The sequence below is a fragment of the Cupressus sempervirens genome, chromosome 6 (genome assembly GCF_028749045.1).
Source record: "Cupressus sempervirens isolate cs-2001-9-10 chromosome 6, ASM2874904v1, whole genome shotgun sequence".
In the NCBI taxonomy this organism is placed as follows: Eukaryota; Viridiplantae; Streptophyta; class Pinopsida; order Cupressales; family Cupressaceae; genus Cupressus; species Cupressus sempervirens.
The window spans coordinates 372,671,646-372,743,734 of NC_143123.1; the positions used below are offsets into that span (position 1 = coordinate 372,671,646).

The 72,089-nt window shown below is 29.4% G+C and overlaps 5 pseudogenes; all 5 read right to left on the minus strand.

Annotated features, from left to right (window-relative positions):
- Nucleotides 1–10,732: 10,732 nt before the first annotated feature.
- On the minus strand, nt 10,733–10,851 carry LOC149552621 (5S ribosomal RNA; annotated as a pseudogene).
- Nucleotides 10,852–11,449: 598 nt separating this feature from the next.
- LOC149552622 (5S ribosomal RNA) lies at nt 11,450–11,568 on the minus strand (annotated as a pseudogene).
- Nucleotides 11,569–12,166: 598 nt separating this feature from the next.
- On the minus strand, nt 12,167–12,285 carry LOC149552623 (5S ribosomal RNA; annotated as a pseudogene).
- Nucleotides 12,286–12,870: 585 nt separating this feature from the next.
- On the minus strand, nt 12,871–12,989 carry LOC149552624 (5S ribosomal RNA; annotated as a pseudogene).
- Nucleotides 12,990–13,561: 572 nt separating this feature from the next.
- LOC149552625 (5S ribosomal RNA) lies at nt 13,562–13,681 on the minus strand (annotated as a pseudogene).
- Nucleotides 13,682–72,089: the final 58,408 nt, after the last annotated feature.

Below are 72,089 nucleotides of genomic sequence, written 5' to 3' on the forward strand. Positions count from 1 at the left end.
AGATCACCCTATGACCCCCTTTGACCCATATTACCCATTCGGATATGTCCTTAGGGATCTTAGGATCCGTAGGGACATATGTCATCGTTTAACGGGTCAAATGGGGTCATAGGTCACCCTATGACCCCCTTTGACCCATATGAATGATTTGACTATGTATCTGGGGGTCTTAGGACCCCTGCGGACATATGTCGTCATTTAATGGGTCAAAGGGGGTCATAGGTCACCCTATGACCCCTTTTGACCCATATGAACGATTCGACTATGTCTCTAGGGGTCCTAAGACCCCTAGGGACATATGTCATTGTTTAATGGGTCAAAGAGGGTCATAGGTCACCCTATGACCCCCTTTGACTCTTATATATTAATAATATACATATATATTAATAATATACATATATATTAATAATATACATATTAATATAATAATATATATATATACATATACATATTACATTATTATATTTAATAAAAATATTACATTATTATATAGATATATTAATAAAACACATATTAATATAATAATATTTATAATATATATTATATTTAATAAAAATATTATGTTGTTATATATATATTATATTATTATACATATTAATATAATAATATATAATACATATTTTATATATATATATAAATTACATTATTATGTTTAGTAAAAATAATAATAATATATATTATATTTATAGATTGTAATAAGATTAACATAAGATATTATTATATATTACTAGATTATATCTTGTATGTTTACATTAGGTTATTATATATATATAATATATTAAAATATGCCTTTACATATTAATATAAATGAAATAATTTAAAAACAAAAAATTGGAACGTTTAAATCGAATTTTCTTCCAAAATTTGAAGATTTTTGAAATTTGACTACCGAGCCATATCGGATATTCGATCAGGCTTGATATTTACCAAGCCTGCCCGGTCAACTCCAAAGATGTGTTTATAGAGAGTTTTAGTGATACTCAGACTTCGAATAGCCGCCTGACAATGTTATTTTGATCAAAATTGAATGAAACAAAATGAGGTTATTTATTAGTTAATTATCAATCAAGATTATTGTAAAGTGCTGATTGACATACTAAATGAAAAATAGCTATAACTTTCAAACGGTATAACATTTTTTAAATCTAAAAGTTGTGTCACATTCTATACTTTTCCTAGTAGAAGAAAAAAATAATAATAATTAATTTGATCAAATTTTTTATTAGTTAGGGTGGTCAGACATGAAACTTTTTTGAATTTGAAAAAAATTTGGTAGAAAATTCATAATTAATTATTTATTTGGAATAAAAATATTAAAAAATATGCATCACATCCGGGCATGAGTCTAGTTTTCATATCTATAATTATATTAAAAAAATATTATGATTTCATTTTGATTAAGGTGGTCAGACATACACCTACTTTTTATTTTCGCCCTGAAATTTTCTTAGTACTGCATTAAAATTCAAACTTTTGACCAATCAATTATTTTTTTCTCCTAATAAGGCCTAGTAGTTTAGAAACTAAATTCATTTTTTTACAAATTATTTTCTTACAACTTTTTGATATAAAGTCCATAACCACTTCAAAATTATATGTCAAGTTGACATAAACCTGATTTGCTGATTTTTCACTGCCACTTAAGGCCATAGTTTGGTACACCATGATCTTGCACATACCCTACTCCATTTAATTAAATAATTTCGTTTAATTATTTCAAAATTCTTTTCGAAACTAGTCAACTCAAGTCAACCGTTGTTAAATCTAGTCAACTTTTGGTCAAACTTGATCTTTGCATATGTGAATATGAGAAAATGTGAGTATGAATTCCAGCAACAATTCGATGCAAATTCTCATTCAACCTTTCAAAATGAAGAGATGAGGGTCTCTTAAATAGACTTTCCTAGAATTCATCAACAGTTAAGATCGATTTCAATCAACGGTCAGGATTAAAGGTGAAGTTCAGTCATAAAGGGAGATTTCCAAATTAAAGGGAGTTAACAGATTTAATTTGAGTAAAATAAGGAGTTAACTGATTCAATTTGAGTAGAAAAAGGAGTCAACTGATTTAACTTATTTTTGATCAATAGTGAACTGAAAATTTTTCTTTTTGAACTGAAGAGAGATTTTGTTGAGATATTTAATTTAATGAAATGAGATATGGTCTCATAATTACTTTTTCTACTTAATTAAATAATCTTTAATTAATTAGAGACACTTTTCTTATTTAATTAAATAACTTCATTTAATTAATTAGGAATGGCTTCTCATTTAATTAAATAACTTTGTTTAATTAATTAGAAGTAAGTACTCTATTTAATTAAATAATTTCATTTAATTATTATAAATTTTTTTTCAAAACTAGTCAACTCAAGTCAATCGTGGTTAAATCTGGTCAACTTTTGGTCAAACTTGATCTTTGCGTATGTGAATATGAGCAAATGTGAGTATGAATTCCAGCAACAATTAATAAAATGTGAGTATGAAATTATTTAAATAAATGGAGTACTTACTTCTAATTAATTAAACAAAGTTACCTTTCAAAATGAAGAGATGAGGGTCTCTTAAATAGACTTTTTTAGAATTCATCAACGGTTGAGATCGATTTCAATCAACGGTCAGCATTAATGGTGAAGTTCGATCATAAAGGGAGATTTCTAAATTAAAGGGAGTTAATAGATTTAATTTGAGTAAAATAAAGAGTTAACTAATTCAATTTGAGTAGAAAAAGGAGTTAACTGATTTAACTCATTTTTGATCAATTGTAGTGCCTACCCCTGGTTCACATTTTGTTATCGTTGCTGAACTCTTTTAGAACTAGTTTTATGTGATTGGTTTGTAGCATTCTTTTGACAGTATCAGATATTGTGCTATTGATTCAGTTTATTATGTGATGAGATTACTTAGACTCTACTTTTCATGTATGTATGATGATTATTTTTAGTGTTCACAATCATTGATGATGATTATTACATTGCTTTCAATTATTAATAATGATTAGTAAGATGATTTATTATCATATGTGCTTTCTTATGGATATTTATCCCATACTTGCATGTGTATGGTGTGCGTGTTTGCCTTGTGTGTTTTCTTTTGTATGGCGTGTCTGATGTGATTAAGGAAGGGAGTCGTAGTCACCTACTAGTCGGGATCTACACGATGCATTACTTCCTACCATGTTATCTGTTTAGTTTAGTACATATTGTGTTTGTACATGCATCGTTTTTATGCAGGTTGCAGGTACTGGGTATCGACTTCTCTGAATTGCCAAGATAAGCGTACCCTATCACATTATCTCAATGATAAGAGAGGGGAGATAAATTCTCAAATTCAAATCCCAACCCTTTGAGCCATTTGTCCTAATTGGAAAATTAGGACAAGTATCTGAGTTGAATACCCACCAAATGTGTCGGATGACATATTTTGTGATTTTTAACCCTTTAGATTTATTTTGTATGATTTGTTTTATGATGGGTTTTCATATTTTATCTTGGAGGTCTATGGTGCATTTTCATTAATTAAATCTTAATAAATAGATTTAATTAATTAATTATTTATTTGAAAAAATCAATAAAATATCATGATCTTTGATATTTTGATTGTAATTAATTAAATGTGAATTATTGGAGAAAAGGAATTAAATAAAAGAAAACTAGAAATTAAAATAAATAATAATTATAAAATAATAATAAAGTAATCAATAAAATAATAATAATAAAAGTTATAAAAATTAAAATGAAAGTTATAAAATTTAAATAGAGATTATTTAAAAAGTAAATTGGAGTTATAAGCTTGCATGGGAATTAACATGTGTCAACAACACGGGGGTTAGTGCATCAATTAAGCACAAGGTGTCTACAATTCTATGACTCACCAAAAAAGAATTGGAAAAGACCCATGCTTAGTTGGTGACACCTTCCAGCTGTTTTAAGAAGCATTCCAAAAGTTTCTTGAGAGCTCTTGATATTCAGGCATTCATAGAAGCTTAAATGAAAAGCTGAATGGAAGCTACAAGCTTAATGGAAGCCTCGAGCTACAAGCTAAAAAAATAATAGAAACTTCAAAGCTTACATGCATGGGAGAAGATTCATATGCTCATATATTTTCTACTTGCTTCTATGCTCCTTCTAGCTCTTCTAATCACTTGGAGGATTCGATCGGCTTGGATTCTTGGAAGAATTGTGAAAGATGGAGAAGGAAAGAATTTTCTATGGACTTCTGAGGCATGACAAATTAGCATCAGTGTCCAGGTGCACTCGTGATATTCTCATATTCCCTTTGCACTATTTCTCTTCCTATCTTCATCATATCTATTTTATGTGTCTAAATACTCTCTGTATTTGAAATTAGAATCTAGATATTTTATATGGATGAGAAGAAAACAATAGAAAAATCCTAGATCCAATTAATGAGAAATAATTATATCTTAATCGAATTTTGGTTCGAATTTATATTGTGAAATTAGATAGACAAGATTTGAAATTAAAATAGAAATTTTATGGTAAAAATTTGAACGATTAGATGTAATCTTTCTATCAATTATATTTTTAGATGCGTATGAATAAACCCTTTTATGGTTAAATTTAGAGAACAATTATTTTAAGAAGAAATTTTTAATTGTCCTGTCGCTGCCCGTTGGATAGACCCGAACTCAGTCATTCATAACTTTTTATCGGAATCAAATTTATTTGATCGCTCCGGTCAGAATTGGCACAACTTGGCCCTCTCCAACATATTTAAATTTCAGCCCGATCCAATGGTTCATTAGGGAGATATAGCCTTCGTACTGAGACTTTTATTCAAGGATAAATATTTCTCCATTTCCCATAACCAAGAGTTCTTTATCTTTAAACTACACAAAAATAATATATCAAAGCATGGAATGAATTAAAGATAGTATTGAAATCTTCTCTTATTAGAATCTTATTAATATGCATTAGTTTTATATGATTTATTATCTAATCTAATTAAATCAAATTTAATTAAGATTAGTTAATAGTAGAAGAAGTGTAATTAATTACTAGTCAATCTAAGTAAATGGATGAGAGAAAATTAAAAGAAAAGAGATTTTAATATAGTAGAATTTTTATAATGTATATTGAATACTATTTAATATATATTAAACAATTTTAGACTTGTTTAATAAAGATGATAATGTTAAGAATTTGGAGATTATTCATGTTAAAATCTATAATGAGTCTTATTGGTTTGGTGATAGGGATCTTTTTCAAACAACGTTTATATAGAAAAAATATTATTAGAATGATAAATGGTCATGGATTGTGAACCTATATTAATTGATTGATTTAATTGATCAAGTTATAATCTTCTTATTCGAAGACTAGTAATTGGTTCTTATAATGAATAATGATCATTGAAAAGTTGAAAAGTTATTTAATTAGTAATATCGATCTCAGTTAAATGAAGAGAACAATTTAATTAAAAATCAATAATGATCAGTTTAATGAATAATTATCCTTAAGTTATTATTAGAATAATGCTATCGGAGAACTAATGGGTTGACTTGTAGGTCAAATGATAACTTTATACATTTGAAAGTATACTTGCAAACAGAAAATTGGAAACCCCTACACATTATTCAACTATGTGAATTTAGTAAACCAAAATATGTTTTTGCATTGTGTATTCTATATGCTTCTTGTTTTGAGTTTTGGGTGGACTAGTGTTGACCAATCCTAGGTTGTTACCAGAGGCTCGGGGGTTATGAGATGTGATGGAATGTTGATCTTATTTGGTCTTGATCTTTATAAGCCCAACCATGATTATGTGATCGTATGCTATATGAAATGCTTGTATTTGTTCTTCAACCTTCATATGTGAAGTTGAGATGTATATATATCTAAGATGCTTGAGCTAATCATTTTTGAGTCATCAATCAGTTATCCTTGGATTACTTTTTAGTCGCCATGATGGGACTGAAATGTGGATTTATTTCTTGATGATGTCATGTTGTGACATGTTTGACTCAACCATTTTGGAGTCTTCGATCAGTATGATTTTGAGATATTCTTGGTTGCTTGTTGAGAACCATTTATCTTGAGATATATTTTGGTTATTAAGAACCAATTGATTATTATGATTATCAGTGATGTCTTCAGTTGCCAATAGAGAACTGTTGTGGTCATGATTTTCTATGGATGCTTTTTCAAATGCTCATGGAGATTTCATGATTCTTATCTTGGAGATTTGATGATTCTTATTATGGATATTTGATGCTTTTATGTATATTTGATGATTTTATTATGGATTATCTTTTATGATTTTGAGATTTATGATTCCATGAGCTTAGGGTAGGTAATCTACTTATAGTGTCGGGAAGTGACTTGCAATGGGGGTCGGGGCCCTAAGTGGCTGCCAGGGTAACTCATTGTAAGTTTGGTTAATAAGTGATAACATTTAAACACTAAATGTGGATTAAATGAACCTAAAAAGATAAATGTTTTGATGTTCTCGCCCATGCCTTGAGTGCTTGTACAGGCTAGGATGGGAGTAGTGAGAACGCATGGTTGCGACTGTGCATTCTGTAGTATGCCTCGTCAGTATGAGAGGATACTAGTGGCCGCATGAGATCAGTATGGACCCCTGGAGTTTAGCTAACTGCTAGGGTATTTTGTACGTGATAATTGCGATGACACTTTTCCGCTTGCAGAGTAGGTTTCCTACATGTCTTTGTGTGCCTCTGAGAATTAGATGTCAGTTTTGTATGATGGAACCTTTGAGTTAGTATACTTTTAGGATTCCTGGACTTATAGAGATTTGTGCTTCATGAATTGATATCCTGTTTGGGACTTGAGATTATCTCCTTAGCACGGTGGGAGTGGACCACTTAGGTTCCATGCGGTCGGGTGGTAGTGTATTTTCACTCTTATCATTTGAGATCTGTCCGAGACACCGTGGCTGGAGGATTTTTGGTTGGTATTTATCTTCATTATGTTCTTGGAGCATTATGATAGATAATATACCTTATGATGGATGTATTTACTAGTATGTTTCTTATATTGATAATTTTGCTTTACTTTGCATATGTTAGTTGATGATTTATTATGCTTTATTTTGCATGTTAGTAGGATGTTTTAAGAGTGACATTTCTACTATGTTAATACTGATGATCTTTTCGATGCTTTGGAATGTTATGCACGAAAGGATGGCTAGGATCCACGATGATCTAATGATGCTATCTACGGTTGGGAGGAACCGTGCACTTAGTTATTTATGTTTGTGATATATGGTTATCTTTTGTGATGAATGTTTATATCTTTTGTGATGATGTATCATGTATGATATGTGGTTTCATTTATGTTATTGCATCATGGATTAATATTAGATGATGATGATGTACTTTATTTACTTGGATGTTTATTCTTTTAAGCTTTTCATACCCTGTGATATGTACAGTGGATGATTGAGCTAAACTAAAAAATAATTACAAAAAAGACACTTGTATATTGTTTAAGTACATTGGATGTATCATTGTTATTTCATAAGGATGGGATGTTAGATGAATAGTTAATTTAGATGTGATACAATGTTAAGGGGTCTTTAAAGAATGTATCATGTTATGTATATATGTTATATTTATTTTCATTTGAATTGTTGCTATTGCTTCCGCAAATGTTATGAATGGTTTTATCTTTCATGTTTAAAAAAAAAAATTGTTTGGCAAATTTAGTAAAATTTTTTGGATCCCTTGGCAGGGCATTACATCAATAGTGAACTGAAAATTTTTCTTTTTGAACTGAAGAGAGATTTTGTTGAGATATTTAATTTAATAAAATGAGATATGCTCTCATAATTACTTTTTTTTTTTAATTAAATAATATTTAATTAATTAGAGACACTTTTCTTATTTAATTCAATAACTTCATTTAATTAATCAGGAATGACTTCCCATTTAATTAAATAACTTTGTTTAATTAATTAGAAGTAAGTAATCCATTTAATTAAATAATTTTGTTTAATTATTTCAAAAAAAAATTTGAAACTAGTCAACTTAGGTCAACCGTGGTTAAATCTGGTCAACTTTTGGTCAAACTTGATATTTGCGTATGTGAATATGAGAAAATGTGAGTATGAATTCCAGCAACAATTCGATGCAAATTCTCATTCAACCTTTCAAAATGAAGAGATGAGGGTCTCTTAAATAGACTTTCCTAGAATTCATCAATGGTTGAGATCGATTTCAATCAAAGGTCAGGATTAAAGGTGAAGTTCAGTCATAAAAGGAGATTTCCAAATTAAAGGGAGTTAATAGATTTAATTTGAGTAAAGTAAGGGGTTAACTGATTCAATTTGATTAGAGAAAAGAGTTAACTCATTTAACTCATTTTTTATCAATAGTGAACTGAACATTTCCCTTTTTGAACTGAAGAAATATTTTGTTGAGATATTTAATTTAATAAAATAAGATATGCTCTCATAATTACTTTTTCTATTTAATTAAATAATCTTTAATTAATTAGAGAGACTTTTCTTATTTAATTAAATAACTCTGTTTAATTAATTAAAAGTAAGTAATCCATTTAATTAAATAATTTAATTTAATTATTTCAAAATTCTTTTCAAAACTAGTCAACTCAAGTCAACTATTAATAAAATAATAAAACGAGCATATCTCAACTTAAATAATTATTAATAGAGAGTAAATTAACAATCATAATTATTAAATTATTTAAATTAATTATTAATTAAATAAAATTAAACATAATTAATATTTAGCCATTAATGAGCATATCTCAACGGTTAATGAGTTAAGTCAATCAACTTATCTCTTTAACCACGGTTAATTATTTAACCGTTAATAATTAAATAAAATGTGAATTTACTCAAATTAATTAAAAGGGAAATTTCTAATTAATTAAAAAAATTTATTTAATTAATCTCTTAAATTATTAATTTAATTTAATAATTAAGTTAATTGGCTCCGAGAACTAAAAGAGTAGTGAAAATAAGTAATTTAGTTATTTAATAAAGGGAGATTTCCAAATTAAAGGGAGTTAACAGATTTAATTTGAGTAAAATAAGAAGTTAATTGATTCAATTTGAGTAGGAAAAGGAGTTAACTGATTTAACTCATTTTTGATCAATAGTGAACTGGAAATTTCTCTTTTTGAACTGAAGAGAGATTTTTTTGAGATATTTAATTTAATAAAATTAGATATGCTCTCATAATTACTTTTTCTAATTGATTAAATAATTTTTAATTAATTAGAGACACTTTTCTTATTTAATTAAATAACTTCATTTAATTAATTAGGAATGGCTTCTCATTTAATTAAATAACTTTGTTTAATTAATTAGAAGTAAGCACTCCATTTAATTAAATAATTTCGTTTAATTATTTCAAAATTCTTTTCGAAACTAGTCAACTCAAGTCAATCGTGGTTAAATCTGGTTAACTTTTGGTCGAACTTGATCTTTGCGTATGTGAATATGAGCAAATGTGAGTATGAATTCTAGCAACAATTCGATTCAAGTTCTCATTCAACCTTTCAAACTGAAGAGATGAGGGTCTCTTAAATAGATTTTCTTTGACTTCATCAACGGTTGAGATCGATTTCAATCAATGATCAGGATTGAAGGTGAAGTTCAGTCATAAAGGGAGATTTCCAAATTAAAGGGAGTTAATAGATATAATTTGAGTAAAACAAAGAGTTAACTGATTCAATTTGAGTAGAAAAAGGAGTTAACTGATTTAACTCATTTTTTATCAATAGTGAACTGGAAATTTCCTTTTTTGAACTGAAGAGAGATTTTGTTGAGATATTTAATTTAATAAAATGACATATGCTCTCGTAATTACTTTTTCTATTTAATTAAATAATCTTTAATTAATTAGAGACACTTTTCTTATTTAATTAAATAACTTCATTTAATTAATTAGGAATGGCTTCTCATTTAATTAAATAACTTTGTTTAATTAACTAGAAGTCAGTACTCCATTTAATTAAATGATTTCGTTTAATTATTTAAAAATTCTTTTCGAAACTAGTCAACTCAAGTCAACCGTGGTTAAATTTGGTCAACTTTTGGTCAAATTTGATCTTTGCGTATGTGAATATAAGCAAATGTGAGTATGAATTCCAGCAACAATTAATAAAATGTGAATATGAAATTATTTAAATAAATGGAGTACTTACTTCTAATTAATTAAACAAAGTTATTTAATTAAATGGATGCACCTTATACAACACTCCGAATATGCCTTATGGGGCACCCAGAATGCATGAGCAAGTAAAGAGCACTCCGACATCAAGAATGCGCCTTATGGGGCACTCAGAAGGCACCAATAGGAAGAAAGGCGTGAGTTTCCACGTGGATAACATCTCATAATGAATCCACATTGTCGAGAATTTCAAGATGAACAGAGGTGGGGGTGAAAAGTTACGACCCTCAGAAGTTTTCGAATACGATGAGTTGTAACGTATAAGCTTCTGTCAATCATAAGAACGCATTGTTATTGTATTGACTGTTTCAACCACACGGGGATCACTTTGTTGAGGAACATCATTTTAACATCGTGTCCATCATCTAGGATGCAACTCGTCCGGGACAGGAAGAGAGACGTAGCAAGTTCCTATCCCGGAGTTGGAAGTAGGCTTGGGGACCCAAAATGAAGTGGAAATTGGGAACGGGGACGCGCGATCGAAAATGGGCTCTGAGAACTAAAAGAGTAGTCCAAATATAATGATGACACGGTTTAAGAAGTAAAAGAAGGGCGCAACACCGGGACTTCCCGGGAGGTTACCCATCCCAGTACTACTCCAGCCCAAGCGCACTTAACTGCGGAGTTTTGATGGGATTCGGTGCACTAATGCTGGTATGATCGCACCCGACATGAAACTGTTGCGTTCTCACCTTAGGGCATGCATCGGGTTGCACCTCATCTGGGATGCACCTTATCCAGCACTCCAAACGTGCCTTATGGGGCACCCAAAATGCACGAGAAAGTAAAGAGCACTCCAACATTAAGAATGTGCCTTATGGGGCACTCAGAAGGCACCAATAGGAAGAAAGGCGCGGGTTTCCACGGGGATAACATCTCCTAATGAATCCATGTTGTTGAGAATTTCAAAAAGAACGGAGGTGGGGGGTGAAAAGTTACGACCCTCAAAAGTTTTCGAATACCATGAGTTGTAACGTATAAGCTTTTGTCCATCATATGAACACATTGTTATTGTATCGACTGTTTCAGCCACATGGGGATCACTTTGTTGAGGAACATCGTTTTAACATCATGTCCGTCATGTAGAATGCAACTCGTCCGAGATAGGAAGAAAGATGCAACAAGTTCCTATCCCAGAGTCGGAAGTAGGCTTGGGGACCCAAAATGAAGTTGAATTGGGGAACGGGGACGCGTGATCGAAAATGGGCTCCGAGAACTAAAAGAGTAGTGCAAATATAATGACGACACGGTCTAAGAAGTAAAAGAAGGGTGCAACACCGGGACTTCCTGAGAGGTCACCCATCCCAGTACTACTCCGGCCCAAGCGCGCTTAACTGCGGAGTTCTGATGGGATCCGATGCACTAACGCTAGTATTATCGCACCTAACATGAAATTGTTGCATCCTCAGCTTAGGGCATGCATCGGGTTGCACATCATCTGGGATGCACCTTATCCAGCATTCCAAACATGCCTTATGGGGCACCTAGAATGCACGAGCAAGTAAAGAGTACTCCGACATTAAGAATGCGCCTTATGGGGCACTCAAAAGGCACCAATAGGAAGAAAGGCTCGAGTTTCCACAGGGATAACATCTCCTAATGAATCCAAGTTGTCGAGAATTTCAAGAAGAACGGAGGTGGGGGATGAAAAGTTATGACCCTCGAAAGTTTTCGAATACCATGAGTTGTAATGTATAAGCTTCTGTCAATCATAAGAACGCATTGTTATTGTATCGACTGTTTCAGCCACACGGGGATCACTTTGTTGAGGAACATCATTTTAACATCGTGTCCGTCATCTAGAATGCAACTCATCCGGGACAGGAAGAAAGACGCAGCAAGTTCCTATCCCGGAGTCGGAAGTAGGCCTGGGGACCCAAAATGAAGTTGAATTGGGGAACGGGGACACGCGATCGAAAATGGGCTCTGAGAACTAAAAGAGTAGTGCAAATATAACGACGACACGGTCTAAGAAGTAAAAGAAGGGTGCAACACTGAGACTTCCCAGGAGGTCACCCATCCCAGTACTACTCCGGCCCAAGCACGCTTAACTGCGAAGTTCTAATGGGATCCGGTGCACTAACGCTGGTATGATCGCACCCGACATGAAACTATTGCATCCTCACCTTAGGGCATGCATCAGGTTGCACCTCATCTGGGATGCACCTTATCCAGCACTCTGAACATGGCTTATGCAGCACCTAGAATACACGAGCAAGTAAAGAGCACTCTGACATTAAGAATACGCCTTATGGGGCACTCAGAAGGCGCTAATAGGAAGAAAGGGGCGAGTTTCCACGGGGATAACATCTCCTAATGAATCCACGTTGTCGAGAATTTCAAGAAGAACAGAGGTGGGGGGGTGAAAAGTTATGACCCTCGAAAGTTTTTGAATACCATGAGTTGTAACGTATAAGCTTCTGTCCATCATAAGAACGCATTGTTATTGTATCGACTGTTTCAGCCACACAGGGATCACTTTGTTGAGGAACATCGTGTCTGTCGTCTAGAATACAACTCGTCCAGGACAGGAAGAAAGACGCAACAAGTTCCTATCTCAGAGTCGAAAGTAGGCTTGGAGACCCAAAATGAAGTTGAATTGGGGAACGGGGACGGGCGATTGAAAATGGGCTCCGAGAACTAAAAGAGTAGTGCAAATATAATGATGACATGGTCTAAGTAAAGGAAGGGCGCAACATCGGGACTTCCCGGGAGGTCACCCATCCCAGTACTACTCTGACCCAAGCATGCTTAGCTACGTAGTTCTGATGGGATCCAGTGCACTAACGCTAGTATGATCACACCCGACATGAAACTATTGTGTCCTCACCTTAGGACATGCATCGGGTTGCACCTCATCTGGGATGCACCTTATCCAACACTCTGAACGTGCCTTATGGGGCACCTAGAATGCACGAGAAAGTAAAGATCACCCTGACATTAAGAATGCGCCTTATGGGGCACTCAGAAGGCACCAATAAGAAGAAAGGCGTGAGTTTCCACGGGGATAACATCTCCTACTGAATCCACGTTTTTGAGAATTTCAAGAAGAACAAAGGTGGGGGGTGAAAAGTTACGACCCTCAAAAGTTTTGGAATGCCATGAGTTGTAACCTATAAGCTTCTGTCAATCATAAGAATGCATTGTTATTGTATCGACTGTTTCAGCCACATGGGGATCACTTTGTTGAGGAACATCGTTTTAACATGTCCGAGACAAGAAGAAAGATGCAGCAAGTTCCTATCCCGGAGTCGGAAGTAGGCTTGGGGACCCAAAATGAAGTTGAATTGGGGAACGGGGACGCGCGATCGAAAATGGGCTCCGAGAACTAAAAGAGTAGTGCAAATATAATGATGACACGGTCCAAGAAGTAAAGGAAGGGTGGAACACTGGGACTTCCCAGGGAGGTCACCCATCCCAGTACTACTCCGGCCCAACCGCACTTAACTACGGAGTTCTGATGGGATTCGGTGCACTAACGCTGGTATGATCGCACCCGACATGAAATTGTTGTGTCCTCACCTTAGGGCATGCATCAGGTTGCACCTCATCTGGGATGCACCTTATCTAGCACTCTAAATGTGGCTTATGAGGCACCCAGAATGCACGAGCAAGTAAAGAGCACTCTGACATTAAGAATACGCCTTATGGGGCACTCAGAAGGCGCCAATAGGAAGAAACAAGGATAACATCTCCTAATGAATCTACGTTGTCAAGAATTTCAAGAAGAACGGAGGTGGGGGTTGAAAAGTTACGACCCTCAGAAGTTTTCGAATACCGTGAGTTGTAACGTATAAGCTTCTGTCCATTATAAGAATGCATTGTTATTGTATCGACTGTTTCAGCCACATGGGGATCACTTTGTTGAGGAATATCGTTTTAACATTGTGTCCGTAATCTAGAATGCAACTCGTCCAAGACAGGAAGAAAGACGTAGCAAGTTCCTATCCCGGAGTCAGAAGTAGGCTTGGGGACCCAAAATGAAGTTGAATTGGGGAACGAGGACGCGCGATCGAAAATGGGCTCCGAGAACTAAAAGAGTAGTACAAATATAACGATGAAAAATTAATTAATTAATATAAATTAATTAATAAACATAGTCATTAATTTTATTATTTAATTAATTAAAGTTAACAGATTTAATTTGAGTAAAATAAGGAGTTAACTGATTCAATTTGAATAGAAAAAGGAGGTAACTGATTTAACTCATTTTTGATCAATAGTGAACTGAAAATTTTCCTTTTTGAACTGAAGAGAGATTTTGTTGAGATATTTAATTTAATAAAATGAGATATGCTCTCATAATTACTTTTTCTATTTAATTAAGTAATCTATAATTAATTAGAGACACTTTTCTTATTTAATTAAATAACTTAATTTAATTAATTAGGAATGGCTCCTCATTTAATTAAATAACTTTGTTTAATTAATTAGAAGTAAGTACTCCATTTAATTAAATAATTTCGTTTAATTATTTCAAAATTCTTTTCGAAACTAGTAAACTCAAGTCAATTGTGGTTAAATTTGGTCAATTTTTGGTCAAACTTGATCTTTGTGTATGTGAATATGACCAAATGTGAGTATGAATTCGAGCAACAATTCGATGCAAATTCTCGTTCAACCTTTCAAAATGAAGAGATGAGGGTCTCTTAAATAGACTTTCTTGGAATTCATCAACGGTTGAGATCGATTTCAATCAGCGGTCAGCATTAAAGGTGAAGTTCAGTCATAAAGGAAGATTTCCAAATTAAATGGAGTTAACAGATTTAATTCGAGTAAAATAAGGAGTTAACTGATTCAATTTGAGTAGAAAAAAGAGTTAACTGATTTAACTCATTTTTGATCAATAGTGAACTGGAAATTTCCCTTTTTGAACTGAAGAGAGATTTTGTTGAGATATTTAATTTAATGAAATGAGATATGCTCTCATAATTACTTTTTCTATTTAATTAAATAATCTTTAATTAATTAGAGACACTTTTTTTATTTAATTAAATAACTTCATTTAATTAATTAGGAATGGCTTATCATTTAATTAAATAACTTTGTTTAATTAATTAGAAGTAAGTACTCCCTTTAATTAAATAATTTCGTTTAATTATTTCAAAATTCTTTTCGAAACTAGTCAACTCAAGTCAACCGTGGTTAAATCTAGTCAACTTTTGGTCAAACTTGATCTTTGCGTATGTGAATATGAGCAAATGTGAGTATGAATTCCAGCAACAATTCGATGCAAATTCTCGTTCAACCTTTCAAAATGAAGAGATGAGGGTATCTTAAATAGACTTTCTTGAAATTCATCAACGGTTGAGATCGATTTCAATCAATGGTCAGGATTAAAGGTGAAGTTTAGTCATAAAGGGAGATTTCTAAATTAAAGCGAGTTAATAGATTTAATTTGAGTAAAATAAAGAGTTAACTGATTCAATTTGAGTAGAAAAAGGAGTTAACTGATTTAACTCATTTTTGATCAATAGTGAACTGGAAATTTCCCTTTTTGAACTGAAGAGAGATTTTGTTGAGATATTTAATTTAATAAAATTAGATATGCTTTCATAATTACTTTTTCTATTTAATTAAGTAATCTTTAATTATTTAGAGACACTTTTCTTATTTAATTAAATAACTTCATTTAATTAATTAGGAATGGCTTCTCATTTAATTAAACAACTTTGTTTAATTAATTAGAAGTAAGTACTCCATTTAATTAAATAATTTCATTTAATTATTTTAAAATTATTTTCGAAACTAGTCAACTCAAGTCAACCGTGGTTAAATCTAGTCAACTTTTGGTCAAACTTGATTAAAATAAGGAGTTAACTGATTCAATTTGAGTAGAAAAAGGAGTTAACTCATTTAACTCATTTTTGATCAATAGTGAACTATAAATTTCCCTTTTTGAACTTAAGAGAGATTTTGTTGAGATATTTAATTTAATAAAATTAGATATGCTCTCATAATTACTTTTTCTATTTAATTAAATAATCGTTAATGAATTAAAAGCACTTTTCTTATTTAATTAAATAACTTCATTTAATTAATTAGGAATGGCTTCTCATTTAATTAAATAACTTTGTTTAATTAATTAGAAGTAAGTACTGAATTTAATTAAATAATTTCGTTTAATTATTTTTAAAAAAAATTTGAAACTAGTCAACTCAAGTTAATCGTGGTTAAATCTGGTCAATTTTTGGTCAATCTTGATCTTTGTGTATGTGAATATGTAATGTCCCGCCAAGGGATCCAAAGAATTAACTTAGAATTTCGCTAAGTTTAGTAGCATTTTTTTTTTTGAAAGCAAATACCACATATAACTAATGCACAATAACAGAAGCAATAGTAATGTCCATCTGAAAATAAACATAACATAAATAACAGATTACATTCTTTAAGATCCTTTAACGTTGAATTACATACATGAATCCATTTAGTACAACATCCACATGAAATAATAATGATAAGTCCAATGTTTATACATTACATTTCAAATACTCAATCATCCACTGTACATGTCACAAGGTATGAAAAGCTCAAAAGAATATACATACATAGAATAAGGTACATCATGCTATTCTAATCCATGATACATCAAAGTAGAGATAATCACATGATACACATGATACATCATCATAGAAGTCATATACATCCATCATAAAAATCAAACATAATAAACTAAGTGCACGGTTCCTCCCAACCGTTAATAGCATCATTAGACCATCGTGGATCCTAGCCATCCCTCCCTGTGTAACATTTCAAATCACCGAAGAGATCATTGGTATTACATAGTAGGAATGTCACTCCTAATAAATACAACATCATATGTAGAAGTAATCTAACATGCAAATAAAAGCATAAGATAACATCATCTAACATATGGTAATCATCAATGAAAAAGGATACATATCCACCATCATGAAGGACTCATCAGCGAGGATACCACAATGAATCTCAAAATGATAAGAGTGGAAAATACACTACCACCCGACCGCATGGTACCTAAGTGGTCCACTCCCACCGTGCTAAGGAGATAACCTCAAGTCCCAAATAGGCTATCAAATTCACATAGAACATATTTTTATAAATCCAAGAATCTTAAATGTATACTAACTCAAAGGTTCCAACACAAAATCTGACATCTATAATAGATTCATAATAAATGTATGTATATATATATATATTCAGATTTTATAATAGATTCATAATAAATGTATACATATGCATATATATAAATATATATATATATATGTATGTGTATGCTGATCTGAATATATAATCATGTATTTTTTTTTTTCCACAAAGATTATATCTACAATTTAAGAATAAAATATTTGCATTATAGAATGCATATAAAATTCTCCAATAAATTAATCTACCCATATTGAGAATGCATATAAATATGAAACTTCTCAGAAGACATATGAAAGACACGAAGAAGACAGGGAATGTGTGATGGGAAAATAGCATAATTAAAATCACAAGAATCTACCTAGATTCTGATGCTAAATCGTTCTTCCTTAGAAAATCTACAGAGCAAGCTCCTCCCTTTTTCAGAATTCTCGAGTCCTCCAATGCTTCAATTTCTCTCCCAACACTATGTCTAATCTTCTATGAATGCCTTAATATAAAGAGCTTTCAGGAAACATCTAGAATGCTTCTAGAAACAGCTAGAAGGTGTCACCAATTAAACATGGGTCTTTTCCAACCTTCAAGATAAGCCATAGGGTTGTAGGCACGATGTGCTTAATTGATGCACTAACCCCCGTGTTGTTGACACATGAGAAATAGAGAAGTGCGTTAATTCCCATGCAAGCTTATAACTCCAATTCACTTTAATATAATTTCTATTTAAATATTTATAACTTTTATTTTAATTTTTATAACTTTTATTATTATTATTTATTTATTACTTTATTATTATTTTATTATTATTATTAATTTTAATTTCTAATTTTCTTTTATTTAATTCTTTTTCCTCAATTAATTTCCATTCAATTAATTATAATCAAAATATCAAATAACATGATATTTTATATTAATTTTCTCAAATAATTAATTTATTAATTAAATCTATTTATTAAGACTTAATTAATAGAAAATTCACCATAGACTTCCAAGATAAAATATGAAAACCCATCATAGAGCAAATCACTCAAAATCAGTCTAAAGGGTTAAAAATCACGAATTATGTCATCTGACACATTTGGTAGGTAAAATATCTAGATTTTTGTCCTACCTCACTAGGACAATTGGTTTAAGGGTTTGAGATTTGGACTTGAGAATTTATCTCCCTTCTCTTATCATTGAGATAGTATAATAGGGTACACTCATCCTGGATATTCAGGAAAGTCGATACCCAGTACCTGCAACCTGTAGAAAAACCATGCATGTACATACTATATATATATATATATATATATATATATACATATATATATATAACAGACAATGGCAAGAAGTGGTGCATCGTGTAGATCTCGACTAAGCAGGTGACTATGACTCCCTTCGTTAACCACATCAGAAATGCCATACAATAAGAAAATACGCATACCATACACATGCAAGTATGGGTTAAGTATCCATAATAAAACACAACAGATAATAATCATCAACTAATCATCAATAATAACTGAAAATAGTATAACGATCATCATGTATGCATGAAATGTAAAGTCTAAATGATCTCATCACATAACCTCTGAATCCATAACATAATGTCGGATAGTGTCATAATAATACCACTAATCCATCAACATAATATTAGTCCATCATAGTCTGATAATAACAACAATGTCCAGAAAAGATGTCACCGCGGGTAGGCACTACAGAATATGAGCAAATGTGAGTATGAATTCCAGCAACAATTCCATGCAAATTCTCATTCAACCTATCAAAATGAAGAGATGAGGGTCTCTTAAATAAACTTTCCTGGAATTCATCAACGGTTGAGATCGATTTCAATCAACGGGCAGGATTAAAGGTGAAGTTCAGTCATAAAGGGAGATTTCCAAATTAAAGGGAGTTAATAGATTTAATTTGACTAAAATAAGGAGTTAACTGGTTCAATTTGAGTAGAAAAAGGAGCTAACTGATTTAACTCATTTTTTTATCAATAGTGAACTAGAAATTTCCCTTTTTAAACTGAAGAGAGATTTTGTTGAGATATTTAATTTAATAAAATGAGATATGCTCTCATAATTACTTTTTCTATTTAATTAAATAATCATTAATTAATTAGAGACACTTTTCTTATTTAATTAAATAACTTCATTTAATTAATTAGGAATGGCTTCTCATTTAATTAAATTACTTTGTTTAATTAATTCGAAGTAAGTACTCCATTTAATTAAATAATTTTGTTTAATTATTTCAAAATTATTTTCGAAACTAGTCAACTCAAGTCAACCGTGGTTAAATCTAGTCAACTTTTGGTCAAACTTGATCTTTGCGTATCTGAATATGAGCAAATGTGAGTATGAATTTCAGCAACAATTCGATGCAAATTCTCATTCATCATTTCAAAATGAAGAGATGAGGGTCTCTTAAATAGACTTTCCTGTAATTCATCAACGATTGAGATCGATTTCAATCAACAGTCAGGATTAAAGGTGAAGTTCAGTCATAAAGGAAGATTTCCAAATTAAAGGGAGTTAACAGATTTAATTTGAGTAAAATAACGAGTTCACTGATTCAATTTGAGTAGAAAAAGGAGTTAACTGATTTAACTCATTTTTGATCAATAGTAAATTAGAAATTTCCCTTTTTGAACTGAAGAGAGATTTTGTTAAGATATTTAATTTAATAAAATGATATATGCTCTCATAATTACTTTTTCTATTTAATTAAATAATCTTTAATTAATTAGAGACACTTTTCTTATTTAATTAAATAACATCATTTAATTAATTAGGGATGGCTTCTCATTTAATTAAATAACTTTGTTTAATTAATTAGAAGTAAGTACTCCATTTAATTAAATAATTTCATTTAATAATTTCAAAATTCTTTTCAAAACTAATCAACTCAAGTCAACCGTGGTCAAATCTGGTCAACTATTGGTCAAACTTGATCTTTGCGTATGTGAATATGAGCAAATGTGAGTATGAATTCCAGCAACAATTCGATGCAAATTCTCATTCAACCTTTCAAAATGAAGAGATGAGGGTCTCTTAAATAGACTTTCCTGGAATTCATCAACGGTTGAGATCGATTCCTATCAACGGTCAGAATTAAAGCTGAAGTTCAGTCATAAAGGGAGATTTCCAAATTAAAGGGAGTTAACAAATTTAATTTGAGTAAAATAAGGAGTTAACTGATTTAATTTGAGTAGAAAAAGGAGTTAACTGAGTTAACTCATTTTTTATCAATAGTGAACTGGAATTTTTCTTTTTTGAACTGAAGAGAGATTTTGTTGAGATATTTAATTTAATAAAATGAGATATGCTCTCATAATTACTTTTTCTATTTAATTAAATAATCTTTAATTAATTAGAGACACTTTTCTAATTTAATTAAATAACTTCATTTAATTAATTAGGAATGGCTTCTCATTTAATTAAATTACTTTGTTTAATTAATTAGAAGTAAGTACTCCATTTAATTAAATAATTTCGTTTAATTATTTCAAAATTCTTTTCGAAACTAGTCAACTCAAGTCAACCGTGGTTAAATCTGATCAACTTTTTGTCAAACTTGATCTTTGTGTATGTGAATATGAGCAAATGTGAGTATGAATTCTAGCAACAATTCGATGCAAATTTTTATTCAACCTTTCAAAATGAAGAGATGAGGGTCTCTTAAATAGACTTTCCTAGAATTCATCAACGGTTGAGATCGATTTCAATCAATGGTAAGGATTAAGGGTGAAGTTCAGTCATAAAGGGAGTTTTCCAAATTAAAGGGAGTTAACAGATTTAATTTAAGTAAAATAAGGAGTTAACTGATTCAATTTGAGTAGAAAATGGAGTTAACTGATTTAACTCATTTTTTATCAATAGTGAATAGGAAATTTCCCTTTTTGAACTGAAGAGAAATTTTGCTGAGATATTTAATTTAATAAAATGAGATATGCTCTCATAATTACTTTTTCTATTTAATTAAATAATCTTTAATTAATTAGAGACACTTTTCTTATTTAATTAAATAACTTCATTTAATTAATTACCAATGGCTTCCCATTTAATTAAATAACTTTGTTTAATTAATTAGAAGTATGTACTCCATTTAATTAAATAATATCGTTTAATTATTATAGAAAATTTTTTGAAACTAGTCAACTCAAGTCAACCATGGTTAAATCTGGTCAACTTTTTGTCAAACTTGATCTTTACGTATGCGAATATGAGCAAATGTGAGTATGAATTTCAGCAACAATTTGATGCAAATTCTCATTCAACGTTTCAAAATGAAGAGATGAGGGTCTCTTAAATAGACTTTCCTGGAATTCATCAATAGTTGAGATCGATTTCAATCAACAGTTAGGATTAAATGTGAAGTTCAGTCATAAAAGGAGCTTTGCAAATTAAAGGGAGTTAATAGATTTAATTTGAATAAAATAAGGAGTTAACTGATTCAATTTGAGTAGAAAAAGAAGTTAATTGATTTAACTCATTTTTGATCAATAGTGAACTGGAAATTTCCCTTTTTGAATTGAAGACAGATTTTGTTGAGATATTTAATTTAATAAAATGAGATATGCTCTGATAATTACTTTGTCTCTTTAATTAAATAATTTTTGATTAATTACAGACACTTTTCTTATTTAATTAAATAACTTCATTTAATTAATTAGGAATAGCTTCTCATTTAATTAAATAACTTTTTTCTAATTAATTAAAAGTAAGTACTCTATTTAATTAAATAATTTTGTTTAATTATTTTAAAATTCTTTTCGAAACTATTCAACTCAAGTCAATCGTGGTTAAATATGGTCAACTTTTGGTCAAACATGATCTTTGCGTATGTGAATATGAGCAAATCTGAGTATGAATTCCAGCAACAATTCGATGCAAATTCTCATTCAACCTTTCAAAATGAAGAGATGAGGATCTCTTAAATAGACATTCCTGGAATTCATCAATGGTTGATATCGATTTCAATCAACAATGAAGATTAAAGATGAAGTTCAGTCATAAAGGGAGATTTCTAAATTAAATGGAGTTCACAGATTTAATTTGAGTAAAATAAGGAGTTAACTGATTCAATTTGAGTAGAAAAAGGAGTTAACTGATTTAACTCATTTTTGATCAATAGTGAACTAGAAATTTCTCTTTTTGAACTGAAGAGAGATTCTGTTGAGATATTTAATTTAATAAAATGAGATATGCTCTCATAATTACTTTTTCTATTTAATTAAATAATCTATAATTAATTAGAGACACTTTTCTTATTTAATTAAATAACTTTGTTTAATTAATTAGAAGTAAGTACTCCATTTAATTAAATAATTTCGCTTAATTATTTCAAAATTATTTTCGAAACTAGTCAACTCAAGTCAACCATGGTTAAATCTGCTCAACTTTTTGTCAAACTTGTTTTGTGCGTATGTGAATATGAGAAAATGTGAGTATGAATTCTAGCAACAATTCGATGCAAATTCTTATTCAACTTTTCAAAACGAAGAGATGAGGTTCTCTTAAATAGATTTTCTTGGACTTCATCAATGGTTGAGATCGATTTCAATCAACGGTTAAGATTAAAGGTGAAGTTCAGTCATAAAGGGAAATTTCCAAATTAAAGCGAGTTAACAGATTTAATTTGAGTAAAATAAGGAGTTAACTGGTTGAATTTGAGTAGAAAAAGGAGTTAACTGATTTAACTTATTTTTGATTAATAATGAACTGAAAATTTCCATTTTTGAACTGAAGAGAGATTTTGTTGAGATATTTAATTTAATAAAATGAGATATGCTCTCATAATTACTTTTTCTATTTAATTAAATAATCTTTAATTAATTAGAGACACTTTTCTTATTTAATTAAATAACTTCATTTAATTAATTAGGAATGGCTTTTCATTTAATTAAATAAATTTGTTTAATTAATTAGAAGTAAGTACTCCATTTATTGAGAAAAATTCGTTTAATTATTTCAAAATTCTTTTCGAAACTAGTCAACTCAAGTCAACTGTGCTTAAATCTGGTCAACTTTTTGTCAAACTTGATCTTTGCGTATGTGTATATAAGCAAATGTGAGTATGAATTGCAGTAACAATTCGATGCAAATTCTTATTCAACCTTTCAAAATGAAGAGATGAGGGTCTTTGAAATAGATTTTCTTAGAATTTATTAACGGTTAAGATCGATTTCAATCAACGGTCAGGATTAAAGGTGAAGTTCAGTCATAAAGGGATAATTCCAACTTAAAGGGAGTTAACAAATTTAATTTGAGTAAAATAAGGAGTTGACTGATTCAATTTGAGTAGAAAAAGGAGTTAATTGATTTAACTAATTTTTGATCAATAGTGAACTGGAAAAGTCCCTTTTTGAACTGAAGAGAGATTTTTTTAAGATATTTAATTTAATAAAATGAGATATGCTATCATAATTAATTTTTCTAATTAATTAAATAATCTTTAATTAATTAGAGACACTTTTCTTATTTAATTAAATAACTTCATTTAATTAATTAAGAATGGCTTCTCATTTAATTAAATAAATTTGTTTAATTAATTAAAAGTAAGTACTCCATTTAATTAAATAATTTCGTTTAATTAGTTCAAATTTTTTTTGAAACTACTCAACTCAAGTCAACCGTGGTTAACTCTGATCAACTTTTGGTCAAAATTGATCTTTCCGTATGTGAATATGAGCAAATGTGAGTATGAATTCCAGCAACAATTCGATGCAAATTCTCATTCAACTTTTCAAAATGAAGAGATGTGGGTCTCTTAAATAGACTTTCCTGGAATTCATCAATGGTTGAGATCGATTTCAATCAATGGTCAGGATTAAACGTGAAGTTCAGTCATAAATGGAGATTTTCAAATTAAAGCGAGTTAACAGATTTAATTTGAGTAAAATAAGGAGTTAATTGTTTCAATTTGAGTAGAAAAAGGAGTTAATTGATTTAACTCATTTTTTGTCAATAGTGACCTAGAAATTTTCCCTTTTGAACTGAAGAGAGATTTCGTTGAGATAATTAATTTAATAAAATGAGATATGCTCTCGTAATTACTTTTTTCATTTAATTAAATAATCTTTAATTAATTAGAGACACTTTTTTTATTTAATTAAATAACTTCATATTATTAATTAGGAACATATTCTCATTTAATTAAATAACTTTGTTTAATTAATTAGAAGTATGTACTCCATTTAATTAAATAATTTTGTTTAATTATTTCAAAATTCTTTTTGAAACTAGTCAACCGTGGTTAAATCTAGTCAACTTTTGGTCAAACTTGATCTTTGCGTATGTGAATATGAGAAAATGTGAGTATGAATTCTAGCAACAATTCGATGCAAATTCTCATTCAACCTTTCAAAATGAAGAGATGAGGGTCTCTTAAATAGACTTTCCTGAAATTCATCAACGGTTGGGATCGATTTCAATCAACGGACAGGATTAAAGGTGAAGTTCAGTCATAAAGGGAGATTTCCAAATTAAAGGGAGTTAAAAGATTTAATTTGAGTAAAATAAGGAGTTAACTGATTCAATTTGAGTAGAAAAAGGAGTTAATTGATTTAACTCATTTTTGATCAATAGTGAACTGGAAATTTTTCTTTTTGAACTGAAGAGAGATTTTGTTGAGATATTTAATTTAATAAATTGAGATACGCTCTCATAATTACTTTTTCTATTTAATTAAATAATCTTTAATTAATTAGAGACACCTTTCTTATTAAATTAAATAACTTCATTTAATTAATTAGGATTCTCTTCTCATTTAATTAAATAACTTTGTATCATTAATTAGAAGTAAGTACTCCATTTAATTAAATAATTTTGTTTAATTATTTCAAAATTCTTTTCGAAACTAGTCAGCTCAAGTCAACCGTGGTTAAATCTAGTCAACTTTTGGTCAAACTTGATCTTTCCGTATGTAAATATGAGCAAATGTGAGTATGAATTCTAGTAACAATTCGATGCAAATTCTCATTCAACCTCTCAAAACAAAGAGATGAGGGTCTCTTAAATAGACTTTCCTGAAATTCATCAACGGTTGGTATCAATTTAAATCAACGGTCAGGATTAAAGGTGAAGTTCAGTCATAAAGGGAGATTTCCAAATTAAAGGGAGTTAACAGATTTAATTTGAGTAAAATAAGGAGTTAAGTGTTTCAATTTGAGTAGAAAAAGGAGTTAACTGATTTAACTCATTTTTGATCAATAGTGAACTGGTAATTTCCCTTTTTGAACTGAAGAGAGATTTTGTTGAGGTAATTAATTTAATAAAATGAGACACGCTCTCATAATTACTTTTTTCATTTAATTAAATAATCTTTAATTAATTAGAGACACTTTTCTTATTTAATTAAATAACTTCATTTAATTAAATAAGTTTGTTTAATTAATTAGAAGTAAGTACACCATTTAATTAAATAATTTTGTTTAATTATTTTAAAAAAATTTTGAAACTAGTCAACTCAAGTAACCTGTGGTTAAATCTTGTCAACTTTTGGTCAAACTTGATTTTTGCGTATGTGAATATGAGCAAATGTGAGTATGAATTCCAGCAACAATTCGATGCAAATTCTCATTCAACCTTTCAAAATGAAGAGATGAGAGTCTCTTAAATAGACTTTTTTGGAATTCATCAATGGTTGAGATCGATTTCAATCAAAGGTCAAGATTAAAGGTGAAGTTCAGTCATAAAGGGAGATTTCCAAATTAAAGTGAGTTAATAGATAATATTTGAGTAAAATAAAGAGTTAACTGATTCAATTTAAGTACAAAACGGAGTTAACTAGTTTAACTCATTTTTTATCAATATTGAACTGAAAATTTTCCTTTTTGAACTGAAGAGAGATTTTGTTAAGATATTTAATTTAATAAAATGAGATATGCTCTCAAAATTAATTTTTCTATTTAATTAAATAATCTTTAATTAATTAGAGGCATTTTTTTTATTTAATTAAATAACTTCATTTAATTAATAAGGAATGGCTTCTCATTTAATTGAATAATTTTGTTTAATTAATTAGAAGTAAGTACTTCATTTAGTTAAATAATTTTGTTTAATTATTTCAATTTTTTTTCGAAACTAGTCAACTCATGTCAACCGTGGTTAAATTTGGTCAACTTTTGGTCAAACTTGATCTTTGCGTATGTGAATATGAGCAAATGTGAGTATGAATTCTAGCAACAATTCGATGCAAATTCTCATTCAACATTTCAAAATGAAGAGATGAGGGTGTCTTAAATAGACTTTCCTGGAATTCAACAATGGTTGAGATCGATTTCAATCAACGGCCAGGATTAAAGGTAAAGTTCAATCATAAAGGGAGATTTCCAAATTAAAGGGAGTTAAAAAATTTAATTTGAGTAAAATAAGTAGTTAACTGATTCAATTTGAGTAGAAAAAGGAGTTAACTGATTTATCTCATTTTTGATCAATAGAGAACTGGAAATTTCCCTCTTCGAACTGAAGAGAGATTTTGTTCAGATATTTAATTTAATAAAATGAGATATGCTCTCATAATTACTTTTCTATTTAATTACATAATCTTTAATTAATTAGAGACACTTTTCTTATTTAATTAAATAACTTCATTTAATTAATTAGGAATGGCTTCTCATTTAATTAAATAACTTTGTTTAATTAATTAGAAGTAAGTACTGCATTTAATTAAATAATTTTGTTTAATTATTTCAAAATTCTTTTTGGAAGTAGTCAACTCAAGTCAACCGTGGTTAAATATGGTCAACTTTTGGTCAAACTTGATCTTTGCGTATGTGAATATGAGCAAATGCAAGTATGAATTCCAGCAACAATTTGATGCAAATTCTCATTCAACCTTTCAAAATGAAGAGACGAGGGTCTCTTAAATAGACTTTCCTAGAATTCATCAACGGTTGAGATCAATTTCAATCAACGGTCAGAATTAAAGGTGAAGTTCAGTGATAAAGGGAGATTTCCAAATTAAAGGGATTTAATAGATTTAATTTGAATAGAATAAAGAGTTAACTGATTCAATTTGAGCAGAAAAAGGAGTTAACTGATTTAACTCATTTTTTATCAATAGTGAACTAGAAATTTCCCTTTTTGAACTGAAGAGTTATTTTGTTGAGATATTTAATTTAATAAAATGAGATATGCTCTCATAATTACTTTTTCTATTTAATTATGTAATCTTTAATTAATTAGAGAAACTTTTCCTATTTAATTAAATAACCTCATTTAATTAATTAGGAATGGCTTCTCATTTAATTGAATAACTTTGTTTACTTAATTAGAAGTAAGTACTCCATTTAATTAAATAATTTCGTTTAATTATTTCAAATTTTTTTTTGAAACTAGTCAACTCAAGTCAACTGTGGTTAAATCTAGTCAATTTTTGGTCAAACTTGATCTTTGCGTATGTGAATATGAGCAAATGTGAGTATGAATTTCAACAACAATGTGATGCAAATTCCCATTCAACCTTTCAAAATGAAGAGATGAGGGTCTCTTAAATAGACTTTCCTTGAATTCATCAACAGTTGAGATCGATTTCAATTAGCGATCAGGATTAAAGGTGAAGTTCAGTCATAAAAGGAGATTTCCAAATTAAAGGGAGTTAACAGATTTAATTTGAGTAAAATAAGGAGTTAACTGATTCAATTTGAGTAGAAAAAAGAGTTAACTGATTTAACTCATTTTTGATCAATAGTGAACTGGAAATTTCCCTTTTTGAATTGAAGAGTGATTTTGTTGAGATATTTAATTTAATAAAATGAAATATGCTCTCATAATTACTTTTTCTATTTAATTAAGTAATCTTTAATTAATTAGAGACACTTTTCTTATTTAACTAAATAACTTCATTTAATTAATTAGGAATGGCTTCTCATTTAATTAAATAACTTTGTTTAATTAATTAGAAGTAAGTACTCCATTTAATTAAATAATTTCATTTAATTATTTTAAAATTCTTTTCAAAACTAGTCAACTCAATTCAACCGTGGATAAATCTGGTCAACTTTTGGTCAAACCTGATTTTTGCGTATGTGAATATGAGCAAATGTGAGTATGAATTCGAGCAACAATTCGATGCAAATTCTCATTCAACCTTTCAAAATGAAGAGATGAGGGTCTCTTAAATAGACTTTCCTAGAATTCATCAACGGTTGAGATCGATTTCAATCAGCGGTCAGGATTAAAGGTGAAGTTCAGTCATAAAGGGAGATTTCCAAATTAAAGGGAGTTAACAGATTTAATTTTCAAGTAAAATAAGGAGTTAACTGATTCAATCTGAGTAGAAAAAGGAGTTAACTGATTTAACTCATTTTTGATCAATAGTGAATTGGAAATTTCCCTTTTTGAATTGAAGAGAGATTTTGTTGAGATATTTAATTTAATAAAATGAGATATGTTCTCATAATTACTTTTTCTATTTAATTAAGTAATCTTTAATTAATTAGAAACACTTTTCTTATTTAATTAAATAACTTCATTTAATTAATTACGAATGGCTTCTCATTTAATTAAATAACTTTGTTTAATTAATTAGAAGTAAGTACTCCATTTAATTAAATAATTTCATATAATTTTTTCATAATTCTTTTTGAAGCTAGTCAACTCAAGTCAACCGTGGTTAAATCTGGTCAACTTTATGTCAAACTTTGTAACGCCCCGCCAAGGGATCCAAACAATTAACTTAGAGTTTCACTAGGTTTGGTAACACTTTTTTTTTTTTTTTACATGAATGTAAATACGATACATAACTTATTCAAAATAACGGAAGCAATAGTAATGTCCATCTGAAAGTAAACATAACATACATAACAGATTACATTCTTTAAAGATCCCTGAACATTGAATCACATACAAGAATCCACCTAGTACAACATCCACATGAAATAATAATGATAAGTCCAATGTTTAAACATTTGATTTCCGAATGCTCAGTCATCCTCTGTACATGTCACAGGGTATGACAAGCTCAAAGAATATACATATGTAGAATAAGGTACATCATCCTATTCCAATCCATGATACATCAAAGTAGAGATAATCACATGAGACATCATCATAGAAGATATATACATCCATGATAAAGATCAACCAAATAAAACTAAGTGCATGGTTCCTCCCTACCGTTAATAGCATCATTAGACCATCATGGATCCTAGCCATCCCTCCGTGCGTAACATCCTAAGTCACCGAAGAGATCATCGATATGAACATAGTAGGAATGTCACTCCTAACATATACAACATCATATGTAGAAAGTAATCTAACATGCAAATATAAGCATAAGGTAACATCATCTAACATATGCTAATCATCAATGAAAGGATACATATCCACCATCACGAAGGACACATCAGCCACGATGTCTCAATGAGTCTCAAATGATAAGAGTGAAAAATACACTACCACCCGACCGCGTGGTACCTAAGTGATCCACTCCCACCATGCTAAAGAGATAATCTCAAGTCCCAAATAGGCTATCAAAATCACATAGCACATATCTCTATAAGTCCAAGAATCTTAAAAGTATACTAACTCAAAGGTTCCAATCACAAAACTGACATCTACTTTCCAAAGGCACACAATGACATGTAGGAACCTGCTATGCAAGCGAGAAAGTGTCATCACATTTATCATGTACAAGTTACCCTGGCAGTTAGCTAAACTCCACGGGTCCATCCTGATCTCATCCGACCACTAGTATCCTCTCATACTGACAAGGCATACTATGGAATGCAAGGTCGCAATCATGCATCTCACTACTCCCATCCTAGCCTGTACAAGCACTCAAGGCATGGGCGAGAACAAAACACTTATCTTTTTAGATTCATTCAGTTAGTATTAAGTGTGAATGTTATCACTTATTAATCCAACTTACAATGAGTTACCCTGGTAGCCTCTTAGGACCTCGGCCCCCATTGCAAGCCACTTCCCATCACTACATGCAGATATCCTACCCTAATGCTCATGGACTCATAAATCTCAAAATTACAAAAGATAATCCATAAAATCATCAAATATGCATAAAAGCATCAAATCTCCATGAGCAAACATCCATAGAAAATCATGAATACAATAGCTCTCTATTGGCAACTGAAGTATCACTGATAATCAAAAGTATCTAATGGTTCTCAGTAACCAAAATATATCTCAATCATACTGATCAAAGACTCTAAAAATGGTTGAGTCAAACATGTCACAACATAACATCATCAAAATAAATCCACATTACAGTCCCATCATGGCAACTAAAAAATAACAAAGGATAACTGATCGATGACCAAAATTAATGGTTAAGTTAAGTGTCTCATAAATAAAAAATCTCAACTATAACAATCAGTATTCACATCCAATACATAGAGCATTCCATCACATAACCATGGTTAGGTTTATAAAGATCGAGATTAAAACATCATCATGACATCACAATCACAAAACCCCCAAGCCTCTAGTAGACGTCCTATAACTGGTCAACATTAGTCAACCCAAAACCAAAAACAATAGCATAAAGAATACACAATGTAAACACATGTTTTGTTTTTGCTAAGTTTTCAGTTTTGAATTCAAATGCAAAAGTCTCAGTTTACATTTCCCAAACTATATCAAGTGGAGAAATTTCACGTTTTACCTAACCCATGTATTTGTTTTATAGATAAAGATTTTCTCGATTAGACTCAATTTTCTAATTGATCTAATAATATTTTTTTCATATAAACTTTATTTGAAAAAAAGACATTTCCATTGAACAAAATTTGCATTTATCAAAACTTATATCACGTTCTAATAATTAACCTTAATTAACTAAATTAAGTTAATTATTATTATCTCTTCATTATAATTATTAATCATATTCTTTTAATCTTTTATCTTTACAAAATGGTCCATCTATATAAATCATTTTAATTAAAATAATTATTTATAACTATTATACATATACCTATATACACACACACATATATATATATATATATATACATAAATATATATTTATATATTAATATCAATTGATAATAACTTTTTTTAAAAAAATTATATAAAAATCGATCACAATTTATAACCAAAGCCGAAAGCAATTTATATGTTTGAATCGCCGCCGATGACATTTGATCATACCCGTCGCGGGTACCCTGCGACCATTGCCGTATGGCAATTTTTTTGTCTCGGGTACATTGCGTTGCAAGTACCTTGCGACCCGCCAATATAAATATCGGTGGATAGATAAAGGTGGGGGGGGGGGGTACATACCTGCCCAGACATATTTATATATTATTATTATTATTTTTTAAACAACATTTTTTTTAAAACGGTTTTCGCAAAGATAAATCATGATGCAAATTCTTAATAAAATATAACGTTTTTAATAAAACGTTTCCCCATTGATGCGGTTCAAAATTGAATAATAAAATGCCATTGTTCAGTATATATAAGTATATATATATATATATATATATATATATATATATATATATATATATATATATATATATATATATATATATATATATATATATATATATGTATTTGATATATGCATTCGCAGACTTTAATCAAATTTTACAGCATATATATATATATATATATATATATATATATATATATATATATATATATATATATATATATATATATATATATATATATATATATATATATATATATATATATATATATATATAATATTTTCTGTATGCAAATTTGACCAATATAAACATGCATATACACAGTTTATTAAAAACCTCTAATTTTCAGAATTCCCCCATAGACCTTTGATCTCCAAAATTTCTAATAATTAATTCTAATGGGTTTGACTATGAATTTCAACCCTAGCCCCGTTTTCCTTTTTGATCTATGCATATAAAATTCTCAAATAAATTTATATGCCCAAATTGAAAATGCATACAATAAAAATATGAAATTCCTCAGAAGACATATGGAAGACATGAAGAAGACAGGGAAAGCAAGATGCGGAAATAGCATAAGTAAAATCACAAGATTCTACTCGGATTCTGATGCTAAATCGCTCTTCCTCAGAAAACTCGAAGAGCAAGCTCCCTTCGTCAGAACTCTCGAATCCTCCAATGCTCCAATTACACTCCAAACAATATGTCTAAGCTTCTAGGGATGCCTGAATATAAAGAGCTCTCGGAAAACCTCTAGAATGCTTCTAGAAACAACTAGAAGGCATCACCAACTAAGCATGAGTCTTTTCCAACCTTTTTGATGAGCCATAGGGTTGTAGACACCATGTGCTTAATTGATGAACTAACCCCCGTGTTGTTGACACATGAGAAATAGAAAAGTGCATTAATTCCCATGCAAGCTTATAACTCCAATTTACTTTTTATATAATTTCCATTTAAATATTTATAACTTTCATTTTGATTTTTATAACTTTTATTATTATAATTTTATTTATTACTTTATTATTATTTTATAATTATTATTAATTTTAATTTACTAATTTTCTTTTATTTAATTCTTTTTCCTCAATTAATTCGCATTTAATTAATTATAGTCAAAATATCAAAGATCATGATATTTAATATTAATTTTCTCAAATAAATAATTTATTAATTAAATCTATTTATTAAGACTTAATTAATAAAAAATTCACCATAGACCTCCAAGATGAAATATGAAAACCCATCATAGAACAAATCATACAAAATCAGTCTAAAGGGTTAAAAATCATGAATTATGTCATCCGACACATTCGGTGGGTAAAATATCCAGATACTTGTCCTACCCCACTAGGACAATTGGTTTAAAGGTTTGGGATTTGGACTTGAGAATTTATCTCCCTTCTCTTATCATTGAGATAGTATAATAGGGTACGCTCATCCTGGCAATTCAGGAAAGTTGATACTTGATACCTGCAACCTGTAGAAAAACCATGCATGTACATACTATAATATATATATATATATATATATATATATATATATATATATATATATATATATATATATATATATATATATATATATATATATATATATATATAATGCTAAGCTAAACAGACAATGGCAGGAAGTGGTGCATCGTGCAGATCCCGACTAAGCAGGTGACTATGACTCCCTTCCTTAACCACATTAGAAATGCCATACAATAAGAAAACACGCACACCATACACATGCAAGTATGGAGTAAGTATCCATAATAAAACACATGAGAGAATAAACCATCTAACTGATTATCATTAATAACTAAAAATAATATAATGATCATCATGTATGCATGAAATGTAAAGTCTAAATGATCACATCATATAACCACTAAATCCATAACATAATGTTTGATAGTCTCAAAACAATACCACTAATCCATCAACATAATACTAGTCCATCAAAGTCTGATAATAATAGCAACAATGAGTCTAGAAAAGATGTGAACGAGGGTAGGCATTACATCCACCCCCTCTTGGATTAGGCTTACTCCTGGAAGCCTACAAACAAGTAGAGATATAACTCCCGTAATCTAGTTGCATCCTCCCAAGTAGCTAAAGAATCATCAGTAGGGTCCCATTGGACCCTTACCTGCTCGATGGTTCGACCCCTGAGGGTCAACCCCCGCTGCTCCAGAATACGAACCGGCTCCAAAGCCAACTGCCCGTCCTCTACCTGCAATGCATTCCAATCAAGAGCATGCACAATATCAAGAATATACTGCCTAAGCACTGAAACATGGAAAACATCATGAATGTGAGCTAGGCTGGGCGGTAGAGCAAGATGGTAAGCAACCGGTCCAATCCTCTTCGAAATCTCGAATGGTCCCACAAAGCGAGGTGCTAGCTTAGAACCCTTTCCATACCGGATTGGACTCTTTCAGGATTGCACTCTCAAGAAAACCTTATCACCCACAACAAACTGCTTATCTGTCCTATGAGCATCGGTATACTTCTTCTGCCTATCCTGTGCCGTAGTCAAATGCTCACGGATATGCACTACCTATTGCTCTATATCACAAAGCATCTCAGGACCCAATAGAATGCAATCCTCGAGGCTGTCCCAACTCAATGGTGTACAACAAGGATGTCCATATAATGCCTAAAAAGGTGTCATGCCAATAGAACTATGATACCCATTGTTGTAAGCAAACTCCACTAGGTAGAGATAGTCCTCCCAATGTGTCTGCCTATCCATCACATACATCCATAACATATCCTCCAAAACCTGGTTCACCCTCTCTATCTCACCATCAGTCTCTGGATGATATGCCGAACTGAAGTTTAGCTATGCTCCAAGCTCATGCTACAACGATGTCCAGAATGCGGATGTGAATATAGGATCCCTGTCAGAAATAATCTTTCTAGGAATACCATGTAATCTCACAATGTCACGCACGAAGATATTCGCTACAAAAGCTATTGTGTAGGAAGACCTGATCGGTGAGAAATGCGCCACCTTAGTCAACTGATGAACGGTAACCATGATAGCATCATGATGTCAAAATGTCATAGGTAATCCTACTATAAGATCCATTGAGATGATATCCCACTTCCAAGAAGGAATGAGATTTGGCTGCAATAGTCCTGCCGGGTGCTGGTGTTCTACCTTGACTCTCTGACACTCAAGACACCTAGCCTCAAAATCAGCAATGTCTTGCTTCATCCCAGACCAAAAGAACAAATGTCTCAAATCAGCATGCATCTTCTTGACACCTAGATGTGTTGAGTAAGGTGTACGATGGGTTTCTGTCAGAATCAAGGTGCGAAGCTCATCCAGTAATGGCACATAAATCCTCCCCAAATGTCTCAAAAGACCATCTGATTCTCAAACGTAACCTACAAACTTACCTTCCAAGGCTCTTCCTGAATCTATCTCTCTGCACACTTTCTGATACCAAGAATCTAGAAGAAGTGCCTGAAGAATCTGACTCCTCAAACTCACAGATGATGCACTAGTCAAAAGCTCCTTGAGCCTTTGAAAAGCTTCCTCACATTTCTCTGTCCACACAAACTTCTTACCTTTCCTCTGAAGAGAAGTGATAGGATGTGCTATCCTAGAGAAGTTTTGGACAAATCTATGATAATAACCAGCTAGGCCCATGAAACTATGAATCTCTGACATATTAGTCAGTATAGGCCACTCTATTATCACCTGAATCTTTGCAGGATCCACTAAAATACCATTACCTGAGATGACATGCCCTAAATACTGAATCTCTGATTTAAAGAATTCACACTTAGCTGAATTGGCATAAAGTTGATTGTCTCTCAAACACTATAAAACCAACCACGGGTGTTTCTCATGCTCCTTTTGAGTCTTAGAATATATCAATATGTCTTCAAGAAACACGAGAACAAACCTGTCAAGATATGATTGAAAAACACCATTCATCAAACTCATGAACACTGATGGAGCGTTAGTCAACCCAAAAGGTACCACTATGAACTCATAATGCCCATAGCGAGTTCGAAAAGCGGTCTTGTGAATGTCTGCTTCCTTAAAATGAAGCTGGTGGTATCCTAACTTAAGGTCAATCTTGGAGAATACTATAGCTCCCTTGATCTGATCAAATAAGTCATCAATCCTAGGCAAAGGATACCTGTTCTTAATAGTCACCTTATTCAACTATCTGTAGTCAATACAAAGGTGCAAAGAATCGTCTTTCTTCTTCACAAAGAGCATTGGAGCTCCCCATGGTGATACACTAGGTCGAATGATCCCTTTGGCAAGAAGTTCCTCTAGCTAAAGATGTAGCTCACCCAATTCTTGAGTAGTCATATGATAAAGAGCTTTAGAGATAGGCTCTGCTCTAGGAATCAGATCAATACTAAAATCAATGTCCTTCTTTGGAGGCATGCCTGGAATCTCACTTGGAAAAACATCTGCGTACTCCTGCAAAATTAGGTGATCTAAAGTCTTCCTCACAGGATGTTCCTCATCAAGATCATTTACCATAACAAAAAATATCTAACATCCCTTACGGAAACTCTGCTTCATTTGCATAGCAGAAATCATTCGCAGAGATATAGGCCTTGGTATCCCAACTATCTTCACATCATTCCCTTGGTCATCTTGGCACAAAATAATCTTCTTCTTGCAATCTATATTGGCTCTATGAGATCCAAGCCAGTCCATGCCTAAAACCACATCATAGGAACCAAGGGGTATGACTCGAAGATCCACTGTAGTATTAAAGCTTCCTAATCTAAGCCCACACTTATGAACTACAAAATCCTTGGAGACCTTAATCCCTGAGGCTAGTTCCACTTGGCAACCATGATCTTACTTCACCGCATCCAGCTTACACTTAGAAACTATAGATGGTGAAATAAATGAATCTGTAGCTCCTGAATCAAACAATACTGAAAGAGATATACCTCGAATAGCACTTGTGGTCTCAACCACTGTTCCTTGATGATCTGCCTAACATTGATCAACTGCTACAAAAACTCTATGAGCTCTACCTGCATCACCAACTATGGATTCTGAAGCTGTAGGCCTAGGTACTGAAAACTGAGGTGCTCGCTGTGGACACTGAGCTACATAATGTCCAATTTGTCCACATGAAAAAAATTCTGTATTCCTACCAGATCCTCTACCCATAGGTGGTACATTAGATTGCTGGCGACTGTTCCTGCTAACAAAAGACTGGCTACTCTGAGCTGGCTGATTGGGTTGATTCTATTTATTGCGTTGAGCATTGCGGTTGTTCTTAAAATTAGAACCTTTGCCACCACCTTGAGCCTGAGAATTCGATCCTTTCTGTTGTTGTGTCTGCTGAGATTGCTGCTGATACTGTTTTCCCTTAGAAAAGAAAAGCTTCTTGTTACCACTTGAATTGAAGTTGCCTTTAGATCCTGATGCTGCTGGTGCTCCTACAAAACCACCTTGACCAAGGTTGACACTTTGCTCAACAAGGATTGCTTGATGTACCGCATCCTTGAGAGTTTTTGGCTCAAATACCTTGACACCCCCAATTATACGGTTATTCAAACCCCTAATAAAGTGTTGTGTCAACTAAGCTAAATTTTCACTGAACCCTGAAAAAGACATGAGCTCATAAAACTTACGCTCATACTCGGTCACTGACATAGTGTACTACTTGAGATTATGAAACTCATCTGCCCTTTGCTACTTCCATTCCTCTAGTAGGAATCATTCATGGAAACTCTCTAAGAATAGTTCCCACGTGACACTGCTCATATCGATTCCTAGCTTCTTCTCCTCAATCCTCCACGAAGTGGCCCCAAAATTCTCCAAATTAGTGATCACAAATCTTTCCTTAACATTTCTATCGAACTCCTGCATAGCAAAAATCCTGTCGAGGGAAATAAGCCACTACTCGGCCACATAACCAGAACCTTGCCCATTGAAAGGCTTGACCTTAGATCTTGAAAGATCTTTCATCTGAGTGGACACAATGGACCTCTGATGACCCTTTCGAGGATTCCTAGACCTAGGTCTATGCTCTTGTTCTGTTTGATGCACTTTAGGCTGTTCTTGAACAGGAGGTAAATGTTCTAGAATAGTCTGCATCATCTGTCTCAGACTAATCTCATCAGACTCAGCTTGGTCCTCTCTACGACTCTCTTCCTGTTGCCTACTAGAGTGCTCTTCCCTGCTCTCTACACGAGCTGATCCCTCATGGGTAGACTCATGGGCACTGACAACTCTGCCACAACCACGGCCTCTTCCACGGCCTCTACCATGACCTCTAACAAAAGACCTTGTCCCAGATACCATCCTACAATAGTACAAAGTACTATTAAAATCAAAAGACACATGTTTGCAATAGACTAAGTTCAATTCTATGTTTAAGTAAAATTTCCAGTTTTGAAAACTAAGTGTTGAAGTATGAGAAATATTCAAGTAATAGTTCAGGTTCTGTTTCAGTTCACCTAGTTTCAAGTTGAAGAGATACACTTTATAGTTCAAAGTTCTAGTTGTTCCAAAATACCCAGAGTTCCCAATGTAGAAACTTGGGCTCTGATACCAAATGTAACGCCCTGCCAAGGGATCCAAAGAATTAACCTAGAGTTTCACTAAGTTTGGTAACAATTTTTTTTTTTTACATGAAAGTAAATACCATACATAACTTATTCACAATAATGGAAGCAATAGTAATGTCCATCTGAAAGTAAACATAACATACATAACAGATTACATTCTTTAAAGATCCCTTAACATTGAATCACATACAAGAATCCATCTAGTACAACATCCACATGAAATAATAATGATAAGTCCAATGTTTAAACATTACGTTTCCAAATGCTCAATCATCCTCTATACATGTCACAGGGTATGATAAGCTCAAAGAATATACATATGTAGAATAAGGTACATCATCGTATTCCAATCCATGATACATCATCATAGAAGACATATACATCCATCATAAAGATCAAACAAAATAAACTAAGTGCACGGTTCCTCCCAACCGTTAATAGCATCATTAGACCATCATGGATCCTAGCCATCCCTCTGTGTGTAACATCCCAAGTCACCGAAGATATCATTGGTATTAACATAGTAGGAATGTCACTCCTAACATATACAACATCATATGTAGAAAGTAATCTAACATGCAAATATAAGCATAAGGTAGCATGATCTAACATATGCTAATCATCAATGAAAGGATACATATCCACCATCACGAAGGACGCATCAACCACGATGTCTCAATGAGTCTCAAATGATAAGAGTGGAAAATACACTACCACCCGACTGCGTGGTACCTAAGTGATCCACTCCCACTGTGCTAAGGAGATAATCTCAAGTCCCAAATAGGCTATCAAAATCACATATCACATATCTCTATAAGTCCAGGAATCCTAAAAGTATACTAACTCAAACATTCCAATCACAAAATTGACATCTACTTTCCAGAGGCACACAATGACATGTAGGAACCTACTATGCAAGCGAGAAAGTGTCATCCCATTTATCACGTACAAGTTATCCTGGCAGTTAGCTAAACTCCATGGGTCCATACTGATCTCATGTGGCCACTAGTATCCTCTCATACTGACAAGGCATACTATGGAATGCAAGGTCGCAACCATGCGTCTCACTACTCCCATCCTAGCCTCAACAAGCACTCAAGTCATAGGCGAGAACAAAACACTTGTCTTTTTAGATTTATTCAGTTAGTATTAGGTGTGAATGTTATCACTTATTAATCCAACTTACAATGAGTTACCCTAGCAGCCTCTTAGGACCCCAGCCCCCATTTCAAGCCACTTCCCATCACTACATGCAGATATCCTACCCTAATGCTCATGGACTCATAAATCTCAAAATTACAAAAGATAATCCATAAAATCATCAAATATGCATAAAAGCATCAAATCTCCATGAGCAAACATCCATAGAAAATCATGAACACAACAGCTCTCTATTGGCAACTGAAGTATAACTGATAATCAAAAGTATCCAATGGTTCTCAATAACCAAAATATATCTCAATCATATTGATCGAAGACTGCAAAAATGGTTGAGTCAAACATGTCAGAACATGACATCATCAAAATAAATCCACATTACAGTCCCATCATGGCGACTAGAAAATAACAAAGGATAACTGATCGATGACCAAAATTAATGGTTAAGTCAAGTGTCTCATAAATAAAAAATCTCAACTATAACAATCAGTATTCACATCCAATACATAGAGCATTCCATCACATAACCATGGTTGGGTTTATAAAGATCGAGATTAAAACATCACCATGACATCACAATCACAAAACCCCCAAGCCTCTGGTAGACGTCCTATAACTGGTCAACACTAGTCAACCCAAAACCCAAAACAATAGCATAAAGAATACACAATGTAAAAACATGTTTTGGTTTTGCTAAGTTTTCAGTTTTGAATTCAAATGCAAAAGTCTCGGTTTACGTTTCCCAAACTATATCAAGTGGAGAAATTTCACGTTTTACCTAACCCACATATTTGTTTGATAGATAAAGAGCTTCTCCATTAGACTCAATTTTCTAATTGATCTAATAATATTTTATTCATATAAACTTTGTTTGAAAAAAAGACATTTCCATTGAACAAAATTTGCATATATCAAAACTTATATCACGTTCTAATAATTAACCTTAATTAACTAAATTAAGTTAATTATTATTATCTCTTCATTATAATTATTAATCATATTCTTTTAATCTTTTATCTTTACAAAATGGTCCATCTATATAAATCATTTTAATTAAAATAATTATTTATAACTATTATACATATACTTATATACATACATATATATATATATATATATATATATATATATATATATATATATATATATATATATATATATATATATATATATATATATATATAGATACATAAATATATATTTATATATTAATATAAATTGATAATAACTTTTAAAAAAAAAATTATATAAAAATTGATCACAATTTATAACCAAAGCTGAAATCAATTTATATGTTTGAATCGCTGCCGATGATGTGCGATCATACCCATCGCGGGTACCCTGCATCCGCAGGTACCCTGCGACCACTGTCGTATGGTAGTTCTTTTGTCGCGGGTACATTGCGTTGCAGGTACCCTGCGACCCGCCAATATAAATATCGATGGACAGATAAAGGTGGGGGGCTACATACCCGCCCAGACATATTTATTTTTTATTATTATTTATTTTTAAACAACATTTTAAAAAAAATGCTTTTCGCAGAGATAAATCGCGATGCAAATTCTTAATAAAATATAACATTTTTAATAAAATGTTTCCCCATTGATGTGGTTCGAAATTGAATAATAAAATGCCCTTGTTCAGTATATATACATATATATACATATATATATATACATATATACATATATATACATATATACATATATATACATATATACATATATATACATATATACATATATATATATACATATATATACATATACATATATATACATATATATATATATACATATACATATACATATATACATATATACATATATATATACATATACATATACATATATACATATATATATATATACATATACATATATATATATATATGTATATATATATATATGTATGTATGTATTGGTATATATGGATTCGCAGACTTTAATCAAGTTTTACAGCATACATATAAATATTTTATGTATGCAGATTTGACCAATATAGACATGCATATACACAGTTTATTAAAAACTTCTAATTTTCAGAATTCTCCCATAGACCTTTGATCTCCAAAATTTCTAATAATTAATTCTAATGGGTTTGACTATGAATTTCAACCCTAGCCCCGTTTTTCTTTTTGATCTATGCATATAAAATTCTCAAATAAATTTATATGCCCAAATTGAAAATGCATACAATAAAAATATGAAATTCCTCAGAAGACATATGGAAGACACGAAGAAGACAGGGAAAGCAAGATGTGGAAATAGCATAAGTAAAATCACAAGAATCTACACAGATTCTGATGCTAAATCGCTCTTCCTCAAAAAATTCGTAGAGCAAGCTCCCTTCTTCAGAACTCTCGAATCCTCCAATGCTCCAATTGCACTCCAAACGCTATGTCTAAGCTTCTAGGGATGCCTGAATATAAAGAGCTCTTAGGAAACCTCTAGAATGCTTCTAGAAACAGGTAGAAGGCGTCACCAACTAAGCATGGGTCTTTTCCAACCTTTTTGATGAGCCATAGGGTTGTAGACACCATATGCTTAATTGATGCACTAATCCCTGTGTTGTTGACACATGAGAAATAGAAAAGTGCATTTATTCCCATGCAAGCTTATAACTCCAATTTACTTTTTATATAATTTCTATTTAAATATTTATAACTTTCATTTTGATTTTTATAACTTTTATTATTATTATTTTACTTATTACTTTATTATTATTTTATAATTATTAGTAATTTTAATTTACTAATTTTCTTTTATTTAATTCTTTTTCCTCAATTAATTCTCATTTAATTAATTATAGTCAAAATATCAAAGATCATGATATTTAATATTAATTTTCTCAAATAAATAATTTATTAATTAAATCTATTTATTAAGACTTAATTAATAAACAATTCACCATAGACCTCCAAGATAAAATATGAAAATTCATCATAGAACAAATCATACAAAATCAGTCTAAAGGGTTAAAAATCACGAATTATGTCATCCGACACATTCGGTGGGTAAAATATCCAAATAGTTGTCCTACCTCGCTAGGACAATTGGTTTAAAGGTTTGGGATTTGGACTTGAGAATTTATCTCCCTTCTCTTATCATTGAGATAGTATAATAGGGTACGCTCATCCTGGCAATTCAGGGAAGTCGATACTCGATACCTGCAACCTGCAGAAAAACCATACACGTACATACAATATATATATATATATATATATATATATATATATATATATATATATATATATATATATATATATATATATATATATATATATATATATATATATATATATATATATATAAGCTAAACAGACAATGGCAGGAAGTGGTGCATTGTGTAGATCCTGACTAAGCAGGTGACTATGACTCCCTTCCTTAACCACATCAGAAATGCCATACAATAAAAAAATACGCACACCATCCACATGCAAGTATGGGGTAAGTATCTATAATAAAACACATGAGATAATAAACCATCTAATTGATCATCATTAATAACTGAAAACAATATAATGATCATCATGTATGCATGAAACGTAAAGTCTAAATGATCACATCATATAACCACTGAATCGACAACATAATGTCTGATAGTCTCAAAACAATACCACTAATCCATCAACATAATACTAGTCCATCAAAGTCTGATAATAATAGCAACAATGAGTCTAGAGAAGATGTGAATGAGGGTAGGCACTACAAACTTGATCTTTGCGTATGTGAATATGAGCAAATTTGAGTATGAATTCCAGCAATAATTCGATCCAAATTCTCATTCAACCTTTCAAAATGAAGAGATGAGGGTCTCTTAAATAGACTTTCTTGGAATTCATCAATGGTTGAGATCGATTTCAATCAACGGTCAAGATTAAAGGTGAAGTTCAGTCATAAAGGGAGATTTCTAAATTAAAGGGAGTTAACAGATGTAATTTGAGTAAAATAAGGAGTTAACTGATTCAATTTGAGTAGAAAAAAGAGTTAACTGATTTAACTCATTTTTGATCAATAGTAAACTGAAAATTTCCCTTTTTGAACTGAAGAGAGATTTTGTTGAGATATTTAATTTAATAAAATGAGATATGCTCTCATAATTACTTTTTCTATTTAATTAAGTAATTTTTAATTAAATAGAGACACTTTTCTTATTTAATTAAACAACTTCATTTAATTAATTAGGAATGGCTTCTCATTTAATTAAATAACTTTGTTTAATTAATTAGAAGTAAGTACTCCATTTAATTAAATAATTTTGTTTAATTATTTCAAAATTCTTTTCGAAACTAGTCAACTCAAGTCAACCGTGGTTAAATCTGGTCAACTTTTGGTCAAACTTGATTTTTGCGTATGTGAACATGAGTAAATGTGAGTATGAATTCCAACAACAATTCGATGCAAATTCTCATTCAACCTTTGAAAATTAAGAGATAAGGGTCTCTTAAATAGACTTTCCTGGAATTCATCAATGGTTGAGATCGATTTTAATCAACGGTCAAGATTAAAGGTGAAGTTCAGTCATAAACGGAGTTTTCCAAATTAAGGGGAGTTAATAGTTTTAATTTGAGTAAAATAAGGAGTTAATTGATTCAATTTGAGTAGAAAATGGAGTTAACTGATTTAACTCATTTTTTATCAATAGTGAACTAGAAATTTTCTTTTTTGAACTGAAAAGAGATTTTATTGAGATATTTAATTTAATAAAATGATATATGCTCTCATAATTACTTTTTCTATTTAATTAAGTCATCTCTAATTAATTAGAGACAATTTTCTTATTTAATTAAATAAGTTCATTTAATTAATTAGGAATGGCTTCTCATTTAATTAAATAACTTATTTTAATTAATTAGAAGTAATTACTCCATTTAATTAAATAATTTTGTTTAATTATTTCAAAATTCTTTTCGAAACTAGTCAACTCAAGTCAACCGTAGTTAAATCTGGTCAACTTTTGGTCAAACTTGATTTTTGCGTATGTGAATATGAGCAAATCTAAGTATGAATTCTAGCAACAATTCGATGCAAATTCTCATTCAATCTTTCAAAATGAAAAGATGAGGGTCTCTTAAATAGACTTTCCTAGAATTCATCAACCGTTGAGATCGATTTCAATCAACGGTTAGGATTAAAGGTGAAGTTCAATTATAAAGAGAGATTTTCAAATTAAAGGGAGTTAATAGATTTAATTTGAGTAATATAAGGAGTTAACTAATTCAATTTGAGTAGAAAAAGGAGTTAACTGATTTAACTCATTTTTGATCAATAGTAAACTGGAAATTTCCCATTTTGAACTGAAGAGAGATTTTGTTGAGATATTTAATTTAATAAAATGAGATAGGCTCTCATAATTATTTTTTCTATTTAATTAAATAATATTTAATTAATTAGAGACACTTTTCTTATTTAATTAAATAACATCATTTAATTAATTAGGAATGGCTTCTCATTTAATTAAATAACTTTGTTTAATTAATTAGAAGTAAGTACTCCATTTAATTAAATAATTTCGTTTAATTATTTCATAATTCTTTACAAAATTAGTCAACTCAAGTCAACTGTGGTTGAATCTGGTCAACTTTTGGTCAAACTTGATCTTTGCGTATGTGAATATGAGCAAATGTAAGTATGAATTCCAGCAACAATTCGATGCAAATTCTCATTCATCCTTTCAAAATGAAGAGATGAGGGTCTCTTAAATAGAATTTCCTAGAATTCATCAACGGTTGAGATCGATTTTAATCAATGGTCAGGATTAAAGGTGAAGTTTAGTCATAAAGGGAGATTTTCAAATTAAAGGGAGTTAACATATTTAATTTGAGTAAAATAAGGAGTTAACTGATTCAATTTGAGTACAAAAAGGAGTTAACTGATTTAACTCATTTTGGTCAATAGTGAACTGAAAATTTCCCTTTTTGAACTGAAGAGTGATTTTGTTGAGATATTTAATTTAATAAAATGAGATATGCTCTCATAATTACTTTTTCTATTTAATTAAGTAATCTTTAATTAATTAGAGACACTTTTCTTATTTAATTAAATAACTACATTTAATTAATTAGGAATGGCTTCTCATTTAATTAAGTAACTTTGTTTAATTAATTAGAAGTAAGTACTCCATTTAATTAAATAATTTCATTTAATTTTTTCAAAAAAAAATTTGAAACTAGTCAACTCAAGTCAACTGTGGTTAAATCTGGTCAACTTTTGGTCAAACTTGATTTTTGCGTATGTGAATATGAGCAAATGTGAGTATAAATTTTAGCAACAATTCGATGCAAATTCTCATTCAACCTTTCAAAATGAAGAGATGAGGGTCTCTTAAATAGACTTTCTTGAAATTCATCAACGGTTGAGATCGATTTCAATCAGCGGTCAGGATTAAAGGTTAAGTTCAGTCATAAAGGAAGATTTCCAAATTAAAGGGAGTTAACAGATTTAATTTGAGTAAAATAACGAGTTAACTAATTCAATTTGAGTAGAAAAAGGAGTTAACTTATTTAACTCATTTTTGATCAATAGTGAACTGGAAATTTTCCTTCTTGAACTGAAGAGAGATTTTGTTAAAATATTTAATTTAATAAAATGAGATATGCTCTCAAAATTACTTTTTCTATTTAATTAGGTAATGTTTAATTAATTTGAGACACTTTTCTTATTTAATTAAATAAATTTATTTAATTAATTAGGAATGGCTTCTCATTTAATTAAATAACTTTGTTTAATTAAATAGAAGTAAGTACTCCATTTAATTAAATAATTTCGTTTAATTATTTCAAATTTTTTTTCGAAACTAGTTAACTCAAGTCAACCGTGGTTAAATCTGGTCAACTTTTAGTCAAACTTGATCTTTGCGTATGTGAATATGAGCACATGTGAGTATGAATTCCAACAACAATTTGATGCAAATTCTCATTCAACCTTTAGAAATGAAGAGATGAGGGTCTCTTAAATAGACTTTCCTAGAACTCATCAACGGTTTAGATTGATTTCAATCAGCGTCAGGATTAAAGGTGAAGTTTAGTCATAAAGGGAGATTTTCAAATTAAAGGGAGTTAACAGATTTAATTTGAGTAAAATAAGGAGTTAACTGATTTAATCTGAGTAGAAAAAGGAGTTTACTGATTTAACTCATTTTTTGTCAATAGTAAACTGGAAATTTCCCTTTTTAATCTGAAGAGTGATTTTGTTGAGATATTTAATTTAATAAAATGAGATATGATCTCATAATTATTTTTTATATTTAATTAAGTAATCTTTAATTAATTAGAGACACTTTTCTTATTTAATTAAATAACTTAATTCAATTAATTAGGAATGGCTTCTCATTTAATTATATAACTTTGTTTAATTAATTAGAAGTAAGTACTCCATTTAATTAAATAATTTTGTATAATTATTTCAAAATTCTTTTTGAAACTAGTCAACTCAAGTCAACCGTGGTTAAATCTGGTCAACTTTTGGTCAAACTTGATCTTTGCGTATGTAAGTATGAGCAAATGTGAGTATAAATTTCAGCAAAAATTCGATGCAAATTCTCATTCAACTTTTCAAAATGAAGAGATGAGGGTCTCTTAAATAGACTTCCCTAGAATTCATCAACGGTTGAGATCGATTTCAAATCAGCGGTTAGGATTAAAGGTGAAGTTCAGTCATAAATGGAGATTTCCAAATTAAAGAGAGTTAACAGATTTAATTTGAGTAAAATAAGGAGTTAACTGATTCAATTTGAGTAGAAAAAGGAGTTAACTGATTTAACTCATTTTTAATCAATAGTGAGTTAGAAATTTCTCTTTTTGCACTGAAGAGAGATTTTGTTGAGATATTTAATTTAATAAAATGAGATATGCTCTAATAATTACTTTTTCTATTTAATTAAGTAATCTTTAATAATTAGAGATACTTTTCTTATTTAATTAAATAACTTCATTTAATTAATTAGGAATGACTTCTCATTTAATGAAATAACTTTGTTTAATTAATTAGAAGTAAGTACTCCATTTAATTAAATAATTTTGTTTATTTATTTCAAAAAAAAATTTGAAACTAGTCAACTGAAGTCAACCGTGGTTAAATCTGGTCAAACTTGATGTTTGCGTATGTGAATATGAGCAAATGTGAGTATGAATTCCAGCAACAATTCGATGCAAATTCTCATTCAACCTTTCAAAATGAAGAGATGAGGGTCTCTTAAATAGACTTTCCTGGAATTCATCAATAGTTGAGATCGATTTCAATCAGCGGTCAGGATTAAAGGTGAAGTTCAGTCATAAAGGGAAATTTTTAAATTAAAGGGAGTTAACAGATGTAATTTGAGTAAAATAAGGAGTTAACTGATTCAATTTGAGTAGAAAAAGGAGTTAACTAATTTAACTCATTTTTGATCAATAGTAAACTGGAAATTTCTCTTTTTGAACTGAAGAGAGATTTTGTTGAGATATTTAATTTAATAAAATGAGATATGCTCTCATAATTACTTTTTCTATTTAATTAAGTAACCTTTAATTAATTAGAGACACTTTTCTTATTTAATTAAATAACTTTATTTAATTAATAAAGAATGGCTTCTCATTTAATTAAATAACTTTGTTTAATTAATTAGAAGTAAGTACTCTATTTAATTAAATAATTTTGTTTAATTATTTCAAAATTCTTTTTGAAACTAGTCAACTCAAGTCAACTATGGTTAAATTTGGTGAACTTTTGGTCAAACTTGATCTTTCCGTATGTGAATATGAACAAATGTGAGTATGAATTCTGGCAACAATTCGATGCAAATTCTCATTCGACCTTTCAAAATGAAGAGATGAGGGTCTCTTAATTAGACTTTCATGGAATTTATCAATGGTTGAGATCGATCTCAATCAGCGGTCAGGATTAGAGGTGAAGTTCAGTCATAAAGGGAGATTTCCAGATTAAAGGGAGTTAATAGATTTAATTTCAGTAAAATAAGGAGTTAACTGATTCAATTTGAGTAGAAAAAGGAGTTAATTGATTTAACTCATTTTTTATCAATAGTGAACTGAAAATTTCCCTTTTTTAACTAAAGAATGATTTTTTTGAGATATTTAATTTAACAAAACGAGATATGCTCTCATAATTACTTTTTCTATTTAATTAAGTAATCTTTAATTAATTAGAGATACTTTTCTTATTTAATTAAATAACTTCATTTAATTAATTAGGAATGGCTTCTCATTTAATTAAATAACTTTGTTTCATTAATTAGAAGTACGTACTCCATTCAATTAAATAATTTCGTTTAATTATTTCAAAATTATTTTCGAAACTAGTCAACTTAAGTCAACTGTGGTTAAATCTGGTCAACTTTTGGTCAAACTTGATCTTTGCGTATGTGAATATGAGCAAATGTGAGTATGAATTCTAGCAACAATTCGATGCAAATTCTCATTCAACCTTTCAAAATGAAGAGATGAGGGTCTCTTAAATAGACTTTCTTGGAATTCATCAATGGTTGAGATCGATTTCAATCAACGGTCAGGAATAAAGGTGAAGTTTAGTGTTAAAGAGAGATTTTCAAATTAAAGGGAGTTAACAGATTTAATTTGAGTAGAAAAAACTGTTAACTGATTTAAATCATTTTTCATCAATAGTAAACTAGAAAGTTCCATTTTTGAACTGAAGAGAGATTTTGTTGAGATATTTAATTTAATAAAATGAGATATGCTCTCATAATTACTTTTTCTATTTAATTAAGTAATCTTTATTTAATTAGAGACACTTTTCTTATTTAATTAAATAACTTCATTTAATTAATTAGGAATGGCTTCTCATTTAATTTAATAACTTTGTTTAATTAATTAGAAGTAAGTACTTCATTTATTTAAATAATTTCATTTATTTATTCTAAAAAAAATTTCGAAACTAGTCAACTCAAGTGAACCGTGGTTAAATTTGGTCAAATTTTGGTCAAACTTGATCTTTGTGTCTGTGAATATGAGCAAATGTGATTATGAATTCTAGCAACAATTCGATGCAAATTCTAATTCAACCTTTCAAAATGAAGAGATGAGGGTCTCTTAAATAGATTTTCTTGGAATTCATCAACGGTTGACATCGATTTCAACTAGCGGTCAGGATTAAAGGCGAAGTTCAGTCATAAATGGAGATTTTCAAATTAAAGGGAGTTAACAAATTTAATTTGAGTAAAATAAGGAGTTAACTGATTCAATTTGAGTAGAAAAATGAGTTATTTGATTGAACTCATTTTTGATCAATAGTAAACTGGAAATTTCCCTTTTTGAACTGAAGAGAGATTTTCTTGAGATATTTAATTTAATAAAATGAGATATGCTCTCATAATTACTTTTTCTATTTAATTAAGTAATATTTAATTAATTCGAGACACTTTTCTTATTTAATTAAATAATTTTATTTAATTAATTAGGAATGGCTTCTCATTTAATTAAATAACTTTGTTTAATTAATTAGAATTAAGTACTCTAATTAATTAAATAATTTCGTTTAATTATTTCAAAATTCTTTTCAAAACTTGTCAACTCAAGTCAACCGTGGTTAAATCTGCTCAACTTTTGGTCAAACTTGATCTTTGCGTATGTGAATATGAGCAAATGTGAGTATGAATTCTAGCAACAATTCGATGCAAATTCTCATTCAACCTTTCAAAATGAAGAGATGAGGATCTCTTAAATAGACTTTTTTGAAATGCATCAACGGTTGAGATCAATTTCAATCAGCGGTCAGGATTAAAGGTGTAGTTCAGTCATAAAGGGAGATTTCCAAATTAAAGGGAGTTAACAGATTTAATTTCAGTAAAATAAGAAGTTAACTGATTGAATTTGAGTTAAAAAAGGAGTTAATTGATTTAACTCATTTTTTATCAATAGTGAACTAAAAATTTCCCTTTTTTAACTGAAGAGGGATTTTGTTGAGATATTTAGTTTAATAAAATGAGATATTCTCTCATAATTACTTTTTCTATTTAATTAAGTAATATTTAATTAATTAGAGATACTTTTCTTATTTAATTAAATAACTTCATTTAATTAATTAGGAATGGCTTCTCAGTTAATTAAATAACTTTGTTTAATTAATTAGAAGTAAGTACTCCTTTTAATTAAATAATTTCGTTTAATTATTTCAAAATTCTTTTCAAAATTAGTCAACTCAAGTCAATCGTTGTTAAATCTGGTCAACTTTTGGTCAAACTTGACCTTTGCGTATGTGTATATTAGCAAATGTAAGTATGAATTCTAGCAACAATTCGATGCAAATTCTCATTCAACCTTTCAAAATGAAGAGATGAGGCTCTCTTAAATAGACTTTTCTAAAATTCATCAACGATTGAGATCGATTTTAATCAGCAGTTAGGATTAAAGGTGAAGTTCAGTCATAAAGGGAGATTTTCAAATTAAAAAGAGTTAATAGATTTAATTTGAGTAAAATAAGTAGTTAACTGATTCAATTTGAGTAGAAAAAAGAGTTAACTGATTTAACTCATTTCTGATCAATAGTGAACTAAAAATTTTCCTTTTTGAACTGAAGAGAGATTTTGTTAAGATATTTAATTTAATAAAATGAGATATGCTCTCATAATCACTTTTTCTATTTAATTACGTAATCTTTAATTAATTAGAGATACTTTTCTTATTTAATTAAATAACTTCATTTAATTAATTAGGAATGGCTTCTCATTTAATTAAATAACTTTGTTTAATTAATTAGAAGTAAGTACTCCATTTAATTAAATAATTTCGTTTAATTATTTCAAAAAAAATTTGAAACTAGTCAAATCAAGTCAACCGTGGTTAAATCTGGTCAACTTTTGATCAAACTTGATCTTTGCGTATGTGAATATGAGCAAATGTGAGTATGAATTCCAACAACAATTTGATGCAAATTCTCATTCAACTTTTCAAAATGAAGAGATGAGGGTCTCTTAAATACACTTTTCTGGAATTCATCAACAGTTGAGATCGATTTCAATCAGCGGTCAGGATTAAAGGTGAAGTTCAGTCATAAAGGGAGATTTCCAAATTAAAGGGAGTTAACAGATTTAGTTTGAGTAAAATAAGGAGTTAACTGATTCAATTTGAGTAGAAAAAGGAGTAAACAGATTTAAGTCATTTTTTTATCAATAGTGAACAAAAAAATTTCATTTTTGAATAGAAGAGAGATTTTATTGAGATATTTAATTTAATAAAATGAGATATGCTCTCATAATTACTTTTTCTATTTAATTAAGTAATCTTTATTAATTAGAGACATTTTTCTTATTTAATTAAATAACTTCATTTAATTAATTAGGAATGGCTTCTCATTTAATTAAATATCTTTGTTTAATTAATTAAAAGTAAGTACTCCATTTAATTAAATAATTTTGTTTAATTATTTCAAAATTCTTTTCAAAACTAGTCAACTCAAGTCAACCGTGGTTAAATCTGGTCAACTTTTGGACAAACTTGATCTTTACGTATGTGAATATGAGAAAATGTCAGTATAAATTCTAGCAACAATTCGATGCTAATTCTCATTCAATCTTTCAAAATGAAGAGATGAGGGTCTCTTAAATAGAATTTCTTGGAATTCATCAACGGTTTAGATCGATTTCAATCAGCGGTCTGGATTAAAAGTGAAGTTCAGTCATAAAGGGAGATTTCCAAATTAAAGGGAGTTAACAGATTTAATTTGAGGAAAATAAGGAGTTAACTAATTCAATTTGAGTAGAAAAAGGAGTTAACTCATTTAACTCATTTTTGATCAATAGTAAACTGGAAATTTCCCTTTTTGAACTGAAGAGGGATTTTGTTGAGATATTTAATTTAATAAATTGAGATATGCTCTCATAATTACTTATTCTATTTAATTAAGTAATGTTTAATTAATTCGAGACTATTTTCTTATTTAATTAAATAACTTTATTTAATTAATTAGGAATGGCTTCTTATTTAATTAAATAACTTTGTTTAATTAATTAGAATTAAGTACTCCATTTAATTAAATAATTTTGTTTAATTATTTCAAAATTCTTTTCAAAACTAGTCAACTCAAGTCAACCGTGGTTAAATCTGGTCAACTTTTGGTCAAACTTGATTTTTGTGTATGTGAATATGAGCAAATAAGAGTAAGAATTCTAGCAACAATTCGATGCAAATTCTCATTCAACCTTTCAAAATGAAGAGATGAGGGTCTCTTAAATAGACTTTCTTGGAATTCATCAATGATTGAGATTGATTTCAATCAACAGTCAGGATTAAAGGTGAAGTTTAGTCATAAATGGAGATTTCCAAATTAAACGGAGTTAACAGATTTAATTTCAGAAAAATAAGGAGTTAACTGATTCAATTTGAGTAGAAAAGGGAGTTAATTGATTTAACTCATTTTTGACCAATAGTGAAATGAAAATTTCCCTTTTTTAACTGAAGAGGGATTTTGTTGAGATATTTAATTTAATAAAATGAAATATGCTCTCATAATTACTTTTTCTATTTAATTAAGTAATCTTTAATTAATTAGAGATACTTTTCTTATTTAATTAAAAAACTTCATTTAATTAATTAGGAATGACTTCTCATTTAATTAAATAATTTCGTAATTATTTTATTTTTTTTTAAACTAGTCAACTCAAGTCAACCGTGGTTAAATCTGGTCAACTTTTGGTCAAACTTGATCTGTGCGTACGTGAATATGAGCAAATGTGAGTATGAATTCTAGCAAAAATTTCATGCAAATTCTTATTCAACTTTTCAAAATTTGTATTTAATTCTAATTAATTAAACAAAGTTATTTAATTAAATGAGAAGCCATTCCTAATTAATTAAATGAAGTTATTTAATTAAATAACAAAAGTGTCTCTAATTATTTAAAGATTACTTAATTAAATAGAAAAAGTAATTATCAGAGCCTATCTCATTTTATTAAATTAAATATGTCAACAAAATCTCTCTTCATTTCAGAAAGGGAAATTTCCAGTTCACTATTGATCAAAAATGAGTTAAATCAGTTAACTCCTTTTTCTACTCAAATTTAATCAGTTAACTCTTTATTTTACTCAAATTAAATCTGTTAACTCTCTTTAATTTGGAAATCTCCCTTTATGACTGAACTTCACCTTTAATCCTGACCACTGATTGAAATCGATCTTAACCGTTGATGAATTCCAAGAAAATCTATTTAAGAGACCCTCATCTCTTCATTTTGAAAGGTTCAACGAGAATTTGCATCGAATTGTTTCTGGAATTCATACTCACATTTTCTCATATTCACATATGCAAAGATCAAGTTTGACCAAAAGTTGATCAGATTTAACCACGGTTGACTTGAGTTCACTAGTTTTGAAAAGAATTATGAAATAATTAAACGAAATTATTTAATTAAATGGAGTAATTACTTCTAATTATTTAAACAAAGTTATTTAATTAAATGAGAAGCCATTCCTAATTAATTAAATGAAGTTATTTAATTAAATAAGAAAAGTGTCTCTAATTAATTAAAGATTACTTAATTAAATAGAAAAAATAATTATGAGAGCATATCTCATTTTATTAAATTAAATATCTCAACAAAATCTCTCTTTAGTTCAAAAAGGGAAATTTTCAGTTCACTATTGATCAAAAATGAGTTAAATCAGTTAACTCCTTTTTCTACTCAAATTGAATCAGTTAACTCCTTATTTTACTTAAATTAAATCTGTTAACTCCCTTTAATTTGGAAATCTCCCTTTATGATTGAAGTTCACCTTTAATCTTGACCTCCGATTGAAATAGATCTCAATCGTTGATGAATTCTAGGAAAGTCTATTTAAGAGACCCTCATCTCTTCATTTTGAAACGTTGAATAAAAATTTGCATCGAATTGTTTTTAGAATTCATACTCACATTTGCTTATATTCACATACGCAAAGATCTAGTTTGACCAAAAGTTGACTAGATTTAAGCACGGTTGATGTGACTAGTTTCGAAAAGAATTTTAAAATAATTAAATGAAATTATTTAATTAAATGGAGTACTTACTTCTAATTAATTAAACAAAGTTATTTAATTAAATGAGAAGCCATTCTTAATTAATTAAATGAAGTTATTTAATTAAATAAGAAAAGTGTCTCTAATTAATTAAACATTAGTTAATTAAATAGAAAAAGTAATTATGAGAGCATATCTCATTTTATTAAATTAAGTATCTCAAGAAAATCTCTCTTCAGTTCAAAAAGGGAAATTTCCAGTTCACTATTGATCAAAAGAGAGTTAAATCAGTTAACTCCTTTTTCTACTCAAATTGAATCAATTAACTCCTTATTTTACTTAAATTAAATCTGTTAACAACCTTTAATTTGGAAATCTTCCTTTATGACTGAAGTTCACCTTTAATCCTGACCGTTGACTAAAATCGATCTCAACCGTTGATGAATTCTAGGAAAGTCTATTTAAGAGTCCGTCATCTCTTCATTTTGAAAGGTTGAATGAGAATTTGCATCGAATTGTTGCTGGAATTCATACTCACATTTGGTCATATTCAGATATGCAAAGATCAAGTGTGACAAAAATTTGACCAGATTTAACTACGGTTGACTTGAGTTGACTAGTTTCGAAAAGAATTTTGAAATAATTAGACGAAATTATTTTATTAAATAGAGTACTTACTTCTAATTAATTAAACACAGTTATTTAATTAAATGAGAAGCCATTCCTAATTAATTAAATGAAGTTATTTCATTAAATAAGAAAAGTATCTCTAACTAATTAAAGATTACTTAATTAAATAGAAAAAGTAATTATTAGAGCATATCTCATTTTATTAAATTAAATATCTCAACAAAATCCCTCTTAAGTTAAAAAAGGGAAATTTTTAGTTCACTATTGATCAAAAATTAGTTAAATCAATTAACTTCTTTTTCTACTCAAATTTAATTAGTTAACTCCTTATTTTACTGAACTTAAATCTGTTAACTCCCTTTAATTTGGAAATCTCTCTTTATGACTGAACTTCAACTTTAATCCTGACCGCTGATTGAAATCGATCTCGACCGTTGATGAATTCCAGGAAAGTCTATTTAAGAGACCCTCATCTCTTCATTTTGATAGGTTGAATGAGAATTTGCATCGAATTGTTGCTGAAATTCATACTCACATTTGCTCATATTCACATACGCAAAGAACAAGTTTGAGAAAAAGTTGACTAGATTTAACCACGGTTGACTTGAGTTCACTAGTTTTGAAAAGAATTATGAAATAATTAAACGAAATTTTTTAATTAAATGGAGTACTTATTTCTAATTAATTAAACAAAGTTATTTAATTAAATGAGAAGCCGTTCCTAATTAATTAAATGAAGTTATTTAATTAAATAAGAAAAGTGTCTCTATTTAATTAAAGATTACTTAATTAAATAGAAAAAGTAATTATGAGAGCATATCTCATTTTATTAAATTAAATATCTCAACAAAATCTCTTTTCAGTTCAAAAAGAGAATTTTTCAGTTCACTATTGATAAAAAATGAGTTAAATCAGTTAACTCCCTTTTCAACTCAAATTGAATCAGTTAACTCCTTATTTTACTCAAATGAAATCTGTTAACTCCCTTTAATTTTGAAATCTCCCTTTATGATTGAACTTCACCTTTTATCCTGACCACTGATTGAAATCGATCTCAACCGTTGATGAATTCTAAGAAAATCTATTTAAGAGACCCTCACCTCTTCATTTTGAAAGGTTGAATGAGAATTTGCATCGAATTGTTAATAGAATTCATACTCACATTTTCTCATATTCACATACGCAAAGATCAAGTTTGACCAAAAGTTGGCCAGATTTAACTATGGTTGACTTGAGTTGACTAGTTTTGAAATTTTTTTTGAAATAATTAAACGAAATTATTTAATTAAATTGAGTACTTCTAATTAATTAAACAAAGTTATTTAATTAAATGAGAAGCCATTCCTAATTAATTAAATGAAGTTATTTAATTAAATAAGGAAAGTGTCTCTAATTAATTAAAGATTATTTAATTAAATAGAAAAAGTAATTATGAGATCATATCTCATTTTATTAAATTAAATATCTCGACAAAATCTCTCTTCAGTTCAAAAGAGAAAATTTTCAGTTCACTATTGATAAAAAATGAGTTGAATGAGTTAACTCTTTTTTCTACTCAAATTGAATCAGTTGACTCCTTATTTTACTCAAATTAAATCTTTTAACTCCCTTTAATTTGGAAATCTCCTTTTATGACTGAACTTCACCTTTAATCTTGATTGCTGATTGAAATTGATCTCAACTATTGATGAATTTCAAGAAAGTCTATTTAAGAGACCCTCATCTCTTCATTTTGAAAGGTTGAATGAGAATTTGCATCGAATTGTTGTTGGAATTCATACTCACATTTGTTCATATTCACATACGCAAAGATCAAGTTTGACCAAAAGTTGACCAGATTTAACCACGGTTGACTTGAGTTGACTAGTTTCGAAAAGAAATTTGAAATAATTAAACAAAATTATTTAATTAAATGGAGTACTTACTTCTAATTAATTAAGCAAAGTTATTTAATTAAATGAGAAGCCATTCCTAATTAATTAAATGAAGTTATTTAATTAAATAGAAAAAGTAATTATGAGAGCATATCTCATTTTATTAAATTAAATATCTCAACAAAATCTCTCTTCAGTTCAAAAAGAGAAATTTCTAGTTCACTATTGATAAAAAATGAGTTAAATCAGTTAACTCTTTTTTTTACTCAAATTGAATCAGTTAACTCCTTATTTTACTCAAATTAAATCTGTTAACTACCTCTAATTTGAAAATCTCCCTTTATGACTGAACTTCACCTTTAATCCTGACCGCAGATTGAAATCAATCTTCTATTCAAAAGACCCTCATCTCTTCATTTTGAAAGGTTGAATGAAAATTTGCATCGAATTGTTGCTGGAATTCATACTCACATTTTCTCATATTCATATACGCAAAAATCAATTTTGACCAAAAGTTGACCATATTTAACTACGGTTGACTTGAGTTGACTTCTTTCGAAATTTTTTTTGAAATAATTAAATAAAATTATTTAATTAAATGAGAAGACATTCCTAGTTAATTAAATAAAGTTATTTAATTAAATAAGAAAAGTGTCTCTAATTAATTAAAGATTACTTAATTAAATAGAAAAATAATTATGAGAGCATATCTCATTTTATTAAATTAACTATCTCAACAAAATCTCTCTTCAGTTCAAAAAGGGAAATTTTCAGTTCACTATTGATCAAAAATGAGTTCAATCAGTTAACTCCTTTTTCTACTCAAATTGAATAAGTAAATTCTTTATTTTACTCAAATTAAATCTGTTAACTCCCTTTAATTTGGAAATATCCCATTATGACTGAACTTTACTTTTAATCCTGACTGTTGATTGAAATCGATCTCAACCGTTGATGAATTCAAGGAAAGTCTATTTAAGAGTCCCTCATCTCTTCATTTTGAAAGGTTGAATGAGAATTTGCATCGAATTGTTGCTGGAATTCATACTCACATTTGCTCATATTCACATACAAAAAGATCAAGTTTGACCAAAAGTTGACTAGATTTAACCACGGTTCCTTGATTTGACTAGTTTCAAATTTTTTTTGAAATAATTATATAAAATTATTTAATTAAATGGAGTACTTACTCCTATATAATAAAGTAAAGTTAATTAATTAAATTATTGCCATTCCTAATTAATTAAATGAAGTTATTTAATTAAATAAGAAAAGTGTCTCTAATTAATTAAAGATTATTTAATTAAATAGAAAAAGTATTTTATTAAATTAAATATCTCAAAATAATCTCTCTTCAGTTCAAAAAGGGAAATTTTCAGTTCACTATTGATAAAAAATGAGTTAAATCAGTTAACTTCTTTTTCTACCCAAATTGAATCAGTTAACTCTTTATTTTACTAAAATTAAATCTGTTAACTCCCTTTAATTTGGAAATCTCCCTTTATGATTAAACTTCACCTTTAATCCTGACCGCTGATTGAAATCGATCTCAACCATTGATGAATTCCAAGAAAGTCTATTTAAGAGACCTTCATCGCTTCATTTTGAAAGGTTGAATGAAAATTTGCATCGAATTGTTGCTAAAATTTATACTCACATTTGCTCATATTCACATACGCAAATATCAAGTTTGATCAAAAGTTGACCAAATTTAACCACGGTTGACTTGAGTTGACTAGTTTGGAAAAGAATTTTTAAATAATTAAGCGAAATTATTTCATTAAATGGAGTGCTTACTTATAATTAATTAAACAAAGTTATTTAATTAAATGAGAAGCCATTCCTAATTAATTAAATGAAGTTATTTAATTAAATAAGTAAAGTGTGTGTAATTAATTAAAGATTATTTAATTAAATAGAAAAAGTAATCATGAGAGCATATCTCATTTTATTAAATTAAATATCTCAACAAAATCTCTCTTCAGTTCGAAAAGGGAAATTTCTAGTTCACTATTGATCAAAAATGAGTTAAATCAATTAACTCTTTTTTCTACTCAAATTGAATTAGTTAACTCTTTATTTTACTCAAATTAAATCTGTTAACTCCATTTAGTTTGGAAATCTTCCTTTATGACTAAACTTCACCTTTAATCCTGACCGCTGATTGAAATTGATCTCAACCATTGATGTATTCCAGGAAAGTCTATTTAAGAGACCCACATCTCTTCATTTTAAAAATTTTGAATGACAATTTGCATCGAATTGTTGCTGGAATTCATACGCACATTTGCTCATATTCGCATACGCAAAGATCAAGTTTGACCAAAAGTTGACTAGATTTAACCACGGTTGACTTGAGTGGACTAGTTTCAATTTTTTTTAAAAATAATTAAATGAAATTAATTAATTAAACGGAGTACTTACTTCTAATTAATTAAACAAAGCTATTTAATTAAATGAGAAGCCATTCCAAATTAATTAAATGAAGTTATTTAATTAAATAAGAAAAGTGTCTCTAATTAATTAAAGATTACTTAATTAAATAGAAGAAGTATATATGAGAGCATATGTCATTTTATTAAATTAAATATCTCAACAAAATCTTTCTTCATTTCAAAAAGGATAATTTTCAGTTCACTATTGATGAAAAATGAGTTAAATCAGTTAACTCTTTTTTTTACTCAAATTGAATCAGTTAACTTCTTATTTTACTCAAATGAAATCTGTTAACTCACTTTAATTTGGAAATCTCCCTTTATGACTGGACTTCACCTTTAATCCTGACCGTTGATTAAAATCGATCTCAACCGTTTATGAATTCCAAGAAAGTCTATTTAAGAGACCCTCATCTCTTCATTTTGAAAGGTTGAATGAGAATTTGCATCGAATTGTTGCTAGAATTCATACTCACATTTGCTCATTTTCACATACGCAAAGATCAAGTTTGACCAAAAGTTGACCAATTTTAACCATGGTTGACTTGAGTTGACTAGTTTCAAAAAAAATTTTGAAATAATTAAATGAAATTATATATTTAAATGGAGTACTTACTTCTAATTAATTAAACAAAGTTATTTAATTAAATGAGAAGCCATTCCTAATTAATTAAATGAAGTTATTTAATTAAATAAGAAAACTGTCTTTAATTAATTAAAGATTACTTAATTAAATAGAAAAAGTAATTATGAGAGCATATCTCATTTTTTTAAATTAAATATCTCAACAAAATCTCTCTTTAGTTCAAAAAGAGAAATTTTCAGTTCACTATTGATCAAAAATGAGTTAAATCAGTTAACTCTTCTTTCTACTCAAATTGAATCAGTTAACTCCTTATTTTACTCAAATTAAATCTGTTAACTCCCTTTAATTTGGAAATCTCCCTTTATGACTGAAATTCACCTTTGATCTCGACCGCTGATTAAAATCGATGTCAATCATTGATGAATTCTAGAAAAGTCTATTTAAGATACCCTCATCTCTTCATTTTGAAAGGTTGAATGAGAATTTGCATCGAATTGTTGATGAAATTCATACTCACATTTGCTAATATTCACATACGCAAAGATAAAATTTGACCAAAAGTTGACCAGATTTAACAGCGATTGACTTGAGTTGACTAGTTTCGAAAAGAATTTTGAAATAATTAAACAAAATTATTTAATTAAATGGAGTACTTACTTCTAATTAATTAAACAAAGCTATTTAATTAACTGAAAAGCCATTCGTAATTAATTAAATGAACTTATTTAATTAAATAAGAAAAGTATCTCTAATTAATTAAAGATTACTTAATTAAATAGAAAAAGTAATTATGAGAGCATATCTCATTTTATTAAACTAAATATCTCAACAAAATCCCTCTTCAGTTAACAAAGAGAAATTTTCAGTTCACTATTGATAAAAAATGAGTTAAATCAGTTAACTCCTTTTTTAACTCAAATCTAATCAGTTAACTCCTCATTTTACTGAAATTAAATCTGTTAACTCCCTTTAATTTGGAAATCTCCCTTTATGGCTGAACTTCACCTTTAATCCTGACCGATGATTGAAATCGATCTCAACCGTTGATGAATTCTAGGAAAGTCTATTTAAGAGTCCCTCATCTCTTCATTTTGAAAGGTTGAATGAGAATTTGCATCGAATTGTTGTTGGAATTCATACTCACATTTGCTCATATTCACATACGCAAAGATCAAGTTTGACCAAAAGTTGACCAGATTTAATGATAGTTGACTTGAGTTGACTAGTTTTGAAAAGAATTTAGAAATAATTAAATGAAATTATTTAATTAAATGGAGTACTTACTTCTAATTAATTGAACAAAGTTATTTAATTAAATGAGAAGCCATTCCTAATTAATTAAATGAAGTTATTTAATTAAATAAGAAAAGTGTCTCTAATTAATTAAAGATTACTTAATTAAATAGAAAAAGTAATTATGAGAGCATATCTCATTTTATATAATTAAATATCTCAACAAAATCTCTCTTCAGTTCAAAAAAGAAAATTTCCAGTTCACTATTGATCAAAAATGAGTTAAGTCAATTAACTCCTTTTTTCTGCTCAAATTGAATCAGTTAACTCCTTATTTTACTCAAATTAAATCTGTTAACTCCCTGTAATTTGAAAATCTCCCTTTATGACTAAACTTCACCTTTAATCCTGACTGCTGATTGAAATCAATCTCAACTGTTGATGAATTCTAGGAGAGTCTATTTAAGAGACCCTCATCTCTATCATTTAATTAAGTAATTTTGTTTAATTATTTTAAAATTCTTTTCGAAACTAGTCAACTCAAGTCAACCGTGGTTAAATCTGGTCAACTTTTGGTCAAACTTGATCTTTGCGTATGTGAATATGAGAAAATGTGAGTATGAATTCCAGCAAAAGTTTGATGCAAATTCTTATTCAACCTTTCAAAATGAAGAGATGAGGGTCTCTTAAATAGACTTTCCTAACATTCATCAACGTTTGAGATCGATTTCAATTAGCGGTCAGGATTAAAGGTCAAGTTAAGTCATAAAGGGAGATTTCCAAATTAAAGGGAGTTAATAGATTTAATTTGACTAAAATAAGGAGTTAACTAATTCAATTTGAGTAGAAAAAGGAGTTAGCTGATTTAACTCATTTTTGATCAATAGTGAACTCGAAATTTCCCTTTTTGAATTGAAGAGAGATTTTGTTGAGATATTTAATTTAATAAATTGAGATATGCTCTCATAATTACCTTTTCTATTTAATTAAGAAATCTTTAATTAATTAGAGACACTTTTCTTATTTAATTAAATAACGTCATTTAATTAATTAGGAATGGCTTCTCATTTAATTAAATAACTTTTTTTAATTAATTAGAAGTAAGTACTCCATTTAATTAAGTAATTTCGTTTAATTATTTCACAATTCTTTTCGAAACTAGTCAACTCAAGTCAACCATGGTTAAATCTGGTCAACTTTTGGTCAAACTTTATCTTTGCGTATGTGAATATGAGCGAATGTGAGTATGAATTCCAGCAACAATTCGATTCAAATTCTCATTCAACCTTTCAAAATGAAGAGATGAGGGTCTCTTAAATAGACTTTCCTTACATTCATCAACGGTTGAGATTGATTTCAATTAGCGGTCAATATTAAAGGTGAAGTTCAGTCATAAAGGGAGATTTCCAAATTAAAGGGAGTTAACAGATTTAATTTTAGTAAAATAAAGAGTTAACTGATTCAATTTGAGTAAAAAAAGAGTTAATTGATTTAACTCATTTTATATTAATAGTTAACTGAAAATTTTCCTTTTTGAACTGAAGAAAGATTTTGTTGAGATATTTAATTTAATAAAATGATATATGCTCTCATTATTACTTTTTCTTTTTAATTAAATAATCTTTAATTAATTAGAGACACTTTTCTTATTTAATTAAATAACTTCATTTAATTAATTAGGAAAGGCTTCTCATTTACTTAAATAACTTTTTTTAATTAATTAGAAGTAAGTACTCATTTAATTAAATAATTCCGTTTAGTTATTTCAAAATTCTATTCGAAACTAGTCAACTCAAGTCATCCGTGGTTAAATTTGGTCAACTTTTGGTCAAACTTGATCATTGAGTATGTGATTATGAACAAATGTGAGTATAAATTCCAACAAAATTTTGATGCAAATTCTCATTCAACCTTTCAAATTGAAGAGTTGAGGGTATCTTAAATAAACTTTCCTGAAATTCATCAATAGTTGAGATCGATTTCAATCAACGGTCAGGATTAAAGGTGAAGCTCAGTCATAAAGGGAGATTTCCAAATTAAAGGAAGTTAACAGATTTAATTTGAGTAAAATAAGGAGTTAACTAATTCAATTTGAGTAAAAAAACGAGTTAACTGATTTAACTCATTTTTGATCAATAGTGAACTGAAAATTTCTCTTTTTGAAATGAAGAGAGATTTTGTTGAGATATTTAATTTAATAAAATGAGATATGCTCTCATAATTACTTTTTCTATTTAATTAAGTAATCTTTAATTAATTAGAGACACTTTTCTTATTTAATTAAATAACTTCATTTAATTAATTTGGAATGGCTTTTTATTTAATTAAATAACTTTGTTTAATTAATTAGAAGTAAGTACTCCATTTGATTAAGTAATTTTGTTTAATTATTTCAAAATTCTTTTAAAAACTAGTCAACTCAAGTCAACCATGGTTAAATTTGGTCAACTTTTGGTCAAACTTGATCTTTCCGTATGTGAATATGAGCAAATGTGAGTATGAATTCTAGCAACAATTCGATGCAAATTCTCATTCAACTTTTCAAAATGAAGAGATGAGGGTCTCTTAAATAGACTTTCTTGGAATTCATCAATGGTTGAGATTGATTTCAATCAGCGGTCAGGATTAAAGGTGAAGTTCAATCATAAAGGGAGATTTCCAAATTAAAGAGAGTTAACAGATTTAATTTGAGTAAAATAAAGAGTTAATTGATTCAATTTGAGTAGAAAAAGGAGTTAACTGATTTAACTCATTTTTTATCAATAGCGAACTAAAAATTTCCCTTTTTGAACTGAAGAGAGATTTTGTTGAAATATTTAATTTAATAAAATGATATATGCTCTCATAATTACTTTTTTTATTTAATTAAATAATCTTTAATTAATTAGAGATATTTTTCTTATTTAATTAAATAACTTCATTTAATTAATTAGGAATGGCTTCTCGTTTAATTAAATAACTTTGTTTAATTAATTAGAAGTAAGTACAACATTTAATTAAATAATTTCATTTAATTATTTTAAATTTCTTTTCGAAACTAGTCAACCGTGGTTAAATCTGGACAACTTTTGGTCAAACTTGATATTTGCATATGTGAATATAAGCAAATTTGAGTATGAATTCTAGCAACAATTCGATGCAAATTCTCATTCAACTTTTCAAAATGAAGAGATGAGGGTCTCTTAAATAGACTTTTCTGAAATTCATCAACGATTGAGATCAATTTTAATCAGCGGTCAGGATTAAAGGTGAAGTTTAGTCATAAAGGAAAATTTTCAAATTACAAAAAGTTAACAGATTTAATTTGAGTAAAATAAAGAGTTAACTGATTCAATTTGAGTAGAAAAAAGAGTTAACTGATTTAACTCATTTTTGATCAATAGTGAACTAGAAATTTTCCTTTTTGAACTGGAGAGAGATTTTGCTGAGATATTTAATTTAATAAAATGAGATATGCTAAAATAATTACTTTTTCTCTTTAATTAAGTAATCTTTAATTAATTAGAGACAGTTTTCCTATTTAATTAAATAACTTCATTTAATTAATTAAGAATGACTTCTCATTTAATTAAATAACTTTGTTTAATTAATTAGAAGTAAGTACTCCATTTAATTAAATAATTTCGTTCAATTATTTCAAAATTATTTTCAAAATGAGTCAACTAAAGTCGATCGTGGTTAAATCTGGTCAACTTTTGGTCAAACTTGATCTTTGCGTATGTGAATATGAGCAAATGTGAGTATGAATTCTAGCAACAATTTGATGCAAATTCTCATTCAACCTTTCAAAATGAAGAGATGAGGGTCTCTTAAATAGACTTTCTTAGAATTCATCAACGGTTGAGATGAGGGTCTCTTAAATAGACTAAATTGACATAGTTGAATAATGTGTAGGGGTTTCCAGTTTTTTGTTTGCAAGTATACTTCAAGTGTTTTAAGTTATCATTTGATCTACAAGTCAACCCATTTGTTCCCCGATAGCATTATTCTAAGAATAACTTAAGGATAATTATTTACTCATTAAACTGATCATCATTGACCCTTAATCAACTTGTTCTCTTTATTTAACTATGATCCATATTCTAATTGATTAACTCCTTTTTAATGTTACTTCAACTTTCAACGTAGTCAAAGAATCATTATTCATTTATAAAAGAACCAATTACTAGTCTTCGAATAAGATGAATATAACTTTATTAAAATGATCAATTAAATCAATAGGTACACCATCCATGACCTATTAACATTCTAATAATTTTCAATTCAATATTACTAAGTCTCACCATTAAAATATCTAAAGTCGTTATTCAAGTCATAAGAATAAGACCTATCAACTTGATATCAATATTTCTACAATCTTATTAAAAAAATTATATCAATTAAATCTTCATTACTTAACTTAATTGTTAATTAAATATAATTAACTTTCATTGATTGATTCAATTAATAATTACATAATCATAGCAACGTTTCAATTAATATCAGTTGACTAATAACTAACTATAATTCTGTATGATAAAAGTCAACTATAATTCAATACTCAAAAGATCATATTAATAATTCAATAATAATTATTCAAAATCTTAGATGACCTTATTCGTCATCTTTCAAAGAATACCAACATTCCCTTAACAAATTCGTATTATCATTAATCTTTTCAAATAAGACTCTATCGCACAACTTAATTATTAATATCATAGTTATAATATCAACTCAATGAATATTAATTGATTAAAAATCAATTATAATCCAACTCCAAAAATTATTATCTTTTACCAAACTTCAATCAATAAATAATCTCCACTAGATTAACTCTAATCAAATTTGTTGATATCTATTTAAACTATTATTTATTAATAGTTAGCTAGTCCTTACAAATATTAATAAATAATAAACTCCTCAAACTATACATACTCGATCTATAGAATCCTTTCATAAACTCATTAGTTAATATTTGGCTAACTCTTAACTCCATTAAGGTATTCAAACGTATTAACAAATAACATAATAATTCAGTCTTAATCTAATATCATTCAGAGTTTCTAAATTTAAATCAATATATTATAAATTATCATCTTACAATTATTTAATCAAAATTAAAATCAACCATTAGACTCCATTTTTTAATTGTTCTAATAATATTTTGTCTATATAAACATTATTTGAAAGAGATCCCTATCACAAACCAATAAGACTCATTGTAGATTTTAACATGAATAATCTTCAAATTTTTAACATTATCATCTTCATTAAACAACTCTAAAATTGTTTAATATAGATTAAATAGTATTCAATATACATTATAAAAATTCCACTATATAAACTATATTTAAATCTCTTTTATTTTAATTTTCTCTCATTTAAAAATCTATTTACTTAGATTAACTAATAATTAATTAAACTTCTTCTACTATTAAATAATTTTAATTAAATTTGATTTAATTAGATTAGATAATAAACCTTATAAAACTAATGCATATTAATAAGATTATAATAAGGGAAGATTTCAATAATATCTTAATTCATTCCATGCTTTGATATATTATTTTGTGAAGTTAAAGCATAAAGAACTCTTGATTATGAAAAATGGAGAAATATGTGTCCTTGAATAAAATAGTCTCAGTACGACGGTCATATCTCTGTAATGAACTGTTGGATCAGGCTGAAATTTAAATATGTTGGAGAGGGTCAAGTTGTGCCAATTCTTACTACAGCGATCGAATAAATTCGATCACGATAAAAAGTTATGAATGACTAAGTTCAGATCTATCCAAGGGGCAGCGACAGGACAATCTATGATGAATTAAGAATTTCCTCTTAAAATGTAATTGTTCTATAAATTACCCATTCATCCATCTAATAGGTTTGTCCATACGTATCTGAAAATATAATTTGATAGAAAGATTACATTTAATCATACGAATTTTCAACTTAAAATTTCTATTTTAATTTCAAATCTTGTCTATCTAATTTCACAATATAAATTCGAACCCAAACTCGATTAAGATCTAAATATTTCTCCTTAATTGGATTCAGGATTTTTCTATTGTTTTCTTCTCATCTAAATAAAATATCTAGATTCTAATTTCAAATACAGAGAGTATTCAAACACATAAAACAAATATGATGAAGATAGGAAGAGAAAGAGTTCAAAGGGAATATGAGAATATCACGAGTGCACCTGGACATTGATGCTAATTTTTCATGCCTCAGAAGTCCATAGAAAATCCCTTCCTTCTCCATCATTCACAATTCTTCCAAGAATCCAAGCCGATCGAATCCTCCAAGTGATTAGAAGAGCTAGAAGGAGCATAGAAGCAAGTAGAAAATATATGAACATATGAATCTTCTTCCATGCATGTAAGCTTTGAAGTTTCTATTTTTTTTTAGCTTGTAGCTCGAGGCTTTCATTAAGCTTGTAGCTTCCATTAAACTTTTTTATTTAAACTTCTATGAATGCCTGAATATCAAGAGCTCTCAAGAAACCTTTGGAATGCTTCTTGAAACTGCTGAAAGGTGTCACCAACTAAGCATGGGTCTTTTCCAATTCTTTTTGATGAGTCATAGAATTCTAGACACCTTGTGCTTAATTGATGCACTAATCCCGTGTTGTTGACACATGTTAATTCACATGCAAGCTTGTAACTCCAATTTACTTTTTAAATAATTTCTATTTAAATTTTATAACTTTCATTTTAATTTTTATAACTTTTATTATTATTATTTTATTTATTACTTTATTATTATTTTATAATTATTATTAATTTTAATTTCTAGTTTTCTTTTATTTAATTCTTTTTTTCCAATAATTCACATTTAATTAATTACAATCAAAATATCAAAGATCATGATATTTTATTGATTTTCTCAAATAAATAATTTATTAATTAAATCTATTTATTAAGACTTAATTAATGAAAAATTCACCATAGACCTCCAAGATAAAATATGAAAACTCATCATAGAACAAATCATACAAAATAAATCTAAAGGGTTAAAAATCACGAAATATGTCATCCAACACATTCGGTGGGTATTCAACTCAGATACTTGTCCTAATTTTCCAATTAGGACAAATGGCTCAAAGGGTTGAGATTTGGACTTGAGAATTTATCTCCCCTCTCTTATCATTGAGATAATGTGATAGGGTACGCTCATCTTGGCAATTTAGAGAAGTCGATACCCAGTACCTGCAACCTGCATAAAAATCATGCATGTACAAACACAATATATACTAAACTAAACAGACAGTGGTAGGAAGTGGTTCATCATGTAGATTCCGACTAGCAGGTGACTACGAATCCCTTCCTTAACCATGTTAGACATGCCATACAAAAGCAAAAATGCAAGGCAAACACGCACACCATACACATGCAAGTATGGGGTAAGTATCCATAAGAAAATGCATATGATAATAAATCATCTTACTAATCATCATTAATAATTGGAAGCAATAAAATAATCATCATTTATACATGAAATGTAGAGTCTAAGTAATCTCATCACATAATAAACTGAATCCATAGCACAATATCTGATAATCTCAAAAAAATGTTGCTAACCAACAACATAAAACTAGTTCTAAAAGAGTTCAGCAACGTTAAAAAAATGTGAACCAGGGGTAGACACTACATCCAGCTCCCCTGAGATTAGGCTTACTCCCGGAAGCCTACAAGAATGAGAAACTAAGATACTCACTATGCGGGTCCCATTGAACCCTTTTCATCTGTAGAGAAATATGTTTCCATTGAGGATATTACAACACCCTTAGAGCAATATGATTCTCGTTTAATGGTAAACCAAAAATCATATCGATCCAACATTCATTCTTTTAACAACTACTAAAATAGATCCCTTAATTCATTCTAAATAAGAGCAACTTAATGCTTGCAAAAGTAATCAAGAGCATACTACCTTACAACATAGATGAAAGATACATGTTTTGCAACTAGAATGAATTTCAATTTTTAGTTTTGCCTTCATTTAGATTTTCAGTAAAAATTTTAGTTTTGAAAGCTGAGTGTTGAAATATAAAAAAAAAATGCAAGTAACAGTTTTAAGTTCTGTTTCAGTTCACCTAGTTTCAAGTTTTTGGTTTGAAAAAGATACACATGATAGTTTTAAGTTTTCATTTTATTCAACTAGTTAATAACTAGTAGCATTCTAATATACCCAGAGCTCTCAATGTTGAAACTTGGGCTCTGATACCAAATGTAATGCCCCGCCAAGGGATCCAAAGAATTTTACTAAGTTTGTCAAACAATTTTTTTTTAAACATGAAAGATAAAACCATTCATAAAATTTGCGGAAGCAATAGCAACAATTCAAATGAAGAGAAACATAACATATATACATAACAGACTACATTCTTTAAAGATCCCTTAACGTTGTATCACATCGAAATTAACTATTCATCTAACATCCCATCCTTATGAAATAACAATGATATATCCAATGTACTTAAACAATATACAAGTGTCCTTTTGTAATTATATTTTAGTTTAGCTCAATCATCCACTGTACATATAACAAGGTATGAAAAGCTTAAAAGAATAAACATCCAAGTAAATAAAGTACATCATCATCATCTAATATTAATCCATGATGCAATAACATAAATGAAACCACATATCATACATGATACATCATTACAAAAGATATAAACATCCATCACAAAAGATAACCATATATCACAAACATAAGTAACTAAGTGCACGGTTCCTCCCAACCGTAAATAGCATCATTAGACCATCGTGGATCCTAGTCATCCCTCCGTGCGTAACATTTCAAAGCACCGAAGAGATCATCGGTATTAACATAGTAGGAATGTCACTCCTAAAACATCCTACTAATATGCAAAGTAAAACATAATAAATCATCAACTAACATATGCAAAGTAAAACAAATCATCGATCTAAGAAATATACCAGTAAATACATCTATCATAAGGTATATTATCTATCATAATGCTCCAAGAACATAATGAAGAATAATTATCAACCAAGGATACTCCATCCACGGTGTCTCGGACGGATCTCAAATGATAAGAGTGAAAATACACTTCCACCCGACCGCGTGGAACCTAAGTGGTCCACTCCCACCATGCTAAGGAGATAATCTCAAGTCTCAAATAGGATATCAATACACATAGCATAAAAAGTTTAGGAATCCTAAAAGTATACTAACTCAAAAGTTCCAACAAACACAAAATCGACATCTAATTCCTAGAGGCACACAAAGACATGAAAGAAACCTACTTTGCAAGTGGGAAAGTGTCATTGCAATTATCACGTACAAGTTACCCTAGCAGTTAGCTAAACTCCATGAGTCCATACTGATCTCATGCGGCCACTGGTATCCTCTCATACTGACAAGGCATACTACGAAATGCACGATCGCAACCATGCGTTCTCACTACTCCCATCCTAGCCTGTACAAGCACTCAAGGCATGGGCGAGAACATCAAAAATTATCTTCTTAGGTTCATTTAATCTTCATTTAGTATGTAAATGTTATCACTTATTAACCAAACTTACAATGAGTTAGCCTGATAGCCACTTAGGGCCCCAACCTCCATTGCAAACCACTTCCCGACACTACAAGTAGATTACCTACCCTAAGCTCATGGAATCATAAATCTCAAAATCATAAAAGATAATCCATAATAAAATCATCAAATATGCATAAAAGCATCAAATATCCATAATAAGAATCATCAAATCTCGAAGATAAGAATCATCAAATCTCCATGAGCATCTGAAAAAGTATCCATAGAAAAATATGACCACAACAGTTCTCTATTGGCAACTGAAGGCATCACTGATCATCATAATAATCATTGGTTCTCAATAACCATAATATATCTCAAGATAAATCACAATATCCATTGGTTCTCAACAAGTAACCAAGAATATCTCAAAATTATACTGTTTGAAGACTCCAAAATGGTTGAGTCAAACATGTCACAACATGACATCATCAAAAAATAAATCCACATTTCAGTCCCATCATGGCAACTAGAAAGTAATCAAAGGATAACTGATCGATGACTCAAAAATGATTAACTCAAGCATCTCAGATATATATACATCTTAGCTTCACATATGAAGGCTGAAAAACAAATACAAACATTTCATAGAGCATACGATCACATAACCATGGTTGGGCTTATAAAGATCAAGACCAAATAAGATCAATATGCCATCACATCTCATAACCCCCGAGCCTTTGGTAACAACCTAAGACTGGTCAACACTAGAAAACTGAAAACTCAAAACAAGAAGCATATAGAATACACGATGCAAACACATATTTTGGTTTACTAAATTTACATAGTTGAATAATATGTAGGGGTTTCCAGTTTTCTGTTTGCAAGTATACTTCAAATGTTTTAAGTTATCATTTGACCTACAAGTCAACCCATTTGTTCTTCGATAGCATTATTCTAAGAATAACTTAAGGATAATTATTTACTCATTAAACTGATCATCATTGACCCTTAATCAACTTGTTCTCTTTATTTAACTATGATCCATATTCTAATTGATTAACTCTACTTTAATGTTACTTCAACTTTCAACGTAATCAAAGAATCATTATTCGTTTATAAAAGAACTAATTACTAGTCTTCGAATAAGATGAATATAACTTTATTAAAATGATCAATTAAATCAATAGGTACACCATCCATGACCTATTAACATTCTAACAGTTTTCAATTCAATATTACTAAGTCTCACCATTAAAACATCTAAAGTCGTTATTCAAGTCATAAGAATAAGACCTATCAACTTGATATCAATATTTCTACAATCTTATTAAAAGAATTATATCAATTAAATATTCATTACTTAACTTAATTGTTAATTAAATCTAATTAACTCTCATTGATTGATTTAATTAATAATTACATAATCATAGCAACGTTCCAATTAATATCAGTTGACTAATAACTAACTATAATTATATATGATAA